Source organism: Amphiura filiformis, chromosome 19, assembly GCF_039555335.1.
Source record: "Amphiura filiformis chromosome 19, Afil_fr2py, whole genome shotgun sequence".
Lineage (NCBI taxonomy): Eukaryota > Metazoa > Echinodermata > Ophiuroidea > Amphilepidida > Amphiuridae > Amphiura > Amphiura filiformis.
The window spans coordinates 48,480-115,802 of record NC_092646.1 but is presented as its reverse complement, the minus strand read 5'-3'; the positions used below and the strand labels follow the sequence as shown (position 1 = coordinate 115,802).

Sequence of the window (67,323 nt, the reverse complement as noted above, 5' to 3'; positions counted from 1 at the left end):
CAAATGTATTGGCTCTTCCGCCTTGCATGAATGGTTATGATACTGAATATTTTAAATCATCTTTTTCGTACAGTGGGGTTGAAGTTTGGAACAAGCTGAGTAATGAATTAAGAAGCTCAACAAATATGCAGACTTTCAAGCAAAGATTCAAGTCGTAAAATTTTGTGCATATACTTGTAAATGATGTGTTTTTATTTACTTTGAAAATTGTATGTATTTTTGTATTTTAAAATTGTATCTAAGAGTTGTATATACTATATAAATTGTATGTTGAAAATTGTTGCTTTTAAATTATTGTATATGTGTAGCAGGGCCCCATGTTAGATCAGCTATTTGGCTGAATTGGGCTACCCTGGATAAATATGATTAAAATAAATAAATAAATAAAAGTGGCTGTAAAATAATAAGGCTAATGAAAGTCAATGTAATTTTACATAATTTTTCATGACTGTGTGTAAATTGTGTTCCCCTGTAGGTTGATTTACGATGACTATTTAAAACATGGTTAGTAGATAATATTAATACACGTAGACGAATTCACACAGACATTTAGTACAGTTCCAAGCCTCGGACGGCAACGGCTGTCTTTTATTTCCTCAGCAAGCCATCTTAATGGTATTCTTACACTAGTTGATAAAAGTTGTTCCGTACAAGCAGAGAAGATGAGAAAAGAGGAGATCGCTCGAACATATAATCCGATTACCCACAGTTAACCTCTGTTCACTTTTCTTTGTTTGGGGTACTTAAAACACCACTTGAAACTTCCTTTGTGGTAATCTGTTCATCCGCCACACGCTCGTCTGATTTGGTAGTTCTCTCTAGTGGAGAAAATATTCCACACACGGAAGTACATCGTTAAAGTCCCAATTTTGCAGTCAAATCATGCTTTTTTCTTAAAAAAAAAATAATACTAACCAGGGTGACCATGATTTTTTAAACGAGTGAAAAAGCATTATATATATCGCAACTGCCATTAAAAAAAAATCAAAAATTGTTAAGTTATGGAAAGTCAAGCATAATTAATTTTCCAGTCAAATTAATATAAGGTCAAAGGAAAAGAAATTTAAATGATAACTATTTGAATATTTGCGGCAGTTTACGGAAACTTAAAACCAGTGTAATCAGTAATTCAAACTCGTGTCAGTTTCTCCATATACTCCCGTTTTGTGTCCAAACGTGTCCAAAAATGCTATTTGGATCCAAAATGCGAGTCTTTTTCACAGGGATCTCGGGTCAAACTTAGCAGCCAGTCATGCCAAACAATACAGAAATTATAATTCGCGGTCAACTGACGTAACAAATTGATATCAGGGCATGCGTCGTTTAGAGCTAGACAGTCGTGACTCGCAAAGCCACTTATCGTATTAGTTGATCAATCGGATTAGATCATTGTTTCCATCAATAGGCGGATGCACACATTATTTATTTGATGTGGGCAGCGAGCGACCTCCTCTTTTATCATCTTCTCTGGTACAAGTACTGACCAAAGAACTGACCAATACTGACCACAGATTATAATCTGTGTACTGACCAAGATCTGGGAGAAAACTCCCCTTATATAGTTTTTGCCCGCATTCCTTTCCAGAACCTATTGTTCTGGTCAGGATGCGGGTGTGAAATGTCTTGGGGGCTTTTGGTATTTTTAGTAATTTTTAAGGGAAAATACAATAGAAATGAGGATCATGTTTTGACAACCCGATTGTGTTGTCCAAACATGATCGCAATAATTACAAAGTCATGAGGCTGTGTTTGTATAACTGAATTCGTTTATACAAACACAACCTTGAGTAAATTAAAGAGAGTACTTAAATGGGGTAAGTTAATGTCTGTTAAGTGATGGGTGTTGGTAGGTATTGTTGACATAAAACATGTTAACATATTAATAATATTTGGATAGTTACTCGTTATGGGATTATCTAATAATACTGTTTTGATAGGTTTGTACCTCTTACATGTGTATAGTGACCATTTTATTACTCATTATTTCATACCATTTCATTATTGCATCTGTTACAGGTGTAAACAAATAACTATCCATGTATAAATGTGATAAATCAAACAGAGTGTGCAATATTTGTTTTTTTTATTCTCTGACTATTGACCTACTTTTTCACATGCCGCAGCGTTGAGAAAATATTCGTGCCGGTTATATCCCAAACACCCACAGAGGTGATAGTTTACGGCGAGTTTTGTAATTATTACTTGATTTTGATATGTAAGTAATACGATAAAGTCGTCATAGGCAGTAATATGTTTGTATTAAAAGAAATAACAAAAATAATTATTTAAGTAATAGAGATACTATTTGGAAATTGCAGCAAGATTTGCGGATGTTTTTATTTGAACAGTACCAGTTCACCAGTTTTGCTAGTTTTCCTAATCTTTGGGCTAAATTAATAGCATCGTGAAGGTCATATAATACTGACAGCTTCGGCATGTACTTGAATACAGCTGGTATGTTCAGTGTGTACATATAGGCTATTTACTTTTCAAATCTTGTGACAAATAGTGTTTGCTGATGCTTGTATAAGGTATTATAGACAAATTATTAGAATGCATGTGCACCAGTAGAAATGGCCCAGGTTGAATAAAATAAATAAACATATGAATGAATATTTTATTCCCTGGATTATTTTTGTTGGGACAAAATAATGATAATAGTTTGACGCTTTGAAATACAGTTATGTTAATCATAATAAAGTTACAAAGTTAAAAAATAATATCGAAATATTGTAAAATCAAACATTTCCCCTCATAAGTTGCAATACAACATATTGAGGAAATTGATATGACAGATTTTAAACTTTGATATGGAAAGATACCCCAGCCCTGTTGTCTCACCAGAGAAGATGAGCAGAAGTCTTTCTATCTGATGATAAAAAAAACCCTCTAGGTATGATTACGAAAATGTTTTAAATAACTATTATCTACAAAAGTTTTATAACCATTGAACAGTTTCATCTGTAGGATTGGTTTGGTTATCAAAGTAAATTTAGGTAAACAAATCCAGTAAACTACTCACGTCTTTAGCTTTCGCCATCTCGGATGATGGCTTTCTCAAAAGTGACTTGGTTCACTGCTTCTCCCGCGGAAAGCGGCTGTAGCCTCATTCCCAGAGTGTGATGGTACAAGCAGTGAGTCATATGTACAAGCAGTGAGTACAAGCAGTGAGTCATATACGTGATCTAGAGTGTATGAGCCTATGTCCCGGTTCATGACTGTATTGCACCACCAAAATACATAAACAAGGAGACCCGATCCGGCCAATCGTGGATTACATAGGTAGTATTGGGTACTATACCAAACATCAAAGGCACTTGCAGAAATTCTCTCGCCGTTAATAGGGACAACCGAACATCACGTCACCAACTCAAAACAACTCGCTGAAGAGCTTACAGGTGTACTCATCGATGATGGAGACATTTTTAACTCTCACGATGTGGTCTCACTATTCACAAACACACCAATAGACAAGACTTTAGAGATCATAAGAGACCGGCTTATTAAAGACACAACGTTACCCGAACGCACACGACTGAATGCAACCGACATCATGGAGCTTTTAGAATTCATTCTCACGACGACATACTTCTCCTTCAGAGGCAACATCTACCGCCAGAAGTTTGGAGCAGCTATGGGTAGTCCTGTTAGTGCGATTGTGGCAAACCTATACATGGAATGGCTAGAACAGCAAGCGATTGCCACGGCACCACTCGATTGTGCACCAACTTGGCGCCGTTACGTGGATGACGTGCTTGAGGTCATCAAAAAGGACACCACAGAGAAACTAACTGAACATCTAAACAAGGTGGACGAAACGGGGAATATTAAATTCACGTACGAGGAGGAGAAGGATTGTAGCATACCGTTCCTTGACACATTTAGTGGTCCGTAAACAAGATGGCAGCATAAAGCTTCTCATATACAGAAAGAAAACCCACACGGATCAATATTTGAACTTTGACTCACAACATCCCCTACATCAGAAACTCGGGGTCATTCGTACACTGTTTGACAGAATGGATAGCATAGTGACAGAGGAGGAAGATAAAAAGGAAGAAGAAAAGAAGATCAGAACCGCGCTTCAAAACTGTGGCTATCCAAGGTGGGCAATGGACCGTGTTAAGCAGCAAATGTCAACAAGTAAGATCAAGAGTAACAGTTCAAAGAAGAGCACCGATGATAACCCGTCAAAGGGTATGGTAGTTTTACCGTACGTTGCAGGCCTCTCAGAGAAGTTTAAGCGCATCTTTTGGAAGCACAAAATCGCAACAGCCATGAAACCTCATAACACTATTAAGAGCTTATTAGTGCACCCTAAAGACAAGAGAGAAACCAACCAGATGTGCGAGGTGGTCTATAACATTGACTGCAAGGGTTGTGAAAAATCATACATAGGTGAAACAGGGAGAGCGTTTGGCACACGGTTAAAAGAGCACCAGAAAGATGCAGAGAAAGCGGAAAACAAGAAGTACACCCGCGCAAGACGGAAAGAATCTACCACAGAATTCAACAAGTCAGCAATTACGGACCATGTAGCTGCCGACAACCATGTTATAGATTGGGAGGGAGCTACAATACTTGACAAGGAAGCGAATCAGTTCAAAAGAAAAGTCAGGGAGGCCATATGGATCACGAGAAAGGGGGCCGCCACCATGAACCAGGACATAGGCTCATACACTCTAGATCACGTATATGACTCACTGCTTGTACCATCACACTCTGGGAATGAGGCTACAGCCGCTTTCCGCGGGAGAAGCAGTGAACCAAGTCACTTTTGAGAAAGCCATCATCCGAGATGGCGAAAGCTAAAGACGTGAGTAGTTAACTGGATTTGTTTACCTAAATTTACTTTGATTTTATAACCATGTTTTATATAAAATGTTAACATAAAACGTCTTGTGTTATGATGTGAAGGGTTAATATAAAAACAGGGAAAATCTGTTCCAACTGACCAGCAGAGAACAAAGGATAATCAATAGATCAGATTAAAATCAGGGAAAATATGACACAACCTCCAATGGGGGAATAACAAACGTATAAACGTATAAAGTTAAAAACTCTTTTAACTTTGTTTATACGTTTGTGTTATTCCCCTATTGGAAATCGATGTTGTGTCATATTTTCCCTGTTTTTAATTGTGAACTTGACTTACTCATTCTTTCATTTCTCTTGACAATTTTTCATTTGCCCACCCTATTCCTTTTAAAGGAATTTTTATTATAACATGTTTTGATTGACAAAGTCAGAGAACTTCATTTACCATGATAAAATCATTGACATGTACATGAATTAAATTTTACAGCAGAATATGACATATTTAATTATCTTTTAATCTGTTTTAAGTGGAAAAAGAGAATCATTATACCTGTATCATGATAAAACAGTAAAAACAGTAGAAACAATTTTATAGTGTTGTGTAATCGATGCATTCTTTTGATTTCACGAAGGAACTCTTGATAAACTTGATGTTATCATTGATTTTCATGTACATGATGTAAAGCCCTCTTGCCTTGTAAAAGTGGCACAATTGTGATTTTACCGTCGTTGTTAACTTAAACATAACTCGAGATTTAATAAAACAAGCAAATTGAACAGTAAAAACGGCATTTGAAAAAAATTGACGTTGATGTAAGCATCATGTCACAACACTATTTATTGCCAAAGAGGGAGCTTTGCACAAGAATCACTTGCACATTTTTTTTAAACAGTGTAGGCCTATAGTGCCCTCTACTCATTCTTATGCTGGCCCAGGCAATGTTTTTAAATGAATTTTGAGGTTATTTTGAGTGATATGTGCCCTTATTCTTATACTGCCCTCTGCAATTTTCATGCAATGGCAATATACACCCTGATACACCGTGTGGCAATATACTGCCCTCTGTAAAAGAATGGCGTATAAAGATATTATATTTTGTTTCCCGTAGCCTTGTACATTCGACTCTCGCTTTCATCAGACTTTTTTTCTAAGTGCTTTCAACTAAAATTGGCTTTATTTTTTAAATATAAACATTTTTAGGCAATTAGGGGATATGCAATAATTATGATCCCTGGTGGGAGGGTAAAATTGGGGAGAGGGGGCAAGAATTTTTTGGCGAGCCGAAAGGGGGAGGGGCGGGGCAAGCACTTTTTGGCAAGCCGAGAGGGGAAGAGGCAAGCCGATTTTTGGCACACATTCATGGGCAGTGGCGGCAGATTTTTCTTTCCTCCCAGTCCCCCCCCCCCACACACACTTTTGAGGCAAAACAAACTTTGTCGATTCCCCACCCCCCTGAAATTCACTTTGCCCCCTCAACTTAAGTGCCCCCTCCCCCCAAAAAAATCTGGTGCCGTCACTGTTCAACGGGGCACCTTTTAAATAAAACGCTCTAAAAAGGCTTAGAAAACATTACGGAAATGAAATGACCTAAATATGACCATTTTCCTGCTCGCTGTGCTCGCAACATGCATGTTATGATATCTAACATTTTGAGTTTGCAAAATAATTGGTAGGCCTATTCCAAAAATTTGGCATGTGCAAAGGCGGCACTTTTCTGCACCTGGCCCAGGCAATGTTTTTAAATGAATTTTGAAGTTATTTTGAGCGATCTGTGCCCTTATTCTTATACTGCCCTCTGCAATTTTCACACACTGATACACCGTGTGCAGACCGTGTGTGGCAATATACTGCCCTCTGTAAAAGGATGGCGTTAAAAGATATTATATTTTATTGCTACTGAGTAGCCTTGTACACTCGACTCTCGCTTTCATCAGTTTTTTTTTTTCTTCTTAGTGCTTTCGGGAGTGCTTTCAACTAATAATTGGCTTTATCTTTTAAATATAAACAATTTTTGGGCAATTGGGGGCTGTGCAATAATTACCGGTATGAGCCCTGGTAGGAGGATAAAATGTGGGGGGGCAACATTTTTGGGGAGCCGAAGGAGGCAAAACCCCAAAATTTGTGCAAAATTTGTCGATTTCCCCCTGAAATTCACTTTGCCCCTCAATCCCCCCGAAAAAATCGTGGTGCCGCCACTGTTCACGGGGCACCTTTTAAATAAAGCGCTCTAAAAAGGCTTAGAAAAACATTACGGAAATGCTTTAAGCAAATTTTCCTGCTCGCAACATGTAGGGCCTATCAAAACCATTTCAAATTTGCAAAATTGGGATCCCAAAAATTTGGCATGTGCAAAGGGGAGGGGGAAAAGATTTTTTGGCAGACCGAGAGGGGGGGGGGGCGATTTTTGATGGGCCGAGAGGCGGGGGAGGGGGAGCAAGCGATTTTTGGTGAGCTGTTTGAAAATGTTATCCCCGGGGCCTCATAATTATTGCACAGCCACATATAGCCTACAAATTTTAAGCATAATGATTCCGGGTTGTGTTTATAGTCAAAAATGACACAATAGTTAAAATGTAGGCCCTACATTATTAACCACGGAGAGAGGTGTAATTATAATTATCCTAACTAATTTACTTGCATATGCAGGCTAGGCTGTGTGGATTTAAAAAGATCATAATCATGATGAGAAAAAAAAAACCAAGACCAACAAACTGACAAAATAAGAATACAGACAACAAAGTAGAATAATAAATCCTGTCTAAATGTTGGTAATACCGCCCTCTGTTTTATAACTTTTCTAGTGCTGGGCAATTTTAAAACTATTTTAATAATTTAATACATTAGCAATTTATTGTTTTCAAGTTGATGTTTGATTTTTAAAAAAATAAATAAAAGTAAAAACAATAACAACAACACTGCATTGAGAATACTGATTATTGTGCAACTCTTCAGTTTCTCCCGTCATGAAACGCTTCATGCACAAGTTTTAGGCCTTACACAAACAACTTAACTTGAGCAGAATTTGGGGGTAAAAGTTGCTGTCCATATAAAATGAGAGACAGGAAGTTTTGAAAACATTTTTTAGGGAATAATAATATAGAAAAGAAATGTTGCCCAAACATCTGTGCCAAAAATTACCCCCCATATTCAACTGCCAAAAACATAGACATCATCAATCGCTCATTTTTGTGCTTGGTTTGCTTATTTCTTGTATACCTATATCGTCCAACCCTAATATTGACCTCTGACCTAGATCCCAGCTGATATTTCATGTATTTTTCGATCGCCAATTTTGCAATAGTATTTTTATGCACAGTACGGTACATAAATTGGCTGGAAAATCTGAAACGGAATGGAATGGATGAAAGTTTCATCTGGAATTGAATATGACCGTGTGTAGTTGAGGACAAGACATCAAATATTCCAGTACTAGATGAGTAGAGAGCGCACGTAGTGGTAAGTAAGGTACGCCCTAAAATCATGAAACAAAATTATCAAAAATGCTCCCACTGCTCCATAGTCCAGAACAGGATCATGTCAGAAATTAATATTTTGTTCTGGGTCTGATTATTCGGACTAGACCATGATGTCAATGATGGCATACAATTTAATAATACTAGTGGCCTGAAGATCTAGAATTAGGGGTGGTGCAATAATTATGTCATTTGTGTACCCCAGGTGCATGAGGTGGTGAATTCTCAAAATGGTCTGTCAAAAATCACCCCCTTGGCCTTGATCTTTGCCCCCCCCCCCATGCCTGGTCGAGCACCCTCACAGACCCGAACGTAGTGAGGGTGCTTAGTATATCCGCCATGTTTCAAATACATGGATGGCCAGCATAATGGCCCGCAAATTTAAGCTTTATTAGAAGCCTATTTTAGTTGCAAAATGAGAACACAGAGTGGCTTATCTTTAACCTTATCTCTCATGCCAGAGGTTAAAATAAAACGATCCCTAAGGGGTGGTGCAATAATTATGTGTACCCGGAAGTGAATTATAGGGGGGGGGCAAAGATTTTTTTTGGCAGGCCAAGGGGGGGGCAAGCATTTTTGGCAGGTCGAAAGAGGGGGGCAAGCAATTTTTGGCACAGATAATTTTTGGCACAGATTGGGCACCATTTTATATTACGCCCTAAAAAGGCGAGGGAAAAGCGTTCTGAACACGTTCAAATATGCAAAATTTCCTGCTCGCTGCTTTCGCATTATATGTTAAGACAATTTAAGGTTTTAAATTCGGGTTCCCAAAAATCTTGCATGTGTAAGGGGGGGCAAAGATTTTTTGGCATGTCAAAAGGGGGGGGGCAAAGGTTTTTTGGCACGTCGAAAGGGGGGGGCAAAGGTTTTTTGGCACGGCCAAAGGGGGGCAAGCAATTTTGGCAGACCATTTTGAGAATTCACCCCGAAGTACACATAATTATTGGGCTTTTGACTAACACACGTCACGTCACGTTGATATCTTCATGAGCGAACGAACTTGCACCCGCTGGGCCTGTTGAAATCAAAACAAATCTTTGCCGGGGGGTCCACTCTTGCAGTAATGTTCATGTCAAATCCGACCCCATTTAATGGGTTCTCTGGGTTCAAAAATCCCACTCAATCAGGCCCAGGAAACTCCACAAATTACCCTCACGGAGGCTCCCAAAACCGTCTAAAAAGAACCCCAAGTGCCCCATCTACTGCAAGAGTGGACCCCCCGGCAAAGATTTGTTTTGATTTCAACAGGCCCAGCGGGTGCAAGTTCGTTCACTGTCGATATCAGCATGTGTGTATCATATGCAATAGAGCAGGCCATGGAAAACACGTGTGCAACAACGTGACCAAGTAAAACAAACACAGCTGTATGGAATTTTCCATTGAAAACTCTGAGGTCGTATTCTTGAAGACGGGTCAACATTAGGCCTGGGAGGCTCTTTGGCCATGTCAAGTGGGGTGGGCTGGGTCATGTTATTGCGCCGCGCGGTTGTGTTGTTCATTTTTTCGTGGCGTCTGCGGGTTTTTCTGCGGGGCCGGTGTGTCCTGGGACGGTGTTAGCCCCTTTGCGAGAATCTGGCCCGGGTATTTTCCACAGTTTTAAAATAGCCACGCAGTATCCCATGCATTCATATCGGGTCTTTTCAATGGAAGTTCCTAGTGCATGTTCATGGTACATGTATGTGCTAAGCGAAACATTGATTGGGGTGCAAACAAGGGTCATGTTGAGTTCTGGCTTGTTTTGGGTGATTGGATCGGGTTGTCAAAAAGGCAGTAAATACAGGTGGTTGTCAAGCATTCTCAATTGGCAAAAGAAATACAAAAGTGGCGAAGGGAAAAAAGTTTCCGGGAAAGTTTTTATCAAATAAAAATAAAATAGGAAAATAGGAGTTGAAAACAGAGAATTGAGGGACCCAACGGTACCCAGTTAGTTGGGCGGGTGTTATGTGGCCCACCTCGGGTGCATTCACCCAATGCCCCCAGCTTGATAGAGGTCAAGGTCAAATTGGATCTCAACCGTATGACTTGTTTGTACCTTTTAAGAAGATATCAACGTGACGTGGACGTGGACGTGACGCCGACGCGACGTGACGCGACGTGACGTGACGTGACGCGTGTGTTAGTCAAAAGCCTAATTATTGCACCACCCCTAACTAATTATCAAAATATGGTAAATTTAATTTCTTGAAACGTGCCGGCGAAACGATTTGTTTATTGAACCCATTTAAACTGCACCCGCGCCCTGACCTTCGCAATCTCAACAGCTGCGTCCTTCCTTGTTAATGTTATTCCGTTTTCCCGTCTCTCCCTGTCTCAAAAATCTTTTTTCCCATATGCACTCTACGCTATATGGAATTACATGTACATTGTACCTTCCTGACACTAGTCAAATCTTCATCCCTGGCTGCTTTCAAATCTGCCAAAAATTATAGCGCATTGGGGACAAGTATCAAGTATATGTATATCATAGGGGCAAGGACTACAACTACTGCACTGGAAATTTTATTTCAGCACAGACAACAGTTGTGGAGTTACAGTCAAAAATGAAGGAAAACCAATATTTGATCAATAAATCCATAACTACTTGCTTTGAGCTGCTGAATTTTCAGTACAGTAGTTGTAGTCCTTGCCCCTATAAATATATACATAACTTACTTATCACCAATGTGCTATAATTTTTGAGAAAAATGCAAAAATAGGCAAAAAATTGGCCAGGGGTGTAGTAGCCCCTTAAAGGCCCTTTCAGTGATTTCACAGGAACATTAAAAAAATGGAAATTTGTCAGAGTTGCTTAGAAATAAAGAATAAGTCTACAGAATTTCATTAAACCACTTTTCCCTGAATACATCGACAAATTAGTCAAAAAACAGAAGTTTTAGAAAGGTTTTCTACTTCAACTCAGATCGACTCGAGAAAATCGAGATTTTCGTACAGTGCGCCACCAATCGACTGGAAAAACTTCCTAGTCCAGTGTTTCTAACACGGGGAAGTAGAGTCTAAATTGATTTAAAACAGAGTAACAGACGCTTAATTTTTGTAGTAGAAAACAAAATAAGCAATTAAACGTCACCGAGGCAAACTAACGGTCAATTCAAATATGAAAAACAGTTAAAATTGTGTAGCTACTGATGTAATAAGTAGTAGAAACAATACGCGACGCGTGTTGGTATGGTGGAGAGTGAGCTTCTTTCGATCTCGAGTCGGACTTTTTGTACTGTCAGTATCAAAAGTCCAGATTCATGTAAATGCTTTATTTTGTTTAAAATACACGGCTTTCGACCGAACCACTAGCAGGCTATGTTAGCACATCTATGCCAATTACAAAGGTACCAAAATCTGAATTTTGATGATTTTTACGATCGTCCGGATGAGCAAATCACTGAATGGGCCTTTAACACTACTAGTATGTCGAAATAATGCAGTTTCTGACATGTTTGACTTCGCGAATTTTACCTTATACGCGCCATTGGTAGTGGTAGGCCTACTTACGTATTCTGTTAGAAATTCCGGTTTTGTGACGTGCTCCGCACCTATCGTATATTCATGAAATCTTGCCGTCAGACGGGGCAGGATCAATGCGTGTTAATATGTTAAACGCACACATTTAGGAAAATAAACGGAATAACCCATCCCTAATGGCTATTCTGTTTTTGTCTCAAAAAACAATTTTAAAATCATCGGAAAAGCAAAAAACATACCTTTGTATTGTAAAACCAGCATCACTTCCGTCACATTATAAGATGATCAGATGAGTGGAAAGTGACAAAGAATTTGTAAAATGAGGTTTTTTAAAGGATTATACTTCATGTTTTTCGTGAAATTCGCCATCTTGATAAAATGGAGAATTGCGTCACGGAGTAAAAACCTGTCAAACACGCTTGAAAATACTTGATATTGGAGCGTAAATCAAGCTTGTTCGAAGAAATCAAAGGTATGGTTGTATTACTAAAACATGTTTAACCTTGATGCGAAAGTTTAATTTCATATTCATAATTTTAACCTTGGGTGGTCTAAAAGAAAAGATCGCCAGAATTTCTTTAAATTTCACTCAAAGTCAAATGTTATGCAAGTTTATAGCCATTAAATAAACCACAACTTTCAGATCCCTAACCCTTATCGTTTTCCCGTGGTGGCCGATCAAAAATTGGGTTGGGGTCTATTTTTACCATCAAATCTGACTTTTGAAGTAAATGGAAGTTTTAAGGAGGTACCGGTACTACACCCCTTCCCAATTTTGTGCCTATTTTTGCATTTGCTCAAAATTATAGCGCATTGGTGACAAGTACGATATGTATATTATAGGGGCATGGACTACAACTACTGCACTGGAAAAGTTAATTTCAGTAGGCTTACAGACAACAGTTGTGGAGTAACAGTCAAAAATGAGGGAAAACTAATATTTGATCAATAAATCAATAACTACTTACCTTGAGTTGCTGAATTTCTAGGGCAGTAGTTGTAGTCCTTACCCCTATGATATACATATTTTACTTGTCACCAATGCGCTGTAATTTTTGAGAAAAATGCAAAAACAGGCACAAAATTGGCTAGGGGTGTAGTACCACCTTAAAGGGGTCTATTTCCCTAAATTATTAGCTAGAGACTTAGAAGTGACAATATAAACTAACTGCATATTTTCTAACACTGCTCAGTGCTCTTGATATCTTTGTAAACACAGAAGGAAGTCAGTTCCTCTATCACTCGGAACCATTCTACAAGTTTGCAGGGACCAGGACAGAAGTTTCACCTCACAGTGTTACCATGGCATCTGCAGTTCATCCCAAAGGACTCTGTGCATGTTACTCCAATGTATTGACCGCTAGCCTAGACGACCTCCGCAAGCAAGACACACTCTGTGATGTCACCATCAAAATTGGAAAACGCACATTTCGTGCACACCGAGCTGTTCTTGCTGCCAGCAGTAGCTATTTCATGGGAATGTTTACAAGAGGTAAGATGTGGCCCTGAACATGTTTAAAACAAAACTGCCAACAGGTCACATAGGAGGTTTTGCTTTAAACATGTTCAGGGGCCAATGATACATAGGAGGTTTTCCTGCCCAACGACGCTATTTTTCTTCGCGGCGAGTAAATCATGTCAATTTGTTAAGGCAGTGTTTCCAGTGGCGGCGCCATGGGGGGGATGCCCCCCAGTCAGAACTGTTGCCCCCACCCCAGTAGAAACCCAAAATTACGGTAATTTTGCACAACGTACATGTATGTATCAATCTGGTGCACAACGTACATGTATCAATCTGGTGGGGTATTTTTAATGCGTATATGTCAGCCCTCGAATTAACCCACGGCACCCATGGCATTTTGCCGTGGGTGCCCAACCCCACTGCCGTAATGCCCTCAAAATATGTCCTTTACCCAAGGCATTCACTTGCCGTGCCCTCTAATGAAGTTGCCGTCGTTGCCCCAGCCCTGCCCCTTCATTATAAAATCATCTAACTAAGTTTGTGTGTGTTTTCTTCACTTTTGAGAAATTGCCTTGGTGCCCTTCTCAAATTTTCAACAGTTGCCATGATGCCCTCTTGAAATATTACAAATTGCTGTGCTGCCTTGCCTTTTCAGTGAAAATCCAAGGCAATTATCAACTTGCCCTAAAAAAGTTGCCGTGCCCCTTCAGATCCTTAATTCGAGGGCTGGTATATGTGTACATCCATATCAAAACGATGCACTTGTCGGCTGCTACATGTGTCTCATTTCACATAATAACTAGGAATAATATCAGCCTCATCTCCAAAGTGGAGGTCACCTACACTTGATATGAGACTGGTATTTATTCCTAGCTATTTGTGAAATGAGACACATGTAGCAGCCGACAAGTGCATCGTTTTGATATGGATGTACACATATAGGTACACTGGCACTGAGTCTGGCACTTACAGTGTATGCTCATAATTTGAAGCTGTGCCCAACGATGTATTTGATATGTGTGCATTAAATGTCAAAAAAAGATAGTGCTGTGATTTAAGTGTGCTACTTACAAGCACAACGCCTAGACATTGATCCACAAGCCTCAGCACACTTTACAGCATTTCCATTTTTGCCAATCCTCCACCCCATAAATTTGGATCAGTGCTAAATTTCCTCCCATCCAAGATTTGTCTAAAAATATATTTAGGATACAAAATAATGCTTTTTGAATACGGTACATATTTTATCTAATGTCAAATTGCAGAAGAGAGCTGTATTTTATGCTGAGAATGCCACAAATTATATTATTTGTCGTGTGCGCTTAATGCAGTTTTGATATTATCCGGAAATATTTTGCATAGCTTGTAATGGTCTAAACTCCAGTTGGAATTCATACACCATGGAAGACATGACCTTAATCTCCTTATTTAGAAAATAAGGGGTGTATCACTGTTTGTCAAGGGATCAAAATATTTTAAAAATTGATTTTAGTTGATTAAATTCCACTATTTTCTCTTTCCCCAGGATTTGCTGAAAGTCATCAAGATGAGATCACAATAGAAGGTAACGCAGCGATTTTCGAGAGTCTCCTACAATTTGCCTACACCGGAGAGCTGGACATCACGGACGTAACAGCTTACGATATCATAGCAATGGCAAATTACATGCAGTTCACAGTTGCATCGCGACAGCCGCTGACGACGTGAGACGATCCGTCCGCATTTCGCCGGAAGATGCCTTCAAGATCACACTGCTTGATTTTGTGGATGAGAAGATGATAAACCGGTTGCAGTTTTATTTGATCAGTGAGGTGAAGGCGTTGGATACATCACAGATCTTCCTGCAAGAAGCAACCATCGAGTATATGATGGAGTTGATGGAAAGAAAAGAGCTGACAGAAGTTAATGAAACTGAGGTATGTGTGTATTATATCATCAGGCCTGGAAAAAATGGTTATTTCCTGGCAAGAGAGACAAATTTCCCTCCAACTTAGTAAGATTTCCCACCATTTTGTATGAATTTCTTTATCCAGAAAAGCAAAATTTCCCTCCAAATCAGGGTCAGAATTTCGTTTCACAGTGCGAGAATCAATCTTGATTCTTGCAGAATAAATTTGCAGGAATCATTTGATTCTCGCAAATCAACTTAGGTGTAAACTACAAGCGTGTCTGAGAATCCACTTTGATTCATGCAAATTTGTTTACAAGAATCTTTGCAAGAATCGATTCTCTGATTCATGGTGAAATTCTGACCCTGCAAATGACCAAATTTCCCTGCAAGGAGATTGCCAATTTGCCTATTTTTTCCAGGCCTGTTATATCATTATGACTTTTGCAGACAGCTGAATCTGGATTTGTCTTTTTGATACGTTCATATGTTACTCATTACTTATTTTGAATTACAATGTAGAGATCAAGGGATCAATGCTTTAGCTCTAGATTGCAGCATATCGATGTAAGTGAAAGAGGGCAGCATGCAGGGGTTGCATATGGCGCTTTGCAATTTGCCAACCCTCTCCCGGCTCCTTCTTGCTACGCCACTGCACATCAATTCTAACCCAGTACAATATTCATTTTTATTTGGGTAGGTACTACAGACCTTGGTTTGTTGGCTTCGATATGACTGGGAAAACCGACAGAAACACGTCACTGCATTGATAGAGAAAATACAGTTGAAGAAGGTGTCTAGGGACGTGTTGCAAGAAGTCGTCACCAGCGATATTCTTGCACAGCTCCAGAATAAGGAGGTTTTGAATGCGGTAGTTGACCGGATGCAAGACTCTGCGTCTGCGATGTCGGACATGAATGTGGACACTACTATCACGGTAAGATGATTGCAGGATTTAGTTAAGTTAACCCCATGGGCACTACAGGTCAGATTATCAGCCTCTAAAAACTATCTTGATTGATTAGAAAGATCATGTATTGAGCCAATCAGAGATATGGTCAGTGGGGCTAGAAGATAATTAAGGTTTAAATTGCTAAGAGATCTAAAAGATCTATTCTGATTGGTTAGCAATTGTATGATTACTCAGATGATCATGCAATTAACCAATCAGAGGCTTTGTAAGAACGACAGTAGTGCCCATGGGATTAAGGGGGTACTACACCCCTGGCTAATTTTATGCCTATTTTTGCATTTTTCTCAAAAATTATAGCGCATTGGGGACAAGTAAGATATGTATATTATAGGGGCAAGGACTACAACTACTGTACTGAAAATTCAGCAACTCAAAGCAAATAGTTATTGATTTATTGATCAAATATTGGTTTTCCCTCATTTTTGACTGTAACTCCACAACTGTTGTCTGTGCTGAAATAAAATTTACAATGCAGTAGTTAGTCCTTGCCCCTGTAATATACATATCTTACTTGTCACCAATGCGCTATAATTTTTATGAAAAATGCAAAAATAGGCACAAATTTGGGCAAGGGTGTAGTACCCCCTTAAGATGTGAGTGTGGATTCGCTATGGGGATGATATGTGTAGAACCCTATCCACCTACATAACCATCACAACCAGGTTCAGCTCCCTGTTTTTTGTACAGATAAACTAAGGTAATAAGCAGTTACATACCAGTACATAGTTCTTGTTTTCTTGGGGCATCAAATTAACATTCCAATTTCCATGTACATTCCAAAAGGCAGACATGCACCCTCCACAAAAACATTATTTGGAGTTTGAGCACACTATGTTACTGATGCAGGCAGCTGTACAAACATGTATTATTGTAAGACTAATCTATAATTTGTAATGTTTTAGTGGGAAAAAAACCTCATTATTGTTATACATAATAAATGATCCATTGCACTGCTTACGTCACACATCATGCATTTTTATTCCATTCAAACATACATTTGCATTCCATACGTTTCGTTACATTCCGCGCCTCATGCTTTTTTCCCCCAGGCATATTATGCCGTACAGGATACTATTTGATTTTTTGACTGACAAGTCCAGCAAATCAGTAAAGTCAATCTTAATTCTTCAATCACTGAAAGTATGTTTCATGGATCAAAACCAAACATTGCTTTTGCATATGGTATACGTACATGTACCTACTTGTAATACTTAAGTTGTATGCTTTTGTCATTGGCACCTATCAGGATGACTTGAGAGGCATTTGTGGAAATTGGTGTGAAAAGTCAAGACAATATCAGTGACATGTCATGTACAATGTATTGTACATGGTTAATATTAATGGTTTGACTTTGGTTGTCAATTAAGGTGATAAAGAGTTTTAGGCTGAAATTCAGTAAAGCAGAATTGCCATGCACCGCTTTTAGAAAGCAATGGGCAATCTCCAAATTTTGTGATGCATCGCTCATCACTTTTGCATTTATACTTATCTCGGCGATTGCAGACAACAATTATTCTAAATGCCACAAAATACATTTTAGACCATCTATCTCTGGCAATAATATAACTATTACTTTAATTAATCCATCACCGAAATTTAATCACCGAGAAAGGTAAATTAATTAGCAAAACAATAGATCCAGTGTGTTGGAAATGATTGGTTGATGCATTCGAATGTCAAGCCATATCGCTTAAAATTAAGTTGAAATTTCTTCAACTGGCAAAAGCAACATCATTTTTGTCTCAGTGATTTGTATCGATTGATCGGCTTGACGCTCTGAAAACAGATGCGTGAGAATCGCTTTTTTGCAAAAGTGATCGAGTATAAATTCAGCTTTATTTCTTCATTACCTAATTTACTGAAATTGTCTGCTTTTGTCGCAGGCACCCATCAAGACTGGGGATACATTTCGGTTTACTTATTTTAAAATCAACGATGACACCTCCGAGCATGGCGGAGGATGGCACCGAATACCGCTGTTGATGCCATTCCCCGGTTGCAATGCTTACGTCCGTAGTACATTCTTCATTGTCGTCAATGGATCACTGTATGCAAAAACTCGTGATCAAAGCAGTGAAAACGTACTATATCGTTATGACCCGGCAGAAAATCACTGGGATCAACTTTGCCATATAAATTCGTTCGAGAATGTTCATCTAGTCCACTTAGAACCGTTTATCTATTCCATCGATGGAAGAGGGGACATACAGCGATATAGCATCCATAAAAACAGGTGGGAAATCCTCCAACCTATACCAACTCCGTATTTCTACGATGTCATCATTTCAACATTTATGGGCAAAATTCTAGTCTATGGGGAAATTTTTAATCTTGAAGAAAGTGGGAGCAGTACATACAAGCTGCAAGTTTATGACCCAGAACTTGATAAATGGACAGAGACTTTGTGCGATAAATTCCCACCGGGGTTTAACAGCCATGTGAAGGTCTTTCCTGTTATTTTACAATACAACGGGTCGTGCTACAGAGTCGTGTTCAAGCGAAGCTTTAATCCGAATTACGACCCGAATATGGATGGAGCCGGCCTGCCCATCGTGCACGAATTCAAATTCAAAACTGATAACGATGGTGTCGTAACTGTCGAACTTGGCGATGAGGAATGCCAAGATCTAATACCGCCTAATATGTGCGGTGCGTTTCGAATTGCGGATGATGTGTTTGTAAGTTGCGGGAGTGGATTCGTTTATAAGACTGGTTTGAAGGCATGGGAAGACAGGTGGGATGGTGATGTGGATCTTCATATGTGGAATGAGTTGAGGGAGCCTTCGGGAAGTAATGTAGTCATGTTCACATTTGATAAGGAACTTCTGATATATTAACTTAGTAAGTTTATAAATATTGCTGATACGAGTTATGATACAGCTATGAAGCATGCATGTGTTTTCAGAGAATTTGAAATATAAGTTTTGTGGTTTAGTATCATATTTGTCAAGGCGACACTCATGGAGAAAGTAAACCCGTAGCAGTGTTTTAAGATTTGTACCATTTGAAGCTCTAGATATAAATATTTGTGGTAAATAATATTAAGAAAAAAGAATATGATATTTTCCTCTTGAAAGATATTTCTGGTTTCTGGATACACAGGGACTGTCTTTCGAGGAGAGTGAGAGCAATCGCTCTCTTCTGATATAGGAGAATGATTTTTACTCTCCTTAGTTGACCATTCTCTCCTTACATTCCATTGTAAATGCTCTAAACAGCTCTCCTTGAAAGCTCCAGAAGAGCTATTTAATACTCTCCTGCAAATTCCAATTTTTAAAAAGACAGTCCCTGAGTTGAAGAGCAAGCACCAGTTTTGTCAGTATTAATGACTCAAAGTTCCACTGCACTGATGAAATTAAATACCTGAGTGATAGATATAGGCTCCCTGAATGATTGACCAACTAGTACCGGTAACATATATTTGTCAATTGAGCTGTTGTTGAGTAAACCATTCATTACATTTACAGAGCATGCATATAATCAGTCAAGATATCTTAACCCTTCCCAGAATCCTTTGCAACATGACATATCACCTCATTACATTAAATGACACTCCTATTACCTTGTACAGGTTCTCTTTCTTTTCATGTTCAGAATCAGTTGAAAATAGATTGGCTAATAAACATTGGTTGATAGTCAAGAAATAAACACATTTTGCAAGGTCTTGATGTGCTCAGTTTATTGACATACATGTACTTTTCTTCACTATGACCTATTATATCATGTTGCATAAGATAGCAAATCAGTGCAGAAAATTGAAATGGAAGAAATGCATTATGGGAAGATATCTTCTCTCTCGCATGTAATATTCTGTGCATTGTTTCATACACACAAAATTTCATGTATATTTTATATGCAACTGAATATTCTATGTACATTTATACTGTGCACAAAAGTATCTGTACACTAAAGAAAAACAATTTCTTTTCAAGTTCAATCTAAATTACAAATAAAGTGGTTGATGGAGAATATTTTTACACATACTTTGATACCTCGTTCGCACCGAATGAGATGTCAAAATAAGAACTATAAGTTGTCCATCTATCAAGTTTATTTTGTTAAATTTGTCAATTTTTTAACGGTGATCGTCGTTGACCTTACTGCGCTACACCGTTAACTTACCCTGTATGCCGCTCACTTTTGCTTACCCACACTGATTACCATTAATATTTGCTAATGTTTGCTAATTCAAAAATAATTTATACATAACATGAACTTACCAAAAGTTAAAAATGGATTCGGCTGTCTCTCAAACTCATACCCAATGTTAGAAACAAAATGTGAGTTTTAATTGTTGCGAAATTTACAAACCTATTTGATGATATTACCTTATTTGGTTTTATCACAGGCACCAGTAAGTACAGGACGCTTCTCCTCGGCACAACTACGATATTTCAAAACATCTGGGGGCAGCATCACAACTAGTCCCGGGCATTGGGAAGACATATCACATATAACTCAACTGCCTAAATTCTACGCGTCATTTGAACTTGCAAGTGTATTTCTGATGGTGGTTGACGGAACTCTCTACGCAAAGGCTCGCTATCACAACTGCCAAAATGTGTTGTATCATTACTGTACCTTAAATAACCGATGGGATTTCGTGTGCGAGAAAAGGGGCATCCAACTTCGTGTAGTGCATATGGATTCATATTTTTACTTCATTGAAACTAACAGTGGAGAGGTGCTCAGGTTCAGTATAGAAAAGATGATTTGGGAGAGTGTTCAACATATACCAAAACCATTCTGTAACCATGTCATCATGACGTGTTTTAGGGGAAAACTTCTTGTGTATGGCCAAGTGGCAGGCATGGCTTTATATAAACCTAGAGACAGAGGGGCGTCTGTGTACAGTTTACAGGTGTATGATCCGAAATATGACCGGTGGACACTCCCCATGAATGATGCATTCCCTTACGAATCTGGTATTGGAAAGCCAGGCAATGTCTCTCATCCAGTCATCATGCAACATAATGGGACATGTTATCGGGTCATGTTTAAAGAACATTACAGCGCCATCCAAGACCGTGGAGCTGTTCTAACTGAGCTTCCTCTAGTGCACGAAATAGTGTTTAACCATGCCAAGGACGGAATCATATCAGTTGAACTCGGCGATGAAGAACCACAAGGTGATGTGCCTGATAATAGGTTTGGAGCATTCCAAATTGAAGGTGATGTTTATGTAAGCTGTGGTAGTGGATTTGTGGCCAAAACTGGATTGAAAGCGTGGGAACAAGTGTGGGATAAAGGCGGCAATCATAGGACTTGGGAGAGACTTGACAAATATGCTGGAAGTAATGTGGTGCTTTATACATTCAACAAACAATTGGCTCAAAGTTAAAAAGGTGATTTTTTTAAATTGTTGTAAAGAATCATTGAAGTTCATCACATGTATGTGTAGCTACATTGTATCAAAATCATTGAAAAGCAAGCTTAAACTGACAAAAGAAGCAGTCATTAGACACTATACATCATTTCCATGATCATAAGAACTTCTGCACGGAATTACGGCAGTGTGCGCCAAGCGTTCCAAGTACTTTTTTCCAAGATTGTACATGTTTTAGTGGACTGCCATGCTTGAATTTACACTAGCATAAGTTCCCACAATCAAAAACAAATTGTACTATGAAAAAATTGTTCACCTATTTTAGTTGTACATTATAGCCTCTAACTATTGACAGGCATAATTTTTGCAACTCATGAAACACAATTGCACAAGTAAAACTTTGCACAGGTTGTGAATGGCAGTGCTATTCCAGTTGAAATCCATACACCCCCTATTGAAAACTTGACCTATAATCTCCCACACAAGGGGTGTAAATTTTTTAGTCTTGAAATCAAATGGAAAGTAATAGGAGTGTCATTTGATGTTTAGAGGTGATGCGTCATGCTGCAAAGGCTTCTGGGAATGGTAAGACTTAATAGAATCTCCCAAACAGGGGATGTAAATCTTTGAATTGCCCAATCAGGTAACCCCATTTAAAATTTAAATTGCAAGTGCATTTCTGAAACCCCATAAATTTGAAATGCAAGGGAGTTAGGAGGAAACTTTTTCCTCACATATATATCCCTGCTGCATGACCCAGCTGTTTCAGTTATACATTCAAATGTTTACACTTACCAAATCTCTGATTTTGTCACACACAGGCTCCAATAACTGTGGGCAGCACTGGAGTACTGAAGTTCTATGACCCCATAACCTTTGACCCAGATAATGTCAGTGCTACAAATCGTACATCCACAGGATGGAAGGAGCTGCCGCAATTTGCAGCATTACCAGAAATTTATGTTTGTGGACTCTACACCTTGCAAAGTGTCTTCTTGCTTGTTGCCAAGGGAACACTGTACGCCAATGTACGCTATCCTGGATACGCAAACGTCTTGTTTCGTTACCGCTCTGAAAGTAACCATTGGCAACGGGTATGGGAAGAAATCACAAGTGGTTTTATTGCGATACAGTTTACTCAAGTAGTTTATTTGCATCCAAGCTTCTATTATATGGATGCTCAGTATGACATTAATCGATTCAACCCTACTAATAATAAATGGGAACTGGTTGGAGCCTTACGCGAAATACTATCGGACAATGTCAGAATGACATCTCATCGTGGACAAATTTTTATATACGGGCAACCAGAGAAGAACTCTTTGTACAAGTTGTTTGTGTACGATCCTGAAGCGAATAGTTGGGCTGAAGTCATATATTCCAAAGCACCAGGAGAAATAAATCATTTTCAATCTGTGCTTCCTTCCATGCTCTTTGAGCTCCATGGTGCGTGCTACAGAATTATGTTTAAAGCGTACAACGACCATAGCAGACTAGACTTATACACCCCGATTGTTCACAAACTCAATTTTCAAATCGATAATGGAACTACATTGGTACAACTTGAAGAAGAGGAGTATCAGGATTGCATCCCTGCTAATAATATCGGCGCATTTCAGATTAATGGGGATTTATTTGTGAGTTATGACATGAAGAGTGTTGTGAAAACAGGACTGAAAACATGGGAAGATAAGTTGAAAGATGGGAAAGTGGATCTCAGCTCATGGGAAGGAGTAGTGGATTTGGAACACCCGTATAGCAATATGATCATGTATAGCTTTGACAGAAAATGTGCACAGGAGTGAAGGTGATTTGAGATATGGAATTTCTTTCTTGATTATGTATCGAGGGTTGAGAACCAGAAAGTCTTTAATACTCACATTGTTTGTAAAATTTTGTGAGGTATGGTTTTCTGAACTGGTTGTCAACCCTGGATATATTATGTGCATTCTTGGTTTGCATGATTGTTTATCATTCACTGATGTGCTTGTTGTCCTTCTGGGTTTCATTTTATCACTGATGTGGTCACATGTTTTTTTTTTTTTTGCATTTCTTTGGGTTTTCATGCAATATTTTATGTGTTTATAGTACTTACGTTTGCATAATTGTTCTTCATTGATGTGCTTGTGGTTCTTCTGCTTTACATTATAATTGTTTATCACATGCTTGCATTTCTTTGGGTTTTCATGCAATATTTTATGTGTTTATAGTACTTTAGTTTGCATAATTGTTCTTCATTGATGTGCTTGTGGTTCTTCTGCTTTACATTAAAATTGTTTATCCCATGCTTGCAGTTCTTTTTGTTTCCATACACTTGGGTGGTGTTTTTTTATCATGTACTTTATATGGTTCTTGGGTTTCCATAATTGTTTATCATTGGTGTGCTGTGGTTCTTTTGCATGTGTTGCATTATTGTTTATCAGGTGCTTGCATTTCTTTGGGTATATATATTGTATATTGTGTGTTTATAGTTCTTTCACTTTGCATATTTGTATATCATGTGCTTAAGGGTACACAATGATTTTAATTATTTAAATCAATATATTATTAAAAAATTACACTTTGATGTTTTGTAAAAGTTCATTCTACAAATCATGTACTTTGAAAACGTGCTTGATTTATTGTTGTTGATGAGTTATATACGTTTTGTTTTACAAAAGTGTTGTTGTTTCAGCCCTCTAACTCAAGAGCCACAGGTCCTACAAAAGTATATCTGTGATATTTGAATTCTTCTACACACTCGCTATGAAATGATCAATGCAATTTTTGCCAAAGCTACCATTCGCAAGATGCTGTGAACTACCAAATCGCAACATTTAAAAAAAGTTGTTAACCTCAGGCCTAAGCACATTCATGAAGCACAAACAATAGTTTGCTCAGTTTGTGTTAGGTGATGCCCTTTGATTAGAAGGTGTTACATGTAAGTGCAAGCCTATGAAAAGTGGGGAGTGTCAGGGATCAAAACAACCGTTCTATGCTATCTCTGTGTCAAGAAAATCCTTAGACATGGGTCTATTTTTGAAGAAAAAACATACATTGTAGAAATGGGTGTATTTTGCCCAATTGGGCATGCTATGGTGCAAAACTCCGTAAATTCACTATAGTTTTTAACCTAAAATCCTGTGTCGGTCAGGTCATAGACCATTTTTATCACATCTCTGATTTTGTCACACACAGGCTCCAATAACTGTGGGCAGGACTGGAGTACTGATGTTCTTTGACCCGGGTAATGCCAGTGCAACCACTCCAGGATGGAAGGAGCTCCCTCATTTTGCTGCATTACCGGAAATTTATTGTGGACATACACTGAGCAGTGCCGTCTTGCTTGTTGCCAAGGGAACACTGTATGCTAATGTACGCTATCCTGGATACGCAAATGTCTTGTTTCGTTACTGCTCTGAGAGTGTCCAGTGGCAGAAGTTATGGGAAGAAAGCACATCATTTTTTGGTTTTAATGCAACACCGTTTGCCCAGGTAGTTTATTTGGATCCAAGCTTCTATTATATGGATGCACGGCAGAATGAAATTATTCGATACAACTGTAATAACGATAGAGAAGAATTTGTTAGAGATTTACCTGAAACACTGACTGAAAATATCAGGATGACATCCCATCACGGGCAGATATTTATGTATGGGCAGCCGGAGAGGAACTCCCTGTACAAGTTGTTTGTGTATAACCCTGTAGTATCACGCAGATGGACTGAAGTCATTTTCCAAAGCGCCAGAAGCAATACTACCCTGCCTTCCATGCTATTTGAGCACCATGGTGCATGCTACAGAATTATCTTTAAATTGTGTGACTGCCATAGAAGACGAATCTTGTGCAACCCGATCGCTCAAGCCTTATACACCCCCATTGTTCACGAACTCAAGTTACGAATCGACAATGGAAAAACGACAGTCCAACTCGGAGAAGAGGAAGATCAGAGTTGCATACCTGCCAACAATTTTGGTGCATTTCAAATTGATGATGATATCTTTGTGAGCTACAACATGAAGTATGTTGTGAAAACCAAACTGAAAACAGCGGAAGATAAGTTGAGAGACGGTAGAGTGAATCTCTACTCATGGAAAGGAGTAGTGGATGTGGAGAGCCCGAATAGCAATGTGATCATGTTCAGATTTGATGGAAAACTTGCACAGGAGTAAAGGTGATTTGAGATATGGACTTTTTTTCTTGATTATATAGGCTATATAATTATATATAGTGTATGACAGCGTTCAAGCTTTGACTTACGTTTGGCGGACAGAATGGTGGGAACTTACAGTGAAAGATATCCTACTTAAAGGAACATTTTCTGGGGTGAAATTTTGTGTAGAAACTGAATCTGACATAAAAAATGCATAATTGTCAACTTGCAAATTTTCCCCATCACTGTACAGGCATATTTCTGCCCGAAGTCCTCAAATTTGAGCGAAAATCGGCGCAAAAAAAATAAGTCCTTCAAAACTGGGACTCTCAGGGCTAAACAAATTAAACTTGCTCTAGAGGGAGGTCTTGGCTATAGCAAGTTTATATTTGTTTAGCCTTAAACCTCACAGTTTTGAAGGACTTATTTTTTTTGCGAAGGCCTTTATTTTTTTTACACCTGCCGAAATGTTAGGGGTAGGGGTAATATATTACTACTTTAATTTTTATCAGTACACTTAACTGAGTCAAGTTTTATACCACTATTTAGCTAGTGAAATACTGAACAAAAAGACCCAAAAAGCATCTCAAAAGCTCATACCATTTAGGAGTTATGGCTTTTTGAAGCTCAAAATTAGGCGAAAAATGCATTTTTTCCCTAATCAATTGAATACCTGAGTGGAAGAAGGGCCCAACTCCATCAAAACTGTTTTTGAGATATTAAGAAAAACTTAATATTTGGAAAAGTTTTATAGGCAGAATGTTTTCACCTTCAGGGGACCTTTAATACATGAGCATACAATATTACATACATTCGAAATTATATATGATGTTTCCTTGGCAGCGGTACAGGTCTTAATACGATCTGGAGTTGGGCCCTTCTTCCACTAATATACTGCAAGTGCCAGTTCTGTAAGCAGATGTGTTATAAATAGCTACAGAAATTTGGTAATTATCCATTAATTGCACAAGTAAAAGCATGTAATATGTTAGCAAGAAAGTTTATTGTAGTAAAAAGTAGATTTCATGGATGAACAAAATTCCACTTTATCCCAATATATGTGGAAGAAGGGCCCAACTCCATGGAGTTGGGCCTTTCTTCCATGAAAACCATGATTAAGTGTACGCGGAAGACTATTTAGAGAGTGGATTTTGGCTCATCTTTCATATACAAGGAAGAACAGTCTGCTGGCAATAAAATGCTGGGTCTAACTCATTTTTGTAAAAAAATGGAGTTGGGCCCTTCTTCCACTCAGGTATTCAATTGTCACCCTGACCCCAAACTTTCTAACCCTGTTACAAAAATAAATAAACAGATTTATCCCATTTAATGATTTGAATATCACAAATGTACCTTTGTCACATAATTAGCATAAAAAATTAGGCACTACTCAGTAGTTTTCATGTTCATACACTCACAGGAAATTAGCAAGTCAAACTTGTTGTCACCCCAAAACGGCCATTTTCGGCCAAAATTGGACCAAAAAATGAATTTTTCTCAAAATCTGTGAAAAAGAAGGGGTTTTAAGTGCCAAAATCTGAAAATATGTGACATTTTACCCCCAGAAACATCTAAGCAATCAATAATTTTGACAGTTTTCACCCCTAAATATTTTTTTCACACGCGTGTCCGCCAAATGTAAGTCAAAGCTTGAATGCTGTCGTATGTGTGTGAATGTCCTTCAAACAATGTCAAGCAACATAATTGTTTATCACATGCTTATAGTTCATCTGCCTTGCATAATTGTTTATCATATGTGCTTAAATGTATAGTTCTTGGGTTTCAATAAATGTTTATCATCCCATCAAACACAAAATGTTTTTCAGAAAACATTTAAATGTTGGGTTATAAAGGGTATAAAACGTTTTAATAACATTCAGAAAATATTTTCGAAACTTTGATGCAAAACAGTTGAACCTAATTTTGTATTAAAAGTAGCCAATATTTGACAAAAATGTTTGCCAATAATACTTAACAATAACATTTCAACAACATTTAAAACAAAATTTTGCATGTAAAACATTTTAAAAATGTTTTCATAACCCTACATTAATAATTAAATGTTATTAAAACATTTTAACCAAAACTCATTTATTACCCGTTTATAACGTTTTAAAAACATCATTATTTTGTTTACTCTATCTGCTTATACATGTAGTTCTTTTGCTTTGCGTAAAATTTAGTATATCGTGTACTTAAGGTTAGACACTTTTTTTAAACTGTTTCGATTTGGTAGTTCACAGCATCTTGCAAGTGGTAGTAAGCTTTGGCAAAAATTGCATTGATCATTTCATAGCGAGTGTGTAGAAGAATTCAAATATCACAGATAAATTTACGTAAACAGGTAAAACAGCCTATTCTTCACGTAATATTCAAACCATGTCAGCTCTTTGTTTATAACACCATTAGGTGCAGGCTGGGAATTAAGTGGGTTCCCTGTAAAGCCCTGTGAACAAGGGATTTTTTTTTACAAAGTAGCCCCTGGTCAGGCGCTTCTCATTTCCCAGCCTGATTATATGTCGAGTCATATGTTAAAAAGACCCATCATGGATTGATGAAAATGGGGTACACACAGCTAGGCGCAGCACCTACGTGAACTGCATATATTACATGACTGGTGGGCTTTTGTGAATTTTCGCTGGCGTAAGTTGGGACTTTGACTCGCCTATTACGAGCTGATCATAGTTTAAGTTGGAAAAACCTGTATTTTTATTTAAAAAAATTAATATAAACAAGTAATAGGAAAAAGTGTTTTCACTTTTCACACCATTTTTGCCCAAATCGGAGTAAGTTGACATTTTGATCCCCCGTACAACCAAAAACATGTCATTTTGCCTAAAAATGAGGTTTTTGAAAGATAACGCAATAACAATAGAACGTAGATAGCACAAACTTGACATTTTTTTAATCCTTGTCAGCAGACAAGTAATTTTATATATCTCTAGTCTCAACAAGATTGAAGCATTTTCAATTTTTTACCCTTGTGTGACCTTTCGTGATCTCTAGAAAAAAAACGTACCCTACAATTTGAGTCCACTACCCCCCTAGCAGTGATCTAGAGGGTCTATCCTAACACCTCATGGTAACAAATATTGGTAGTCATGGGTGTTGAATTCAATCCATAATTAAGGCCTGTATGAGATTTAGCTCCTAGATTTAATAATATGCCTTAAATCAGGCCTTCTCAACTGGCGGCGCGCGCGCCACTTGTGGCGCTTGGAGTCAGTTGAAGTGGCGCACGAATTGGCTCGGCGTCGCGGTAATTCTAATATTCTTTTCACATAAATCTTGAACAAAAAAGGGGTGAAAATACCCAATCTCTGCCTTTAAAAACCTTAAAATCCAGGAGCTTCCGGGGGCGCTGCCCCTGGACCCCCGATAAAGCTTCACCACTGCACCGTACACGTTATGCGCCCACTCTAAACTCACAAAGTCCTCAGACTCCCATAACATGTTGGTACTTCATGATCACTGAAACTTTCCAGTTGGCACTTCAAATAAACTAGTTGAGAAGGCCTGCCTTAAATCCATCAGGCCGACCCTTTTATCTATGAATGGAGCATGCTTACAAATCAGTACTTCTTTTGATTTTATCCCATGCAGGCACCGATTATGGTTGGGTCTACCGGATCGTTGCAATACTTTGATTCCAAGGCTGACTTGAGTGGAAGCTGGTATACGCTACCTGGGTTTGCACCGTTGTATGGTTGTAGGCATCATACACTTGAGAGTGTACATATGCTAGTGGTAAAAGGGACTCTGTATGCCAATGCACGCTATCCATCCTATGGCAATGTATTGTATCGTTACTGCGCATCCAGCAATCAATGGTGCAGCATATGGAAAGAAAATACCTACGGTTTCACGGCAACAATGTTTATGCACATAGTGTACGTAGATTCGTCCTTTTATTACCTTGATGTCAGTGAATCCGGTTATAGTACAGGTATGCTGGTTGTGAATGAGGACAAAGGAGTATGTGTGAGAAAACTACCTAGACCTTTATCCTACAATATCTCCATGGCAACACATGATGGAAAGGTATTAGTGTACGGCCAACCTGAAAAGGAGACCTTGTACGAGTTGTTTGTGTACGACCCAGAAGGAGACAGGTGGATGGAGCCTAATAAAGAGCTACATATGCCAGAAGAAGAAGCACCAAATTATTATATGGTGAATCAATGTATCATATTTGAGCACAACAGGTCATGCTATCGAGTCGTGTTTACAAAAGATACATGGTATCATTATAAAATGCGCCCCTTCGTTCATAAACTTGAATTTCAATTTAGAGACGGCGAAACCTCGGTGCTGCTTGGAGCTAAAGATCCTGATCCTAAACCTCATGATATCATGGGTCCAGCGTTTCAAATCAGAGATGACATATTCATCTGGGTAAGCTGCCGTAAAAGAGTATCCATTCATTCCATTGTTAAGACCAATGTGAAGGCATGGGAAGATATTTGGGAGTATGGCGTGGTGGAACTTGATGAATGGCATGAAATATATAATCATGGTCCTCGTGCAGTACTTGATGAGTTGCAGGAATTATTTAATCTTGGTCCTCGTGCAGTAGAAAGCAACATAGTCGTGTATAACTTTGATAAGAAATTAACTCAGAACTCTGTCTCTTTATGAATCGGATGTTTTAGATTGGGCTTTTGATCCTATTGTAAGTAAGTATCCAGTGGCAGTAACAGGAATTTTTCAGAGGGGGGGGGGGTGCAAAATCAACAAATTTTGCCCAAAATCACAGCAAAAAGGGGACATTTGTGTAATTTTGGTGTTTTTGCCTTGAAAGTGGGGGAGGCAAGAAAAATATGGGGAGGCATATTATTAAGCCCCCACACAAACGTGAAATGGTGACAGGCATGTGGATCATGTGGAGTCAACCTGGTTTTTACAATTCACATGTTGGCAAGTATGCAACCATAATCACCTACATTTTAGCTTGCACAGCATTACTGGTCGAACACGATAAGATTTTGGTTAATAATAAATAGAAGGTTTTTTGATAGCGCTCTCATAGGTCTTTGAACCTGTCTGCAGCCCTGTAGCTTTTGATTCAACAAGTTACTTTTTTTTTTGGGGGTCGGTGTACAACCTTCAAGTAATTATTTTGTGTAAGCTAACCCTAAGCCTATTCATAACCCTAATCCTAACCCTAACTCTAACCCTCATCCTAACCCTAAACTAAGCCTAACCAATCAATGACAGTGGCTGTTTCAAGTCTATAAGTCTCCTTGCATGATCGCCTGTCTAATTCAACTACCTGCCTCGACCGGAGACTAAGTTCAAGCCCCGGGCCTATTGGGTAGCCGTGTTAAGGCGCCTAAGACTGAAATCCTATCGTATTCGACCAGTAATGAGTATAAATACACAAAGTTACGAGCTTTATGTCAATTTTCATAGGTATTTTTGTTTGTACTGCAGTTTGCTTCCTATTTTCACAATTGAAGACCTCTGAACTATAAGGGTATTTTGTGACTTAATTGAGTCACAAAATCATTTCAAATGAGTTAGTGTCAGTTTCTGCTACAAGGAGGCTACACCCTCTGCAAATTTCATAGTGAAATCATGTTGTAGAAACTGATGGACATATATAGATGAGTTGACCTCAATGTTTATCAACAAAGACAAGGGACCGGTATACCTTTATGCTTGAGTGAACCCCTGACAACCACTACACCGTTCAATAGTCTTATTGTGATGTGGCGGGAGTTTTAAAAACACAAGCCCTGAACAAAATATGATGGGCATACTGCCAGGCAAAAAACAATAGAAATTGTGATTTGTGTGCGCATACTGCCAGGCATTGACGTCAGAAGTCAACTCATCAGAATGGAGTTTGCAAATATTGCACCCCATTTTTTTTTTTTTTTGCATGGTGAAAGTATTCTAACAATGTTGCTGATTGGTCCAATTGATAATGAAAACTTCTTTTTGGCCAATTGGCAGGTAGTTCTTATGGGGTTAAGTTCTGAGGTCTTCAGTTGCTACTAGGTGGATCAGATGGCGTCACATTAAAAATGCTTAGGCCACCTTAATAAAATGCAGAGTCTAGGATAAACTGAAAACTTAATGAGGTAATTTTGGTGTTTTTCCTCAAAAGTGGGAGGGCAAGAAAATATTTGGGGGAAATGCCCCTGCCCCCCCCCTACTAAGCGCGTCACTGCTCGGGATATAATTAAGATGGCCTTATTTCCCAAAATCTTCCTTATGGGGGTGGGAGGTAGCTATACTATTTTTTCTTGCGTTGAGGCAGATATGTCGGTGCACATTTATTTGGCATCATTAAACATGCGCATGCCACATGCGTATGCCAGCACTTTGATTTGAAGCTGCACTCAATAAAATGTGCACTGACGTCACTGCATCACCAAGAAAAAATGGGCCAAACAAAAAAAAAGGTTTGTCTCAAAGCTCACGAGTGGTTTGAAAACAAATGCGAAATGCAATTTTTTTTTTTTTTTTTTTTTATTCCCGACTTTTTTTTTATGGTATTTTGAGAAAAAAGTCTGATTTTCGCCAAATTTTTCTGGAAAAAACTAAAAAAAAAAAATTTGAAATAAAAAAAATGTCCGCTTTTCTTTTTTGTCAAATCGCGTGATTTTACAAATGCGCGCACGAGCTTTGAGACAAATCTTTTTTGGGGGGCCTAACATGATGGTGCTACTATGACTCAAAATGAACAAACCAATGTACATTGTAATATAATATTGCATGATTTATTAAAGGCAAGTAATTAACAAGGCGTAGGAAAAAAACCTGTTCTACGGGCTCAACCTATCCAGAATTTTACATTTTGGAGAATTTTTTTAAATCTCGCTAAAATCAGCAGTTTTGGGCCAAAATTTATTGACTGAATTTTAGACATTTGTTTGCAAGTAATCTTCATCTTTTCTTTTTTAGATTTTGCTGATATTTGGGGTAACTTTAGCCTCCAGAATAAAACCAAAAGGCCCAATCCACTGACCCATAAGGTTCCTATGCCTGTAGAACAGGGTTGTTTTTTCCCATCTAAAGGCTAGAATGCAGTCCAACAGAGTGTTTTCCCCCATGGGCTATTCCATTTAAAATCCACACTGCCTCTGTAGTCTTCAACAGAGGGAGAATGGGTTTCAAATTGAATTGACAATTGCATAACTTAATGTAGATAATTGTGTAACTTCCATTTAAAATGCTCCAATTTGTGGAACCCATGTACAGGGGAGTGTGGGTTTCAAAATAATTAACCATAGCAAATTCCATTTGAAAAACACACTCCTTCTGGAAAACTTTGTAAAAATTGCTATTTTGATAACAAAATATTGTCACTAAAAATGTTGGAAAAATGCGAGCAAACATCAATGTATCAACCTGAAAGAAAAATGAAGGCGTCAGAAAACATGGCATGTAGTACGCACAGTGTGCACCCATGCAATTATACTCAATTAATACATATTTTTCTCATGTTTGCTGTGATTGGTTCTTGCTATCTGTGAGTGTACATGTATGAATACAGGTTTTATTAGGCCCTGGCTGCAACACTTTTGACATACCGTACTGACGCGAGTATAGTCCCACCCCGTTTTTGGGTGAACATTTTTCAAAATTGGGGGTTGGGACTATATTCGAATTACAAAAAAAAAAAAAATTAAGTTATTTTTTTTTTTTTTTTCTGCTTTGAGAGTGTCCCAGGACCTAGACCTAAATGCTAGGCTCATTCATGGTTGACCTAAAAAAAAAGAAAAAAACATTCAAGATGTTTTGTATTTTTAATATGATAATTGATACTTTTTATTTATGTTATAATCTATTAATGATTTCAAAATGCATTGAATTTGAATGCATTTTGAAATCATTAATAGAGTATGACATGAATACAAATTATCAATTTTCATATTAAAAATACAAAACATCTTGAATTTTTTTTTTTTTTTTTTTTAGGTCAACCATGAATGATCCTAGCATTTAGGTCTAGGTCCAGGGAGAGTACAAAACCAAANTTTTTTTTTTGAAATTCGAGTGTAGTCCCAACCCCCAATTTTGAAAAATGTTCACCCAAAAACGGGGTGGGACTATACTCGCGTCAGTATGGTAATATTGTTTCTGCTACATCAAAATTTGTGTTGCATACAGCAAAGTGTGCTTAATGATTAATATGATGTTGGACTATATTCGGGCCCTAATTTAATGTGCAGCTAGGTAAAATATTTTTCACACAAATTTGTGTGCATGCCCCATTTCGAAGGGTGTTACAATGTTACAAAAAGGTGCTAGAAAATACTATTAGAAAAATAGACTGTAGTTCATACTTATATTACAAAATCATCATGCCCATAAAATAATTGCCATTGTCAGTTGTGCTACTGTATAGAGGCAAATTTATTTCGACTGAGGGAGACATTTTTGCGATTGTTATTAGCATGATTGCCCAGTCTTGCCCTATGCTTGCAATACATTATTCCATTTTTTCGCAAGGCGTTAATTTCGCGGATGAAACTTCATTTACGAAATCTGCGAAAATATAAACCTTTGCCAAATTTACCATTATACAGTACTAATAGGCACCATTTGATTTCCAGGGGGTTGTGAAACCTTTGCCTACTAGTGAGATGGACAGGCCTGTAACCAGGATTTATTTTGGAGGGGGCTGATTTTGAGAAAGTGGACCTTTTTTCAAAATCTGGACCTTTTTGGACTGGGGGCGGATTTTGAAAAAGTGGACTTTTTTCCAAAATTTGGACCTACACTCGCAAATGGGACTTTTTGGGTCGAAAAGGGGTTTTTTTTTGGGGGGGGCATCCGCCCTAGCCCCCTGGTTAGAGGCCTGGATATGGAAAAAAAATACCCCAGTGATGAGTTAAGAAAAACTTGTCAACCCAAATCTGGATGTATACATTAAAATTGAAAATAAAATTTTACTGCCTTTGGCAGCAAAAATAAAATTCTGCCTGACCAAAACTATCATGCCACCCCCTCCCCCCAAGATCATATGTACCGCAGATGTCTATCTTTGCAAAGAGTTAATTCAGGCAAAAATTACAAATTGGTCAAATTAAATCAAAATATGATTTTTGGCAGTTAGTTTATGAGAGTGATGAAATAATTATTGGTACTGGTTTAAGGCACAGTGGGTAAGAAAAGTAGATGGTTGTAAATTTTATATATGTTTGAACAAATTTCATAATGGCAGAAGGCACTTAAGGGATACAGCTGTTACAGTCATTTAATTTCAGCACTTTAATGTAAAACTATATCAATATTTTTTAAATAGAATATGCAAGGTATGATTAAAAAAAGACCAGACCCTGTTACTAACTTAGATTCAAAACTGTTTTCTTTACTAGTATTAATATTCTTTATGTTTATTCCATCCGGTATCTCATAAAAGGGCTGCCATCATGTTGGCAATTCATTTTTCAGATATTGTTCACCTGTCTCTTCTAATTAAACAAAACTTGTTAAAATGGTATGAGATATTCTAGTATTTTTTAACAATATTAAACCAGCAGGTGCCTATTCATATAATTGGACAGAATTTGTATAAGATGAACAATTTTGAAGTAAGTCTAGGTTTTATTATCAAAAACTAACAATACATGTGTTTAAAGGCACTATCAGTGACTGATCAGCTATAGCACAAATGGCTTAAAAATGAGAATAATTCAAAAAAACATATGTTTGACGTTTGTTTTCAAAATGCAAAAATCTGTTTTTTGATGACATTTCTAGATTTTCTAATAAATGTAGCGAACCACTGTTAATGCCTTCAAGTTGTAAAGAACAAGGTTACATGTTGAAAAGTGATCAAATATTTGTGTCGCTTAATGCACAGAGAGATACATGTAGAAAATTTGGCAGTATGCTTCCTACCCCAAAATATTAAGATTAGGGTCTGGTTTAAGGTGTGTGCTCTTGAAGTTGCAAAAAAAAAAAAAAGTACCCGTGTTGTTGAAATGGTTCATGGAATGATAATGGGCTGTAGTGGTCAGCGACAACCTGTAAAGTGTGCTGAGGCTTGTGGATCAATGTCTAGGTGCTGTGTCTATGCGTAGTCACTGCACCTTTTTAGAGACAGGATTATGAGTAATGATTTTCTTTGGGGTGGCAAATGGTATATCCCAATGAGGATAACGCAATTTGGCTGAATTGAGTATGTGAGGATAAACTAAATACGGTAATTTGGTAAGTCCCCAAATTTCAGTCATTTTGAGAAAAGTGAGAAACAGTGCAAATCTTGGTATCACCGTCAACATGTAACCTTTCTTTAGGATATTTAATATACAATTGTGCTTTCTATTTATGGTGCATAAGTATTCATAAAATACATTGTTTTCTACATAATATTACTTAATCAAATGTATTGCTACTTTTATTACTAACAACAGACCAGTAACAGCATACATGTACTAAAAACAGTCAGATTTCAAAGTTGCTTGCTTGTGATAGACCTATACAAGGGACCACCCCCTAAAAAAGAGGGAAAATGATATGGATTTGTGGATCTGAAGGTGCCTGCCAGGCCTTCCACACTTTTTGATGAAAATTTTGCATATATCTTATAAGAAAAATGGGTAATAACTTAACTATTATTGTAAAATGTGAACTTTTGTGTTACATTCATATATTATTGCACTTTTGTGAAGTTAGGTTTGCTGTTTAGAAAACAAATGAAAACAGCTCAACACTGGAAGTAAATGGTATTCATTGCACTTACTACTAGGCTATACAACAAAACAAACTTCTGAAACCTGATCATCTAAAGTACATTTTGCAGTTGCATACAGTGGTGGCACAAGGTTGGGGTTTGTTAGGGGGTCATTAGGTAGAGTGAATTTTTGGGGAAGAGAAAAACTCTCCAAAAAGTGTGAAATTTTCTACAATTAATTTGTACTTGTTTTGACTGGGGAGGAAGGGCAAAACCTATTTTGTTTTTTTGAACAAGGATGGGAGGCCAAAACCTAAAACCTTAGTTGTCTTTATGTGCCCTGCCCTGTATACCACCACTGGTTATGGTCTGCAGTATATGCTATACTACAATAATGTAACTTGATCCAGTTCATGTGCCATCATAAAGAAGATGGCTTAGTTTTACCACAGACAATTAAATGTGTGTCTGGGAGTTTTACAGTAAGGTAAATGTATGCACAAATGATAGAATTTTTTTTAGATTCTGGTATTCACCAAAATTAATGTGATTGCTCCTACACACTTGTACATTTTTTTTTTGCCATCCAATAGTGATAAACAAACATGGCAGAGTCGGTATTCTTAGGTCCATATGCACAAAACAAGATACACCAGGTCTAACTTTAGACCTGGCCTACATGGAGGTTAGACTTAGGGATGGATCCCTTTAATTTTGGCCCCCACACAAGTGTGGGGCTTATATAGAATAAGGTATGTAAATATCAAAAATGTAAATATCATAGAACTAATCTTCATACATGCAGACCTGGTTTGACTCGTTTTGTGCATACAGATTTGACTCCAATATCTTGGGATTACTTGGATCAAGTAACATTCATGTAATTATAGAATTTAACACATTAAGTTATTTAAGAATATGTACATAAAAATTTATATCTTAGTACTATTTTTACAAGTTTGTACTTTTTCTTATAATCAAGGTGTCTGGATATTAGTCTCCTCCACAGCCTATTTGATTCCCCTCACTTCACATAAACTGTCTGCCAATTTTAATATATAACACCATTTCTGATTGGCTATACAGATTTGCCATAAGAAAGGTAACATGTAACACCATTTCTGATTGGCTATACAGATTTGCCATAAGAAAGATAACATATAACGTCATTTCTGATTGGCTATACAGATTTGCCATAAAGGTACATCCAGGAAAAAAAAATAGCATGAATAAAGCTCTGATTTAATCACTCCACAGGACAGGACAGTGATATTCACGACTCATGAAAACCAATTGATGTAAAATGGGCTTTATGTTGTTGTCATTGTCATACTGTTTCATTGGATGGAGTGAGTGGAGGTGGAGGAGACTACTCAGATATTTGTTAGATATTCTATGATACATATTGCACTTACAAGTTCTTATAATAAAATATTTTTTGTAAACACATAAGATTAATTCAAAAATATTTTTGTGCAGTTATTTTATCAAAAGATGCTACTAGTTATTTGACAAAAAAAACGATGCTACAATTTTGAAAATTCACAGGAACTATATATAGTCCATATATACCTTCCTCGAGTCAGTAAAGTAAGATCAAATTTTGATATTTTCTCCACAAAAAAATTGCAGAAATTTGTTATATAAATGCTAGTTGGATTCATGGCATCATTTGCTCTCTGAAAATGTATACTTTTATGCAATCATCATTACATTCAGAGATACAATAAAAAAAACCAATATCTAAATTACTGACTCGAGAAAGGGATACAGACTATATAGTCTATATGATTATATTGCTTTTTTTTTCTTTTTCAGTGTATACAAATGGCAGATGTAAAGCATTTCTCGTGGGGGGTCCTGACTTCGTACATAAAAAGGGTGCCTTGGTTAAAAGGGTGCCACACAAATAAAAAGGGTGGGGTCTGACCCCTCTGCCAATAGTGAGGGACGTGAAATTATATACAAGGAGTGAAGGATTTAATGGGGGATGTGAAATTTTTCCTCGATATGAGGGGGGATGGGATATTTTTGTGCGAAAATAGATCAAAATCCTCTGTCCCCTCCCCCCTGGCATAAATAGTGATCCCTCCCTTATTGCCAGGGATGGTTTGTCAAGCACTGAACAAGTGCTATTCATAGGCAAGAAATTTACCAAATACAATTTTAAAAGTGCAGTGGTTTCAAGTGGTTTAAGGTCATAAGCGCTACATACAATCTTTATTGGGAATAATACTGGAATCGCCCGCACATTGCACTAACTATAATCCTAACTCCTAATGCAACAGTTGCGCAGGGTAAACCAGAATATACTTATTGGAAAATGCTCATCATTGTAGATACAACATCTTTTTCAATAAATAAATATCATGTTATTGGTTTGAAAATAATAAGGTAATAAACCAATTGAAAATAATTTCATAAAAGTTACAAAGAAGAGCTTATAGTCACATAAAGGGTATCACCAGATCAAAGCTCAAATAGAATTGCTCCATTTCAAATACCAATTGGGCTATTCCAGTTGAAATCCATACACCCCCTATGGAAGATGCGACCTTAGGGGACTGGCATTTTCTTCAGAAGGGGGTCCCAAATATACTGGGGGTCATAAATGTTTGGAAAGAAAAATAGGGGGGTCGTAAAATTTTTGATGACCACAATGTAGGGCGTCACAAGATGACCACTGGTAGTGTGTTTATTTTTTTCAAAAAGGGGGCCATACAATTTTTGTTGCCGAAATTGGGGTCATAATTTTATTGACATGACGCTGACTTTTTGTAAATTTAGGACCCCCCTTCCGAAGGAAATGCCAGCCCCAGGGAGTGTGGATTTCGAATGGGGTTACCTGACAGGGTGATTCCCATTTGTAATCTACACTCCCTGTGTAGTAGATTAAGGTCCTTTCCTTCACAGGGTGTACATGGGTTTCAACTACACCAGGCACAAAAAGAAACTCATCAGTTATATTCATCCTTGCTGTTCAACAACCTGATAATTTTGGATTATTCTGAAATATTCATTTTGTTAATTGGACTTTGGTTTTTTCATTTGACACCCTGTTAGTGAAAAAGCGAACAAGAATTGACAAGATATGCTCCTCCAAAGCCTCAAACCCCAAAAAGAAAAGTTGCATTTTCAGCGGTTTTCAATGGGAGCGCATCGTTGTATTGCACACAAGCACCACAGGCCAATTAATAACGCACACAGTGTAAGTTAAAATTGCACTTTTCATTTTGGGGTTTGAGAGTTTAGAGGCGCATATCTTGGTCAATTCTTGCTCAATGTTCACGAACAGGGTGTCAAATGAGAAAAAAAGGTCCAATTAACAAAATGTATATTTCAGAATAAGCAGAATTGTCAAGTTATTGAACAGCAAGGATGAATATAACTGACGAGTTTCTTTTTGTGTCTGATGTAGAATAGCCCATTGAGCCTCAGAACCATTGGTACTCTGGTTTTCTAATGGAGCATATTTGAACATTTATTTAGTAATCTTATTTAGTGACATATCAGGGGTCAGTTGAGCAAAGGTATATTAAATTAGGAAGTGGTCATAAATACTTTTGTGGGGGATTGGAAGATATAAGGGGATCAAACAAATTTTGGGTCCTAAACAGGGGGATCAAAAAAATTCAGTCCTTAATAGGGGGATCAAAAAAATTGAGGGTTTTAAAGTCCAGGGTAACATGTACGACAAGGCATGCACACCCGGGCATGCACATTCCAAATTTTTTGCGCACTCCATGTGCATGAATGTTAAGTATTTCAATTGTATACTCTCAAGCTTCAAATCAACAAAATTTGGGCACTTTACAATTTGGGTGTAACACTATGACTTCAGTGAGTAATAACTCCAAATGGTAATTTTTAACTGAGTAAATAATATATATTTTGGTTTCTTTTTTAGGATATGAAGGGGGGATCAAACAAATTTTAGACCATAATAAAGGGGATCAAATCCACCTTTTAAGGGGGGTCAAAAATTTGATGTCCGAGGTTCCAAATTGTTCACCCCCCTTATGAACACTCCCTTGGTGTTACATTTAGGATAAGGCCTTATGTTAGGGTTAGGATGAAACATACGGGTTGGGTGAATATTATGGATTTGGGGGTTTTTAAAAAAAAAAAAAAAGTTGTGTTATCATCTTCAGCGACCAACCCTAAATCCTGACAAATAAGGGCACAGTTTTTCATTTATTTATTTTTTGAATGATGATTTTTACAAAGCCTCAATGTTTTCCACTTAAGACTAGTCTTAAATTTATTATCTAACAATTATCCAGTAGTCTATATTGACAAATGCCCCTCATAAAAGAAGCATTATCTGGACAACAATGTTTGCACAGTGTTATTTGTGGGACCTGAGAGCATATCAGACATATCAAGTTGCATTCTACAAGGAATCATGTCCTGATGATATCAAATCATTTTTGATTTTTTTTTTTGATTTGCTATAATGTATATTGGAAATTTTTAAATATGTGATATGTTTGATATTTAACAAAGTAAAATTAATAAATCTAATGATATGTACGTAAAGTGTATGTAACTGGGATGAAAAGCCAATCATCGACTGAAAATTTGTGACTCTTTATATTAAAGATATACATAGTTCCCCAGAAAGGCCTACAAAATCGTCATCTTCAATACGAATAGTCAAATTTTTCATCTGATGGACAGCTTTTCATCCCAACTTTGATTACTGATAAATTTCACAAAATTAATCATTTTGCCATAAAATGTGTATCATGAATTTCAAAAAATCAAAATAATTTGATATTAGCAGGACATTCCTCGTAAGGCTCGTATTCAAAATGCAATTCGATATGTCTGATGTGCTCAGGATTTAAGTACAACACAACAATTTTTTCGTTTTACAATTAACCCAGTAACCAACTCAGGATACCAATTGTAGACAGAATTACCAGTGAAAATGGAAAAACTGCAGAAGATACGTTTTTCTCCCAGTTCTCTTTCATGTTGCAGTGGTCCGTATCACAGCATCGGTGGCAAGTTTTGATTTTGTCTGGCTATCTTCGTCGCATGTTGGTTCATCATTCTGTGATGGCCCTATGCATTCTTCATTCATCATACACTTCCGTGTACCCCTGACAAACAAACCATTAGTTGTAAGCAATTCCTCCTGAAAAATAAAGTTCAGAAAAAATAAAAGTTCAGAATAAAATTTCAAGGCCATGGAATTGACCAAAAGACGAATTCAGATTTGGCCGTCTGACGAACTCATCATAAGGGATGGTGCAATAATTATGTGTACCCCATGGTGAATTATAAAGGGGAAAGAGTTTTTGGCAGCCCAAAAGGGGGCTAGCATTTTGTGGCAGGTCGAAAGGGGTGACAGGTGATTCTTGACAGATCATAAAGACCCATTCAGTGATCCCAGCGCAAGTGTATAAAAATTAAAGTTGTGCATAAATTGCTTAAAAGTGAAGGATAAGTCATTCAAGTTGTCATTTGGTATTTTTGAAATGACAAATTTGGCAAAAAACAGTAGTACTGACGAAGTTGAAGCCCCTTTCAACTTAAAAATGCATGTTGGTATATTGTCCGTATCTAAATTACAGATTCGTGTAAAATGTCTTATTTTGTCTTAAATACACAGCTTTTGGCTGAACCACTCACAGGCTATGTTAGCATATCTATGACAAAGACAAAGGTACCGAAAGCTGAATTTTGATGATTTTTACGATTATCCGGATGAGCAAATCACTGAATGGGCCTTAAGGTGGTGTAAGTAATTTTTTGATGTTTTCGACTAGGGCAGCTACCTAAATCAACAACATAAAATAAATGCCTGTACAACTGCATAGGTGACTGCATAGCGAAGGCATTCACTTTGGTAAGGGTACACTCTAAAAAGGTGTAGGAACACGTTCAGTAGGAACACATTCAAATATGCCAAATTTGCTGCGTTCAAATTATATGGTATAAAGACAATTTGGGTTTGTTCCCTAATTCTTGTATGTGTTAAGTGTAAGGGCAAAGACTTTTGGCATGCCAAAATGAGGGGATGGTATGCACACCAAAACTGGGGAAAAATATTTTGGATATTAAAGGCAAGCGATTTTTGGCAGACTATTTTGAGAATTCACCGGTGTACATATAAATATTGCACTTTTTTAAAGTTCTCCTTGTAGTACAAATGACCATGCGGGGACGTGCCACAAACATGGGTAGTATTTTCGGCCTTTAGGTATAACAATGACCCCTTTTTCTTAGTCAATTTTGGTAAATGGATGGGTCCTTTTTCAAACTTTTCTTTCTTTTTTTTTCCGGAAAATAGCCCAATTTTGCCCCAACTATAGCCAAAATTTGTGACATTTTCCCAATATTTGGGGGAAAATTTGTAAATAACTAAGACATTTTGGGTTAAATTTGGCCAAAAATTTTGACTTTTGGTATATCGATGGGTCCCAATTTCTTGAAAAATTGGTATATTGATGGATCCACTTTCAAATACACACCCCTACCAAAACCAAATTTGAGTACCCCCTCCCCCTCCCCTCAAGTGCTCATATGAGTTTAATTTAACTTACCAAGCATACTTGATTGGCGCTGCATTCCACAGCATTGCTAACCCCTTTCTCCTGAACACCATTGCACACATGGTCCTCTCCATCATTTGCGTTCGCTGTGCAGAAGAAGCACATGCGGCCCTGTGATAAATAATAAAATCCGATTAACATTTGTAATCGTTTCAAAAAGGTCTCAAAATAGAAAATATATTGGACTACATCAGTAGATCCAGGATTAGAACAGACATTTTTGTAATGAAAATGGTCTCAAAATGTTTGGCTTTGCAACTTTACACTTGAGGAAAATAACCCCGGGAAAATAACAAACAACATCTCCACTATTTGGGTATGTTATGAGATTGCACTTGAAATTTCACAAAAAAAGTGAGGGGTCTGTGATTGGAGCTTTTGCCAGATGCAGAGAAAGTGTACAAATATGGCTTTTACACGTCTGTTAGAACACTGGGTAAAACAACGCCCATTGGGTAAAACATTGGGTTTTCACCCAACATTGGGTAAATTTCACCCAACATTGGGCTAAATTTCACCCAACATTGGATAAATTTCACCCAACATTGGCTAAATTTCACCCAACATTGGATAAATTTCACCCAACATTGGGATAAATTTCACCCAACATTGGCTAAATTTCACCCAACATTGGCTAAATTTCACCCAACATTGGATAAATTTCACCCAACATTGGATAAATTTCACCCAACATTGGCTAAATTTCACCCAACATTAGTTTACCTAATGTTGGGTGAAACTTACCTGATATTGAGTGAAACTTACCTGATATTGGGTGAAACTTACCTGATATTGGGTGAAACTTACCTGATATTGGGTGAAACTTAACTGATATTGGGTGAAACTTAACTGATATTGGGTGAAACTTACCTGATATTGGGTGAAACTTACCTGATATTGGGTGAAACTTACCTGATATTGGGTGAAACTTACCTGATATTGGGTGAAACTTACCCGATGTTGGGTGAAACTTACCTGATGTTGGGTGAAACTTACCTGATATTGGGTGAAACTTACCTGATATTGGGTGAAACTTACCCGATGTTGGGTGAAACTTACCTGATATTGGGTGAAACTTACCTGATATTGGGTGAAACTTACCCGATGTTGGGTGAAACTTACCTGATATTGGGTGAAACTTACCTGATATTGGGTGAAACTTACCTGATATTGGGTGAAACTTAACTGATATTGGGTGAAATTTACCCGATGTTGGGTGAAACTTACCCGATATTGGGTGAAACTTACCTGATATTGGGTGAAACTTACCTGATATTGGGTGAAACTTACCCGATGTTGGGTAATGGATGTTTTACCCAGTGTTCTACCAGGGTGTCCCAAGTGTAGGGTGACCCTTGTGAATATGGCAAGCATTTTTGCAAGCTTGCAAAGCATTTGCGCATGCTTGCATATACAAGCAAGACAATTCTGCAAGCTTGCGCTAGGTTTTATTTGGAACAATACGGGCATGCACAAGCATGCAAATAGGTCTGTTGCATGCCCAGGGGGCCACTCAAGTATGATAGTGTACGCATGTGTGACCAAATATTTTTCGAAACGCTCCCTAACCGAGTTTTACCCTACCAGCAAATTTAGCTCCTTAATAAGGTAATTTAATAAAGAATTTACCCCTAATGAGATTTTGGCTAGTAAATATGAAAAATATATACCTTTTTGGACTCGTAATTACCAAAAATTTGAAAAGGAACTACCCTTATTCTTGAAAATCAGTGTTTTTTAGACGCTAAATGCGTCACGCGCGTAACTTGCCTTGCCTAAAAAAACACCCCCTTTTACTTGTTTTTTTTGTGTCACGCATGCATACAGACCATTTATGCGAGTGCTCCCCCCGGGTTGCATGCTTGCAATAAGCATCCTTGCGATGAATGTGCTTGCCCCCTGCATGATGACTCGAGTCTGGGTGACTGATACAGGAAATGCTCATTTTAAAAGTGCCTCAAGAAGGCGGATTTACTATAGTGTTGCGTATGGTACAATTTGAGTCGGTAACCTTTGGGTGTATACTTGATATCTGTGGTCGCAGCAGAAATGGGCCACAGACAAACGTCCATCGGAACTGATGCACACCGACACACACCGACATCGCCCGGTTAATAATTACATTATACTACCAGAGACACTGAAATGAATACACGGGATCGATACACGTAAATGTGCTATGCACGATTGATATTCAGACAATAAATCTTTGGATACCGGGGTGGAAAATGATGAATATCTCCCGTAAATGATTTTGTATAAAGAAACCAGATGTGGTTCCTTGCACTTGAATATATATTTTGAACATATATGATAGTCGTTAGTTTGCGCTTTGAGAGAGTAGCTTGCGTCTTGAGCTGAAAAAGTGACCAAAATTCAAGATTTTAAATAGCGCAGCGTAGAACCTCGTGGAGGTAGTCTCGGGCCAGACTGTATGTGGCTATCACGAACATACAGGATCGACGAGTGGCTGTGTAGGAGACTATCGTAGAGACAGTCTATAAGCAGATGACAATGGCGAATGTAATGCTCGCTGACCGTACAGAGGTCAGTCACAGGCTAATGTCATTAGCCTTGGTCGGATGTCCTTCAGCCCACTATGCATTTAAAAACTATTAAACACAATGGCCATCCGTTGCTGTGGATTCAACCTACCATGGCATTTTCTGCCATGAAGATATCGGGGCGATGACACTGTGTGATGCTTCAGACTATACAGGGTGTCCCAGAATGATTTGTACCGTGTTTGCAAAAATAACTAAAAATAGAAGACGGGCAGTGTATCTATTTTTGATACATGCATTATAATGCTGGACATGTCTCCTACTTATTCTGTTAATTTCAGCACGCTACCTTTATTTGTTTTGGCGTGGCATGCAATAATGTAAAATCAATGAAAAACTGCTTTTCATTATCAGCGCAAACGACTCGCATACCCTTGAAAATGGCATGATACGATTAAATAAAGAGCGTGGGATGTTTGGCACAGCATTTCGACGACAACTACTGTTGGGGTTGGGCCTTAAAGCTTGCCAGACAGCTGCAATGTTCGCTCTAGTTCTTACAGTCTTACGAGCACCTGAAGCTTCACTCTGCCGATTCCTGACAGTTCTGTGCTCGTCAAACTTCTTTACGTTATACACTATCGCTCCTTTGACTGGAACGCGTGCTCGCGGAAATCGTCTAATGAACCTTCTTTGCGTCTCAACATAGCTGCCGGTTTGCCAGTAAGTTTTTGAAAGAAATCACGCTGCTGCCCAATAAATTGAGGAGCCATCTTTATTGTACCACAACCAGTTCGACCTCTGCAAGCATTTCAAATGACATGGACCTCACACCACAATAACTAAAACTACTGCCAAAGAGAGAATGGGATTAGGCCGCAAATCCTTAATTCCATGTAATGATTGCTTCGTAACGTCATAAATAATAGATAGATATCGGCTATTTGGTGGATATATGAACAGGGCACCACTAAAATACCTGCATAACTTTTCCAAAGAACTTTGTGCTGAACGGTTAGTAATGTTAGATTTTCAAAATAGGTTGCGTTGTCAAAACTTAGAATTCACCATTTTTACGCAATCTTCTATAACTTCTACTAGAAACGTCCAATTTTAAAATCTAAAAATCTGAGAAAGCTAAATATATGTAAAACTTAAAATGTAAAACAATATGAACATTTAACATGCCCTTCATACCTAAAAAATTCCATCTTTCCCGGTACAGATCATTCTGGGACACCCTGTATCTCAGCCTTTACATGTACCTACCTTTGCACTAGGTGCCATCGTCGTCGTAACTGCAAGAACAAAATAATTTTATTAAAAGAAGAATATGTCTCAAAGGCATTGGGCATTGTTTTAATTCTTGAAGATGTCTATATCATAATCATGAGTCACGACTATTCATTATGGCCTAGACGATAATTAATTTGATAAGTTTTCATCAAACCAGTTCCGATTACAATACCGTAAAGATTCGCCTAATGACACTATGGGCTCACTTCACATAAATGGAATTTTAGGTACAACCTAAAAGTACCCTCTAGTAAAATTCCCACCAGCAAATAAGGGCATGGTAACATTAATTCTTTCAGAGGAGGGAGCTCTCTATATTTGCATATGAAATTTACCCCAAGGCAAGGAGACAGCCCAAGTGCACCATTAGGCGAACCTTTACGGTATATCGGTTTACTAGCACTCATGTAGTTGCCCGGTGTAGTTGCTGGGGTGGGGGACGAAATTGGCCATTTGGGCCCCCGCTCCTCCATGTATGCAGTTGTGGCTCTTTCTTTGTAACCTTTGCATCTTTACAAAAGGAGAACTTATTAAAAATTCAGATGCAGTAGTGCTATAAAAAAAAAAAAAAACAATGTTGTGTTGCCCTCAAGTGGGAAAGTTGGGTCGGATGGTCGGATTTTTTTTTAAACCTTCAGTTTTTTTAAATCCCTTCAATTATTAAATAATACTTCTCCAATTCAAGGGGACATTTGTCAATTTTGACTTCTTGATACCTGTTAGACATCAATTAAGGGGTGGTGCAATAATTATGTGTACCCCCGGGGTGGTGAATTATAGGGGGGGGGACCAAAAGGGGGATTTTTTGGGAGGGGGGGGGGGGGCAAGTTTTTTTGGCAGGTCGAAAAGGGGGGCAAGCAATTTTGGCACAGATATTTTGGGCACCGTTTCTATATTACGCCCTAAAAAGGCGTAGGAAAACATTAAGAACACGTTCAAATATACAAAATTTCCTGCTCGCTGCGCTCGCATTATATGATAAGACAATTTAAGGTTTTAAATTCAGGTTCCCCAAAATCTTGCATGTGTAAGGGGGGCAAAGATTTTTGGCATGCCTAAAGGGGGGGGGCAAAGGTTTTTTTGCACATCAAAAAGGGGGGGGGGGCACCGATTTTTTGGCACGGCCAAAAGGGGGCAAGTGATTTTTGGCAGACTATTTTGAGAATTCACCACCCCGGGGGTACACATAATTATTGCACCACCCCTAAAGACTAGTCTTTCAATAAAATATCAATTTTAAGTGAAAAACATTGATTTTTTTGAACAAATCTGTAAAAATCATCATTCAAAAACAAAAAATTGCGACCCTGATTTTTCAGGATTTAGGGTCGGACGGTTGAGGGCAACACAACAATTCTTTTTTTTTGGCCTAATTAAAGCCATATTATAACATTTTCATACAAAAATAGATTAGTATTTGTTTGCCATTAAATGTTAGCTTTTACTGTCAGATATATCCCCTTTTAATTTTGAGCCGAATAACTATAAGGCAAAGCAAAGACAATTGGAATTTACAGCACCGATGTCGCCAATAGAGACCCTGCATACTTTTATCGATTGGCTCCAAACAAAGGATTTGAACCGCAAAAAAGAAAAAAAAATGCCGCAAAAAGTGGAAATGTTCGTAATTTGGGTGTTTTACTGGGGGGCAACAGGGGACAAGAGTTCTCACTGGGGGCATTTGCCCCCTCATGTCCCCCCTCCCGTGGCGCCGCCACTGTAAGTGAGACGATCTATCATGGTAGATTGCAAGCATGCTTTTATTTAACACATTTGAGTAGTCCGCCATATTTACGGTATGACGCGTCATATGCACATTGCACAACCTCTATATGTATCACGTACTCCATCGGTTGTGTTACGGTACGATCCTTCGTTGTGTAGATCACCATTCCGCACGCGCGTAATTTCTTTCTGCAACCATAATGGGCAGCAAAACGATAACACATACATGTAGAGTATATGGGGCTGGATATAACACAAGTTTATTACCATTATTATTTCCTCTTACTTAAGGGATGGGGTATCAACGTTTGGACAGTATTTATTGTGGGACATTGGAGCACATCAGACATATCGAATTGCATTCTGAATACAAAGAATGTCCTGATATCAAATAATTTTTAGGTTTTGAAATTCTACAACGGTTTACCTGCATGGGGTTCGAAACCACAATCTATGGATCCATAGTCCAATGCCTACACCACTGTGCTATGAGTCGTGCCAAAATAAAAGGTGTTTGTTTATTGTACTTATTAGCTCTTGATTACGGAAGTTTTCATACATACAATATACTATTACTAGTATACCCTAATCCTAACCCTAAACCCTAACCCTTACCTTAACCCTAAGGCCCTACTGAGCCATAACCCTAACAATAATGAACCTTGCCTTGGACTATGCGGTTCAATATTGCGGCCCATTATGGTTGCAGAAAGAAAACTGTGTTATGAACATCACATATGCGTTGGACTAATATTTCCATCGTAATAATAAAACGACGGTTCCTGCGTTTTATTCAAAATCTCGGATTTTGACAAAACTACAGCACCTAGGATCTTGATTTTTGCAGGGTATGTTGGTTTAATAAAGTAGGCATACATGATATACGGTAAAAAAACCCAGAATTTTGACAAATATTGAGGGCGTCCTCAGCAAATGATATAATGTAGCTTTAAAGTAGTTTTTCATTTGCTTGTCTGTTTTGAGGACTAAGTTGGGGTGCGACCCTCAACATGGACATATATGCCCCACCCCACCCAAAAAAGGCCCAAAGTCGCACATGCGAGCCCCTCCCCCACCCCCTGTTTACGGGTCTGCACTCATAATGACATAATTGATAATTAGGCCTACCTGGAATTATCTCGAAAGACTCTATTTCCAAAGTGCCGTTGGCAGCAGCTTTCTCAAATGTAGTTGTTACAACGTCATACAAGTAGTCCAGTGTTGAATCAAACCCTGCATTGGTAGCAACGCCGTCGCTAATATCACTGAATACAACCGTGAAGTCGGCAAAGATGCTACCACTCCTGTGAATAAAAAGGTTGGACCAGTGCAACGTTAATAAATTATAAATTTGATAGACTCAAGCCGGGACTCAAGGCAGTTGACTCAGGGCATTTCTAGACCTCTCCGTAGTCCACTTGCCCATTTTGCATACTCTGGCTATTACATTTAAGCATAAAACTCTGATTTATATTGATTTGTGTGCAACTGATAGATTTTCACATCTGTATCTGATCTTTTCAGTCACTGCACTCCCTCTGTTTGTTAGCTTCCCAAGTGGACTACTGACTTTGCCTTGCGGTGAAGATTTTTAACACAGGACTCTATGCAATTTCTGGCCTAACTAAAATTGGCCATGATGTAATGCATCTTTAAATGGATCTGTCTTGTGATTGGTCGCCCATATCTCGCTATGGTTTAAATCTTCCGGGCCCGCGCCATTACCATTAACTACACCGTACACAACTATCTGTGGTATTTTATGGCGCTTTTGTGTTGTGTGAAAGTTAATCTCTCATCAAACATCTAGCGCGTCTTGTACTATACCATGCTTAGTACTTGTGGTTAATGGACTGATAAACAAGTATGCTTGACAGTGTGTTTTTAGAGAGCAAAGTCCCGGGGCAAAGTTCTGCTTAAAATTCAAAGTCCATAGTCGACTACTGACTTTGCCTTGCGGTGAAGATTTTTAACACGGGACTCTATGGAGAGTTAGGACAATTTCTGGCCTAACTAAAATTGGCCATGATGTAATGCATCTTTAAATGGATCTGTCTTGTGATTGGTCGCCCATATCTCGCTATGGTTTAAATCTTCGGGCCCGCGCCATTAGGCCTACCATTAACTACACCGTACACAACTATCTGTGGTATTTGCGGCGCTTTTGTGTTGACGCGAAAGTTAATCTCTCATCAAACATCTAGCGCGTCTTGTACTATACCATGCTTAGTACTTGTGGTTAATGGACTGATAAACAAGTATGCTTGACAGTGTGTTTTTAGAGAGAAAAGTCCCGGGGCAAAGTTCTGCTTAAAATTCAAAGTCCATAGTCGGATTTTCGTGGTTCGCTATCAATAAACTGGTAGATTCCAAAATCAGAATTGTTCAGTATTAAAGTGAGCCATTATAATTATGCAAGATAATGTTGCATTCAATTACTTTTATTGTCACTAATCATCTGATATTCTTAATTCTTTATGACCATTTTACTATTGAATACTTTAATTTTAATAAACATCAGTATAATTTTGAGTTCAACGAAATGAGTTCATCATGACTAATAATAACATATTTTTAATAAAATTCGACTATGGCATATAGTCTAAGGGCATTTCTTGAAGTAATCATGATTCTGGCACCAACGCTAAGGCTAACAGTCTACCCCCCCCCACCGCTCCTATGCCACATAAAATTGGGGGGGTTTTATATCGTCCGGAGGATTTTCATGAATTAGGGAGGGGTCGACTTCCAGTTGAATTTTGGTCTCAGGTTTTTACGCTTTTTGGACAGAAAAGGTCCAAATTTTGGGAAGATTTAAAAGTCCACTTTTCACAAAATCGCCCCCTGGAAAAATCAGCACCCTCCCCCAAATGAAATCCTGCGTACGGGCCTAGGACCTTTAAATGTGTTTTCAAAAGAACTTAGAAAATAAATTAGATATGGCGCTTACCTGAACCCTATGACATTCACAGATTCAAAGTTCTCTTCATCCTTTAAAGCATCCGCTATCTGAACAAAAACATGGAAGAATTTATGCTACATCAACATAAAATGGTACAATTTAGCAGTTCATTATAAACTCCATTCCAGAAAAATACAACACTATAAATTTTTGGGAATGGATTTAAAAAATATTATCCTGTCGTTTTTTGGGTTTTTTTTGTTTGTTTGTGGGTAATGTTTTCCGTTGCAACATTCACCTGATGTCGTGACGGTTCAGTTCTCTGGAGCGACTTTCTGTTCTTCAACGAAAATTTTCACAGCAGCCTGTGCAGCCCAGAAATACTGTGAAATTTGACCTTTTTCAGACATAACAAATTTTAGCCGTATACATAGGTTATACCTACTTGATCCTCCATCACCTTTTTCTTTGCCATGAATTCGGGCGATTTGGTATCCATTAAAGCCGGCGTGATCGTTCCTGGCAATTTCAATTCCCCTGACACCTCAGGCTTTCCTATCAAAACAAAATTGGAAATGGAAAACAACAAATTTGAAAAAAAAAGTTAGTCTGATGCATAGATAAATTATATTTACTTTTAATATTTTTAATTAGATATAAATAAAACGTGCACAGACGCAGTTAATAACTTTCGAGAAATCTTCAAATATTAGGGAGTGTTCAGAAATACTCTGGTGGGGGGGCTGGAAAATATGTAGGGGGTCATAAAATTTTAGGAGTTCTGAATAGGGGGGTTAAAAAAGTTTTGGGTGTATGAACAGGGGGTTAAAAAGTTTTTCGGCACGTAGGGGGGGTAAAAATAAAGCAATAATTGCCATGTGCAACTTTTTTTAGCATGCATCGAAAAGCACCATGTTTTGGGCCCAAATAGGGTAAAATTGCAACATTTTGCGCTTCGCGATCACGCGAACTGGCCCATCAATTGAATATATGAATACAAAAGCCACCCAAGTCCATACTTTGGCCAAATTGAGTTAAGCATGGGAAATCGTTGCTATACATAGGCCTGTCATATGTATGAAAGAACAACTCAAATTCATCCTCTGTGTCTATTGAGCATGTGAAAAATAGCATGTATGAAAGAATCACCCTATTCCATAATTTGAGTCTTGTAACACATTGATTGAAATCCAGTATGTATAAAAGTCCACTTGTAACACATTCATTGCTAGAGAGTGACTTTTGAAAAAAATGGGTTTAATAAAGGAAAGTGTGTGGTTTATATTACATGGCAGAATGGTTATCAACATTATACATACCTGTGTGCTTTATTTTGTATTATCTTACTAGTGGTAATCTCATTCTAACATTGTTGTCTTTGTATATGATTCAAAAAAACCACCCAAGTCCAAAATTTAAAATGAACCCCACGAAGTCCCTGAAATGCTAATCGTCATACCTAATACAGGTTAATCCACTCATTTGCACGTAAAACTTATCATATTGAACAGGTAAATCTAACTGAAGGAATTAAAATGATACACAGGTTTTTCTCTCAAAATCACTTCCCATGGACTTGGGTGGCTTTTATATTCATGTATTCAATTAGCAAAACACACCATTTGGCGGCAGTAGCGTAGACAGGCTCCCTGACAAAAAAGGAAAGAAAAAAGTGCCCCTCTGACAATAAAATGAAAAAGAAAATCTGGAGGGCAAAGAAAAGGAGCAAGGAGCCCCCTTCCATCCAAATTCACCCCGATCATGGGCCAAAATAGTGTAAAATACAAAATGTTTGCACTCTGTGTGCGCACATTGTCACAATAAAGGCATTTTCATCCCATCATGGGCGAAACACAATTTTTGCATGCTTTTTGTCCCAATAAAGCCTTTTATGGAAGCTCAAATACATGTAGTCTCTCTAAAAAACAAAACCGGTATATGTATTTGCAACTGCAATTTCTTTTTTCATCTGTGCCCCCGCAATTTTATCCCCCCCCCCTACACCAAGAAAACTGCCTATGCCCCTCTATTTTGGGCTAAAATGATAGTCTAAGATTTTTGCGCGCTTCGCCGCAACAAAAAGTCCCATGCAGTAAAACCAGAACAAAATATACTCGTCCCCCGACCCCCACCTAAATTGTAATGCTTCCGTTGCCACCAGGCGGCGGATGACATGATCGAGCCGGCAACTTGTGAAACCTCCCGGTCGTACAGCTCAACTTACCGTACTTTGCCTAACCAGACAGTCCATGCCAAAATTGTTACTACACCTTTACATTTCATCGAATCTCCTTTTGATGTCTGTCATTTTGAACATCATACTTGAAAGATGTATGCTATGTAGAAACGTTATTTTGCAATTTCATAATTTGCATATTATTAGCATATTTGCAAGAAAAAACATGAAAATCAATAAATACCTATATTTTTCACAATTTCAATATTTTATTAGAAATTAAGCATGTAGGCCGTTTGTTATGACTTGATGAATGAAACTGTTAGACAGATTTTGATATTTTTGCTTATTTTTCCTTTTTTGCCCCAAAATGTGTAAAAATCACAATTTTTTGGATGACCTATATTTTCTTTGAATATTTATCAAATTTCTTAATTTAGGTATAATACAGTGCAGAAAAAGATGTCAACAAATCTGTTAAAACAGATTTCCAATAAATTGTTCCATTTTCATTTTTGGGTTAAATACTCAATTTTCATGCGCGGGATATTTGAAACATAAAATGAAAACATGTCCATTGCACTTTTTCCTCGAGATGTACTATAATATCAAGGTTACTAATATATTATAAACCCTTCTTATCTTCACTGATCCATCAGATACCTATTGTTATGAATGATCAATGATAAAATTCCCTTTAAAAGGAAAGCCAGCCTCAATGTAGAAGAGGTCTTGTAATTAGTTTTGGTCAATGTGAAAGGCATTTTTAGGATCACGCTTACATCTACATGACAGTCCACCAAACCATCAACGATGAGAACATGCACACTGAAACAGCAGAAAACATTAACTCCTAATCTCATGTCAACTCTTTTAATTCATTACATGTACTCCAAATTGTTCTGGTCTGTTTGTTTTGTTGTTGTTGTTGTTGTTGTTGTCGTTGGGTTTTTTGTCTTTTCAGCTTTTTACCCACGATATCTCAATTTCCAATTTTGTAATACCAGAACTTACGAACTCAATATCTTCGCTTAGGAATGTCCGATTTCACTGCTTTCGATATATACACTGCCGGTTTGAGTTAACTTACTGGCGAAAAGGTTCAGAACTGGGCTACTAATGGTCTTGTCAAGTATCTATATAGTCTCCTACACAGCCAGTTTGCGTCGGTCTGACACTCGTCGATCCTCCTAACAAACATGTATGTTCGTGATAGCCACATACAGTCTGGCCCGAGACTAGTATCTATAGTTATTTTCATGACTGTGTCAACTCAAAAATCATGCAAGGTCGAATGTAGGAAAAGTATGATCAGTTGAGTTGTATATGGCATTTTCCAATATACTCGGTTAATTTTGTGGGGTTCATTATCGAACCCCAACGGTTTTAGCTTGTATTTCTATTATTTATCAACATAGGCCTATTTATTTGTGATATTTCAAGCGTTTTAAAATGTCAATTTCACGGTTGACGATGAAAATTTACTGAATGCAATGCGGCCACCACCTGGTTACCACTGATTCCAATCATTATGATTTATTAATCCTGGGTTGCATAAACATACTTACTTGCTACTTAAAAACATTTCCTCAATTCCACATATTCTATATCAATGACATGTGTACAATTTCATTGCACATGAATACAAATTTTAGTATCATTAATATGTTTCCTGTGCCATTTGATGTAGGATAGTACATTATGATGGGGGGGTCAAAATAGTTTTGAACCCATATGAGGGGGAGTCAAAAAGTTTTAGGTCCATTAAGAGAGGGTCAAAAAGTTTTGGGTTCGCGAAGGGGGTAAAAAATTCGACATAAAAAAAAAAAAATTCCAGCCCCCCCACCAAAGTATTTCTGAACACTCCTTAAAACGGTTCTATAGTTTAAATATTCGCACGGTATAGCTGTTGCCGAGCATACTATTATAGGCCGGATAGAACAACTTTATACCTTCCATGCTTTCACTTTATTATAGGCCTACCTCCTCCTCCTCCGCCTGTGTCTCCACCCCCACCTCCATTGCCGCCGCCTCCTGTGTCGCCGCCACCTGTGTCACCGCCACCTGTGTCGCCGCCTCCTGTGTCGCCGCCTCCAGTGTCGCCGCCTCCATTGTCGCCGCCTCCAGTGTCGTCACCTCCTGTGTCGTCGACGCCTCCAGTGTCGCCGCCGCCTCCAGTGTCGCCGCCGCCTCCAGTGTCGCCGCCGCCTCCAGTGTCGCCGCCGCCTCCTGTGTCGTCGCCGCCTCCAGTCTCCTCACCGCCTCCAGTCTCCTCGCCGCCTCCTGTGTCATCCCCTCCTGTGTCATCCCCTCCTGCACCACCGCCATTGTCTCCTGCGCCCCCACCATTACCCCCACTTTCGGTTGTTGTGACGTCCATTCTTTCTTCTTCCTCCTCCTCCTCTTCTTCCTTGCCGCCGCCAGCACCATCTGTGCAATCAGGACATTAAACATTAAAATTCAAGTGTTTTTTTTGTGTGTTTGTTTGTTGGGTTTTTTATTCAAAGTTGGGACATGTGTAAACATTACAAATATGCAGAAAATCAGGTTTGAAAAAAAAAACTTGATGAAAAACTCGCCATGGCTTCAAACCCCGCATGAAAAATGCGGAGATTTCTTATTGCTATTGCAGCAATTTGTGTTGATAGTGCATTATTCTTGTACCATGATGTAGCTGTCATGATCTGCACCCCCACCATTGTCAAATGCGCCCCCACCAACGCCCCTTACCACTCAACTTACCCATTCCACTTTCGGCTGTAGTCGTCATTTTTCCTTGCATTTCTTCTTCTTCCTTGCCACCGGCACCACCACCGCCTGTAGAGAAAATTAAAGTCCCATTCAGTGATTCCAGCACAATATTATGTAAAATTAAAATGCTTAATAAATTGCTTAAAAGTGAAGGATAAGTCATTCAAATTGTCATTTGGTATTTTTGAAATGAAAACATTGGCAAAAAACGAAGAAAACACCCGGGGGCACTTCAATATGAAATGGGTGTAGGGCTGGCACTTTCGCACTTTGGCATTCGGTGAGAGCAAAATGTATATGGGGTCATTGGGTGAGAGCATGATCGGTGAGAGCAAAATGTAAAAAATATGGGGTCATTGGGTGAGAACATGACCTTTTTTATATATATGGAAACTTTGGGTGAGAGCCGAAACAGCGCCACAGAAACCTCGAAATTCGAATTTCTAGTTCTAAATGGCTTCAAATTTTTCAAAATAAGTAGGCCTACCGCCGTTACAAAATCAGTGGAAAATTAAAGTTGCTGTTCAAATTGAACTTGTAAGGGTCTTTGGGTGACAGATCAAATGGGAAAATAGGGGGTCTTCGGGTGACAGAGCATGTGTTCGTAAAAAATATGGGGTCTTGTGACAGAGATGCTGAAAAGGGGGGCTTAACAGCCCTACAAACGCGTCACCTCCAAAGTGGGAGCCCCCCGGGAGAAAACAGCAATATTGAAGAAGTTGACATGGTTGAAGTCCCATTCAAATACATGTAGCTAATATTGTAAAATAGGAATTGATGAGAAACGTCGAGTACAAAGCAAATCGAGGTTATTAATTGGACTTCAAAGTATATATACGATTTATTAAAGTCCATATGCTTAAAAACGCCATGCAAAGAAAATGTGGAGAACTTGCGTGATTGCTGATGCAGTTGCAGCAATGCAGTTGCAGCAATTTGCCTTTAAAAGAAACTGAAGAACAAAACACGTTTTTAAAACGTTATATATAAACGTGTTATAAACGCGTTTGGTTTTGATCGAAACGTTGTGATAACATTATAATGTTAAACTTTATTAGCCTAATCCATTTCTGGAAATTACATGCACATGAGATCATAATAAAATACATTAGAGACAGTGGCTCCGGAACCGCTGGGGCCTGGGGGCGGCCCCTCAATAATTTTTTTTTGGGGGGCAAGTACCCTAGAGCCCCCCCCCCCAATAATCTGAGGTAAAATTCATAATTTTAGGGTAACATTCATAAATTTTCGGGTAAAATTCATAATTTTAGGGTCAAATTCATACATTTTCAGGTAAAATTCATAATTTTAGGGTCAGATTCATAATTTTAAGGTAAAATTCATAATTTTAAGGTACAATTCATGTAAAAATGTATGCATTTCAAAAGCTTCCGCCTCCCGCACCCACCCCCTTCAGCGTTTCGCGTCTCGGAGAAGGCCACAAATTTTGGCCCCCCCCCCCAAATATTCCAAATCTTCCGGAGCCTCTGAGAGAACAAGCATAATACAAAAACAGGTATTACAAGCACAAGGAAATTCAAAGGCACTCCCTAGAAATGGTATGAAAACACAAATTAACGACGGTACTTGGAGTTATGATAAAACATAGCTTGAGGGACAAATGAGTTGAGGTATCTGTCTGTATTTGCACGCGGCAGTGCATACGACCAGTTTTTGAGTTGAGCCCAGACAATTCATTCAGCTGAGAAGAGACAAAAGGTTTGATGGCCTGGTTATGTTAGTATAGGCCCAAGATTCAATATTCCATATTGCTGCCGGGTCACAGCCTGTACCGGAAGCCTGGGGGTCACAAAATAGGGGGCCAAAAATGCATTTATTCAGCTCAAGAGAGACATGGACAAAACTTGTTGGATATCACTCCCAGGAGGATACTTATCATGCCTATAGCAATGACAGCAATTTTGGCCTGTACGGGGGCCCAGACAGTAGCCCCAAAGGGGCCCGCCCATATGGTGTTATTCAGCTGAAGAGAGACAAGGACGAATCTTTTTGCATTGGAACTTTTACACATTAGGGTGCACAAAAATACCAATGACAGCAACTTTTTCCTGTACGGGGGCCCAGACAGTAGCCTCAAGGGGCCCGATGCCCCATAACCGGGTATTCAGCTGAAGGAAGACATGGATAAATCTTTTTGCATTGGAACTATTACACATTGGGGTTTACAAAAATACCAATGACAGCAACTTTTTCCTGTACGGGGGCCCAGACAGTAGCCTCAAAGGGCCCAATGTCCCATAGCTGATTTATTCAGCTGAAGAGAGACATGGATGAATCTTTTTGCATTGGAACTATTACCCATTGGGGTTTACAAAAATACCAATGACAGCAACTTTTTCCTGTACGGGGGCCCAGACAGTAGCCTCAAGGGGCCCGATGCCCCATAACAGGTTATTCAGCTGAAGGAAGACATGAATAAATCTTTTTGCATTGGAACTATTACACATTGGGGGTACACAAAAATACCAATGACAGCAACTGTTTCCTGTATGGGGGTCTAGACAGTAGCCTCAAAGGGTCCGATGCCCCATAACAGGTTATTCAGCTGAAGGAAGAAATGGATGAATCTTTTTGCATTGCAACTATTACCCATCGGGGATTTCAAAAATACTAATGACACTACATGACGGCAACTTTTTCCTGTACGGGGGACCAGACAGTAGCTTCAAAGGGCCCGATGACCCATAACTGGTTATTCAGCTGAAGAGACACATGGATGAATCTTTTTGAATTTGAACTATTGCCCATTGGGGATTACAAAAATACAAAGGACAGCAGCTTTTTCCTGTAAGGGCCCCCATACAGTAGCCTCAAGGGGCCCGATATCCCAAAACTTGTTATTCAGCTGAAGAGACACGTGGGTGGATCTTTTTGAATTGGAACTTTTGCACAGGGGGGTCAACAAAATACCAATGACAGCAACCTTTTCCTGTACATGGGTCCAGACAATAGCCTGAAAGGGCCCAATATATCCCATAACTTGTTATTCAACTGAAGAAACATAGACACGTGAGTGGATCTTTTTGAATTGGAATTATTGCACATTGAGGTCTAAAAAATACCAATGACAGCAACTTTTTCCTGTACGGGGGCCCAGACAGCTGCCTTAAAGGCCCGAAGTGATTTATTCAGCTGAAGAGACACATGCATGCGCGTTTTTTTTTGGGGGGCTTTGGGGCGCCAGCCCCCCGGGGTCAAAGCAGGGGGCGGCAAAATCGAAGGGGCGGCGGGAAGAAGAAGGGGCGGCAAAAAGAGGGGCGGCGGAAGAAGAAGGGGCGGCAAAAAGAATTAGTAAAGAAAAAAGGGCGGAAAAAGTGAAAAAATTGTACTATACATCAAAATGTGTTGCTTTTGGGCGGTAGGGCTTTATATAAACCCTTTTTTTTTTTTTTTTTTTATGTTCTTCAGTTTTTCAAACGACCGTAAAAAAAATTGGGGTAACCTTTTCGGGCTGTTGAGGAAGGGGCGGCAAAATTGGCTTTTCTTCAGCCCCCGGGGAAGGGGCGGCCACTGTACGCCACTGACATGGATGAATCTTTAGAACTATTACCCATAATTAATAGCATGATTGGGGTTTACACACTTTTTCCTGTACATGGACCCAGACAGTAGCCTGAAAGGGCCCGATATCCACGATGATATCCCGTAACTGGTTACTCAGCTGATGAAACACATGGATGCATCTTTTTGCAATGGAACTATTACTCATTGGGGTTTGTAAAAATACCAATGCCAGCAACTTCTTCCTGTACGGGAGCTCAGACAGTAGCCTCAAAGGGCCCGATGTCCCATAACTGGTTTATTCAGCTGAAGAAACACATGGATGCATCTTTTTGCAATGGAACTATTACTCATTGGGGTTTGTAAAAATACCAATGCCAGCAACTTCTTCCTGTATGGGAGCTCAGACAGTAGCCTCAAAGGGCCTGATGTCCCATAACTGGTTTATTCAGCTGAAGAAACACATGGATGCATCTTTTTGCAATGGAACTACTACTCATTGGGGTTTGCAAAAATACCAATGCCAGCAACTAATTTCCTGTACGGGAGCCCAGACAGTAGCCTCAAAGGGCCCGATAGCCCATAAATTCTAACACCCTGTCTGGTATTCCCATCAGAGTTGATATACCAGTGCTGCTGAATGGGCGTCAAGTCTACACTACATCAAAAGTCAGAGCTGAAACATTTTGCCAGACCTTTGCCGCTATAAAATGTTAGCTTCCCCGCACAGACAAATCTGCTCCTGAAGCCGGGTCCTGAAGTTCAGCTTCAGCAACATGCTCAAAGGAAAAGATATAGCTACTGGTCCTGATGAAATCATTACAAGCGTCCTGAAGGAATACAGCGCATAACTGGCAAGACCACTCAGTCTGCTGTTTGAGCTTTGCTTCTCCAAGTGAGTCTTTCCAAGCCAATGGAAGACTGCACTTTTCATCCCTATTTACAAGAGATGCGAAGTCTAATTCATCTATGTACCTCTGCTCTGCACCATCAGCAAGAGCAAGGAGTCTGTTGTACAGAACCAACTTCAGAATTACCTCCTTGAAAACCAACTGATATCAGATTTAGTTTGGATTTAGGCCATACCACAATATAACTGATATCTTTACCATTCTGACCCAAGAGTGGTCCTACTTCCTGGACAGAGGCAACGACCTGCGTCTGACTGCCCTGGATATCAAAGGAGCATTCAATAATGTCTGTCATAATTGGTTTTTGTGCACCACAATGTGTAATAGCCTACCAGATGGGGTAGTCGGAGCAGCACCATCCTTCAAGAGCAGCGTGCATAAGGATCTTATTTCACATGTCTGATGCTTTACCCTTCACACTTGTTGTTCCTAAGCTACGGTGAACCACTGATTGGCAAATGTGGTTTTCTTTTATATAGTGCATATATAGTGTCACTCTTCATGGGCTATTGTTCACTTTAATATTTAAAAACCATTAAAAATGTTTTTCAGCCAAAGAGACACACAGATCTTTTTGAATTGGAACTATTGCATATTGGGGTTTACCAAAATACCAATGACAGCAACTTTTTCCTATTCGGGGACCCAGACAGAAGCCTCAAAGGGCCCGATGTCCCATAACTTGTCAATATGCAATAGTTCCAATTCAAAAAGATCCATCCATGTGTCTATTTGGCTGAATAACCAGTTTGGGACATCAAACCCTTTGAGGCTACTGTCTGGGCCCCCGTACAGGAAAAAGTTGCTATCCTTGGTATTTTTGTAGACCCCAATGTACAATAGTTCCAATTCAACAAGATCCATCCATATGTCTCTTCAGCTGAATAACCAGTTATGGGATATCGGGCCCATTGAGGCTACCGTCTTGCCCCCGTACAGGAAAAGTTGGTGTCATTGGTATTTTTGTATACCCAATGGGTATTAGTTACAATTCAAAGATTCATCCATGTGTCTCTTCAGCTGAATGGGTAGTTCATTGGTAGATCACCAGCGCGGTCATCTTCGGAGTCTAATTTCACCCTTCTTAAGATAAGCACTCCTGGTGTAGTTCTCTCTTGGAAGATGACAAAATTGGAAAAATCAGTTATGGGACATTGGGCCCTTTGAGGCTACTGTCTGGGCCCCCGAACACGAAATATTTGCTGTCATTGGTATTTTTGTGCACCCCAATGTGTAATAGTTCCAATGCAAAAGATTTATGCATGTCTTCCTTTAGCTGAATAACCAGTTACAGGCTACTGTCTGGGCCCATGTACAGGAAAAAGTTTCTGTCATTGTATTTTTGTAAACCCCAATGGGTAATAGTTCCAATGCAAAAAGATTCAACCATGTCTCTCTTTAGCTGAATAAATCAGTTATTGGACATTGGGCCCTTTGAGGGTACTGTCTGGGCCCCAGAACAGAAAAACGTTGCTGTCTGTCATTGGTATTTTTGTGCACCACAATGTGTAATAGTTACAATGCAAAAAGATTCATACATTTTTCCCTTCAGCTGAATAACCTGTTATGGGGCATCGGGCCCTTTGAGGCTACTGTCTGGGCCCCCGTACAGGAAAAGTTGCTGTCATTTGTATTTTTGTGCACCCCAATGTGTAATAGTTCCAATGCAAAAAGATTTATCCATGTCTTCCTTCAGCTGAATAACCTGTTATGGGGCATCGGGCCCCTTGAGGCTACTGTCTGGGCCCCCGTACAGGAAAAAGTTGCTGTCATTGGTATTTTTGTAAACCCCAATGGGTAATAGTTCCAATGCAAAAAGATTCATCCATGTCTCTCTTCACCTGAATAAATCAGCTATGGGACATTGGGCCCTTTGAGGCTACTTTCTGGCCCCCGTACAGGAAAAAGTTGCTGTCATTGGTATTTTTGTAAACCCCAATGGGTAATAGTTCCAATGCAAAAAGATTCATCCATGTCTCTCTTCAGCTGAATAAATCAGTTATTGGACATTGGGCCCTTTGAGGGTACTGTCTGGGCCCCAGAACAGAAAAACGTTGCTGTCTGTCATTGGTATTTTTGTGCACCACAATGTGTAATAGTTACAATGCAAAAAGATTCATACATTTTTCCCTTCAGCTGAATAACCTGTTATGGGACATTGGGCCCCTTGAGGCTACTGTCTGGGCCCCCGTACAGGAAAAAGTTGCTGTCATTGGTATTTTTGTAAACCCCAATGGGTAATAGTTCCAATGCAAAAAGATTCATCCATGTCTCTCTTCACCTGAATAAATCAGCTATGGGACATTGGGCCCTTTGAGGCTACTTTCTGGCCCCCCGTACAGGAAAAAGTTGCTGTCATTGGTATTTGTGTGCACCCTAATGTGTAATAGTTCCAATGCAAAAAGATTCGTCCTTTGCACAATTGATAGATTTTCACATCTGATCTTTTCAGTCACAGAACTCCCTCTGTTTGTTAGCTTCCCAAGTGGATACTGACTTTGGATTGCGGTTAACATGTTTAACACGGCTGTCTATGGATGAGATTGTCGGATTGCATGATGCAGTCATGTCTACAGTAGAATTCATCTCGACCTTTGCAGGACTTAAACCCCATTAAAAGCTATTAAACCAAGATAACACTCATTGAAACAGCTCAACTGATTAAATCGGATCTTCTCTGGTTGTGCACATGTGTCTGTTTTACATGTGCGATATCGCAATAAAGCTGATATTATAGCTTCAGTTGGGTAACCGATTATAAAGGAAACGGAAGGAAACAATGGTATGTGGACCTTTGTTCACGAAATGAGACAATGGCCTGCTTTTTGTTAACCAGCATTCTTGAAAATGAGCAACATAATGATTGTTGACTTAACACGGTTTGGAAATAATTTCTTCATATTTTTGGTGTTATCTGTCGTTTACATATCCTTCCTAAAACACAAAAGTGCGACCCTCTCCAAACACCTAAATTAGCTAAAAATTTAGGACATGTTACAAAACTATATTTTCTAGAATTTCATAGAATACTTTAAATGTAGCTTGTACCATTTTTTGTGGCATCCTTCAGAACGGAGCGGTCCGTTACCAATATAGCTCAATATTTTCGGTCAAATCTCCATTCAATTAACACGGGGAGTTGGCTAGCTATGAGCTAGCTATGCTTTGCCCTCACTCATATTCTACGAAAGTGCGACACCTTCTGAACATCTAACCTAGCTGTAATTTTAGGTCATGTTAGAGAAATATATTTGCTAGAAGTTTGGAGAATACTTTAAATATTGGCTGGTTATTTTTCACACAGTAATGTTAACTAGTCAAGTGCCCATTCTTCCAACATACATAATTTGTAGAGGTCACGCGTCAATGGTGAGAGCACTGTGTATTGTGAAAACGGACAGTAACTGCAGTATGGCTGGCCTACTAAAATTGGCCATGATGTAATGCATCCCGGGAATGCATCTTTAAATGGATCTGGCTTGTGATTGGTCGCCCAGATCTCGTTGGTTTAAATCCTCCGGGCACCTGCCATTACCATTAATAACTACATGGTACCGGTACACAACTATACCGCCCTTTGTGTTGGCGGGAACATTAAACTCTCTGTAGCCTGAGCGCGTCTTGTACTTGCTTGCGGTTTAATTGGATTGATAAACAAGTATGATTGACAGTGTGTGTGTTAGGGACTTTGCCCATTCAAAGTCCCGTGTAAAATTCAAAGTACATAGTCGATTTTTAACTTGGGCTTTCGCGAATAATAAACTGGCAGATTCTAAAATTAGAATTGTTCAGTATTGAAGAAGTGCCATTATAGTTATGCCATTTTTGATATGTTGCATTCAATAATATAAGTCTACGTATACTTTACTTTTACTGTCACAAATATAATTATATAAACTTTTTCATAACCATCTTATACTAGTATTTTGATGTAATAAATATCAGTATAACTTCGAGTTAAACTGAATGCGTTCATCATGATTAATAACATATATTTATTTAAAAAAAATCGACTATGGCATAGTCTAATGCACGTATTGTTTTATTAGAGCAAGCACAAAATTGTTATACTACTACAATCAACTTGTGTGCATTACAAATTGCTTAAGGGATCCAAAATGAGCGTTTATTGCGTTTCGACAGTATTTTTTGTGGGACATATGAGAGCACCTCAGACCTATCGAATTGCATTCTGAATACGAAGCATGTCTTTCTGATATCAAATAATTTTCATTTTTAAAAATCACAATATAATACAAATTTTATGACAAATTATAAAATTTGATATTTTCAAATTTTTGATATATAACAGTCCTCGAAGTAAATTATATAAATCTAATGATATATTCTTAAAGTGTATGTAGCAGGAGGAAAAGCCGACGGTCAATTGAAAATTTTGACTTTCATATTGAAGATATGGATTTTTTTCCCAAAAAGACCTAATTTTTTTTGGTGTTTTGGGAAAAAAATTCCATATCTTCAATACGAAAGGTCAAAATTTTCAATTGATCATCGGCTTTTCATCCCACCTACATATACTTTAAGTATAAATCATCAGATTTATAAAGTTTACTTCAAGTACTGTTAAATATCAAAAATATCAATTTTTAATGATTTGCCATAAAATCTGTATTAAATTGCGAATTTCAAAAAATCAAAATTATTTGATATCAGAATGACATTCTTCATATTCAGAATGCAATTCGATATGTCTGATGTGCTCTAATGTCCCAAAATAAATACTGTCCAAACGTTCATACCCCAGCCCTTAAGGGATCTAAAATGAGCGTTTATTGCGTTTCGACAGTATTTTTTGTGGGACATGAGAGCACCTCAGACCTATCGAATTGCATTCTGAATACGAAGCATGTCTTTCTGATATCAAATAATTTTCATTTTTTGAAAATCACAATATAATGCAAATTTTATGACAAATTATAAAAAATTGATATTTTTCAAATTTTTTATTTGTAACAGTCCTCGAAGTAAATTATAAAAATTTAATGATATATTCTTAAAGTGTATGTAGCAGGGAGGAAAAGCCGGCGGTCAATTGAAAATTTTGACCTTTCATATTAAAGATATGGATTTTTTTCCCAAAAAGACCATATTTTTTTTGGTGTGTTGGGAAAAAAATCCATATCTTCAATACGAAAGGTCAACATTTTGCAATTGATTGTCGGCTTTTCATCCCACCTACATACACTTTAAGTATAAATCATCAGATTTATATAGTTTACTTCAAGAACTGTTAAATATCAAAAATATCAATTTTAATGATTTGCCATAAAATGTGTATTAAATTGCGAATTTCAAAAATCAAAATTATTTGATATCAGAATGACATTCTTCGTATTCAGAATGCAATTCGATATGTCTGATGTGCTCTAATGTCCCAAAACAAATACTGTCCAAACGTTCATACCCCTTCCCTTAAAAGTAAAGGATAAGTAATTGAAATTGGCATTTTTGAAATGAAATAATTTTACAAAAATAAAACAACAGCATTGACGAAGTTGAAGCCACATTCAAATACATAATTATACCGTCAATATATAAATTACAGAATCATGTAAATTTGTCTTAAACAAATACGCGGCTTTCGGCTGAACCACTTGCAGGCTATGTTAACACATCTATCATGATCTATGACAATGACAAAGGTACCAAAATCTAAATTTTGATGATTTTTACCGTGGTCCGGATAAGCAAATCACTGAATGGGCCTTTAACCATGTTAACCAATAATGGGGTAAAAATGTGCAAATAGCTTCAATTGGAGCTTCAATTTGAAAACGTTTCCAACTCCCTCTGGGCCTCCATCGCGGCGCTCAATTTTTACACAATGTGCCCCTGACACACACTCCACACCCGCCTCACCCACCCACACACCCACCCCTTTCAGAACGGATTGACACCCGGGTGGGGGACTCGACTTTGGAAGTGACGGGGATGTGCGGACAGCAATTCGAAACTAGGGGTCTTTCGGTGAGAGCCCAGACACCAAAAAGGGGGGTCTTTCGGTGAAAAGGCCCTCCAAAAGGGGGTCTTTCCGTGACACTGGGAAAATTTTCTAAATTTTGTCAAAAATTTTCAAATTTTTGAAAAAATTTAGAAAATTTTGTCAACTTTTATATTTTGACCCAAAAAATTCGAAGAAAAATAATGAAATAACAGGGTCATTTTCCACCATTTTTCCAAAATTGTTGAAAAAGGGGGTCTTTTGGTGACAGGAAAACAACGGGTGAGAGGGATTTCATTAAAACAAAAAAAGGGGGTCATTGGGTGACAGGGAGTTGAAAAATGGCCGCACATCCCCGTCACCCATTTTAGTGAGTGCCCCCCGGATTGACACCCCTGCATGATATTTACCTCTCATATCAGTCTCCTCCTCTTCCTCCGTGTCCTCCGTTGTACTTCCAACAGTCGTCGTCCCATCCATGCTACCCCCCTCACCAGCTCCACCAAATTTATCCTCCTCAGCGAATACTGATGAAACTGTGTATGATTAATTTTTATTTATTATAAGTTGTTCAAACTATAACATATAAAGCCTTCCAAAGTTATGGAGAAATAAATTAATAATTTTAATTATTATTGTACAATCCGTAAACAAACAAATAAACATAGTACCGGTAACTTACCTGCTAATAATGAAAGGAACAGAATCACAAGGTTAATTTTTCGGCTCATCTTCCTATAGTTGAGAGAGCTCAAGATATAGGCCTACAGCAATGGATTGAAATGGTTGAAGCTCAACTTGAAACTGTAGCAAAGTGATGAAAAATAAATTTAGTTAGAATACAATAT

The 67,323-nt window shown here is 38.4% G+C and overlaps 3 protein-coding genes across 3 annotated transcripts; 2 read left to right on the top strand and 1 right to left on the bottom strand.

Annotated features, from left to right (window-relative positions):
• The first annotated feature begins 8,084 nt into the window (after positions 1–8,084).
• LOC140141655 (actin-binding protein IPP-like) lies at positions 8,085–14,917 on the top strand. Its single transcript, XM_072163565.1, has 3 exons — positions 8,085–8,275; positions 12,968–13,240; positions 14,736–14,917. The coding sequence occupies exons 2-3, from the start codon at positions 13,051–13,053 to the stop codon at positions 14,915–14,917; spliced, it is 372 nt and encodes a 123-aa protein (XP_072019666.1). The 5' UTR covers positions 8,085–8,275; positions 12,968–13,050.
• Position 14,918: 1 nt separating this feature from the next.
• LOC140140752 (uncharacterized) lies at positions 14,919–29,245 on the top strand. The gene is made up of 4 exons (XM_072162493.1): positions 14,919–15,126; positions 15,799–16,035; positions 24,575–25,551; positions 29,134–29,245. Exons 1-3 carry the CDS (start codon positions 14,986–14,988, stop codon positions 25,547–25,549), a joined length of 1,353 nt encoding a protein of 450 aa, XP_072018594.1. The 5' UTR covers positions 14,919–14,985; the 3' UTR covers positions 25,550–25,551; positions 29,134–29,245.
• An 11,434-nt stretch (positions 29,246–40,679) lies between these two features.
• LOC140140751 (uncharacterized) lies at positions 40,680–67,009 on the bottom strand. The gene is made up of 9 exons (XM_072162492.1): positions 66,886–67,009; positions 56,072–56,146; positions 55,313–55,759; positions 51,599–51,708; positions 51,202–51,260; positions 49,380–49,555; positions 46,500–46,528; positions 42,718–42,837; positions 40,680–41,306 (listed from the first exon to the last, which is right to left on the bottom strand). The coding sequence occupies exons 1-9, from the start codon at positions 66,953–66,955 to the stop codon at positions 41,139–41,141; spliced, it is 1,254 nt and encodes a 417-aa protein (XP_072018593.1). The 5' UTR covers positions 66,956–67,009; the 3' UTR covers positions 40,680–41,138.
• Between the last annotated feature and the right edge of the window lie 314 nt (positions 67,010–67,323).

What these genes read in the sequence shown, in the direction of transcription:
- LOC140141655 (XM_072163565.1), top strand. Translation starts at nt 13,051, where the DNA reads ATGGCATCTGCAGTTCATCCCAAAGGACTCTGTGCATGTTACTCCAAT. An exon ending in CATGGGAATGTTTACAAGAG is followed by an intron (nt 13,241 to 14,735) that starts GTAAGATGTGGC and finishes CTCTTTCCCCAG; the next exon opens with GATTTGCTGAAAGTCATCAA.
- LOC140140751 (XM_072162492.1), bottom strand. Translation starts at nt 66,955, where the DNA reads ATGGATGGGACGACGACTGTTGGAAGTACAACGGAGGACACGGAGGAA. An exon ending in AAAAGGTGATGGAGGATCAA is followed by an intron (nt 51,261 to 51,598) that starts GTAGGTATAACC and finishes GTTTTTGTTCAG; the next exon opens with ATAGCGGATGCTTTAAAGGA. An exon ending in GTGAATGTCATAGGGTTCAG is followed by an intron (nt 49,556 to 51,201) that starts GTAAGCGCCATA and finishes TTTTATTCACAG; the next exon opens with GAGTGGTAGCATCTTTGCCG.
- LOC140140752 (XM_072162493.1), top strand. Translation starts at nt 14,986, where the DNA reads ATGATAAACCGGTTGCAGTTTTATTTGATCAGTGAGGTGAAGGCGTTG. An exon ending in CAGAAGTTAATGAAACTGAG is followed by an intron (nt 15,127 to 15,798) that starts GTATGTGTGTAT and finishes TTATTTGGGTAG; the next exon opens with GTACTACAGACCTTGGTTTG. An exon ending in ATGTGGACACTACTATCACG is followed by an intron (nt 16,036 to 24,574) that starts GTAAGATGATTG and finishes TGTCACACACAG; the next exon opens with GCTCCAATAACTGTGGGCAG.